Below are 72,089 nucleotides of genomic sequence, written 5' to 3' on the forward strand. Positions count from 1 at the left end.
TCTGCAATATTTTCTTTCCATTGGAGGGAATGTGCAAAGATTTAACACTTTGTGACATCTCTTTTATTTTTCTAACTGCATAATTTTGTTCATCGCCCCATGGCTGGGCATTTTTTTCAACATTTTCTGGAGAGGAGAAATATATGTGGAAACATTAGGAATAAAATCTCTCACATAATTTATTATTCCCAAAACTGTTGGATTTACTTCATCGTGAACCCAACATCGGGGAACTTGAGAAGTTCCTGAGAAATATGAGGACTTGGGGTGTATTATCCATGGGAAAAATGCATGCCCAAAATCTCTATTTTATTTTTTGCAAAAACTATTTTTTGGCTGAAAGCATGATGCTATTTTTTCGCACAAAATAATTGAGTAAATTTATGTGTTCCTTCCAAGTATGACTAAATAGTAAAACGTCATCAATATAAATAAGTGATGTATGGAGGATGGGCTGAAATATTTTTATCATGGTGTGTTAAAACAAAGATGGAATAGTTTTTAAACCGAAAGACATGACTTTCCTCTAAAAATGGTGATCGAAAATGCAAAAACTTATTTTTTCTATCATCCGAGCGGATTCCTAATTGCCAAAAGTTTGATTTGAGATCAAAATTAGAAAAATATTTACTTTGGCATGTTGGGAGAAAAGTGTGAGCTTATTTGGGATGGACTTGTCATCCAAATGAAATAATTGAGTGGTTGATAATTAATTACCAATCTCAATTTACCTCTTGTTTGCTCGACTCTTTTGTTGATATAACACATGGCCATTGTTAATTTGATGGCTCAATGAGATCAAAATCTACTAGCTCTTGACACTCCTTTTTTGCAAGCTAAACGTGGTCGGGATTCATGCCAGAGTGACTTGCCTTTGTAGGATTGCTATTCTCATTTTTCTTGAAAGGCAGCTTCATGAGGAATTCTTCATTTTTCCATAAAGGATTGTCACATTTGGTTATGAATTCAGTGTGAGATTCTGCACAGGAGTGCTGTGTGATTTGTGCTTTAATTTTCCTGACTTGATCTTCTTGCATGAGCTGGAACAATCTCAGGACTACATAATATGGTTTGAATTATTTTTTGAATGCTATCCCATTGGCTTTGATATGAAGTTTGTCCTATAAAACCCTGTAAATGTCAAAATCAAATAATCAAATCTTTACCTGGGACATCTGACCCAATCAATTTGTCATGTATTTTAGTCCTAGGAAGAATTCAATGGTGATTGGGTTCTTGGTAATGACAGTCGTGTCAGAATTTCATTTGAGGTGTCGCGTCCCGTTTTCTCGCAAATGTGGGTTTCGACGTGTGACAACTCTTTTAAATGGGTGTTAAAAGAGGAGAGTCACCATCTAACGATTTTAGGTGCGTTTGGGCACCTATTTGCAAATAAGCTAGTTTTAACTAGTCCGTGTCACCAAAGATCGGGTAAGGGCTCAAATTACATCGAAGAGAAGGTATTAGACACCTTTTGGGGTCCACAATTGTGGGTCCCGATAGATATTTACGCTATGTGGGATTATTGGATTATACTTGTCCTATATGATCATGTAAATAAAGGAAGATAGGGAATTTAAATATTCGACTATGATATAAAACAAATGTAAAGAAGATTGCACATATGAAGGAATTAGATCATACATTAATAGATGATTAGTAAAAGCCTTTGGAGATTACAAGGTACAACCTAATTTGTTTTGAGTCCGAATATACAAAGGTGCGAGTAATAGACATATGGGGGGGGGGAGGCGTCCTAAGTTTTTTAGCCTAAACGATCAGCCCGTGCAATATAAATAATACTTCACAACTCCCTTAAGGTAGGGGCTACTCATATTATTCAGCGGACACAGACTATCATCTTTTGCTATCCAATTACTATGTTAAAGTTGTTTACCTAAAGCACTCTTGTTCAATTCTAAACCGCGTCCTATGCATGTATTACCCGTCCCATGCCTATTGTCACGACCCAAACTGATGGGCCGCGATGGGCACTCGGTACTTTGCTCAACCGAGCACCAACGTAATGTATCTTTTGTGTCATACTATCATAGTAAATGAGCCGGAGAGGCTGTCGTGAGATAAGTAGAATAAACATGAGAGAATACTCGACATGGAACGACCTAACCCGGTATAGAAACTTACATATGTAACATATGGGCCTATAAGGCCAACATGATCATTCGTAAACTCAAAACATAGGCCAACAAGGCCATACAAGTATCCATATGCATGACATCTGTCTACAAGCCTCTAAGAGTACACAATATCATAAAGGTCGGGACAGAGCCCCGCTATACCAATCAATGCACGTCTAAATCATACTGATCAAACGTACCAACATCTCCCGCTGAGCTGATAGCCTACTTGAAGGATTCTCGACCTATCTATCGGGCCCTACAGGCATAAAATACAGTGTCCCCAGGCAAAAGGGACGTCAATACAAATAAGCACTGAGTATGTAAGAAATGAAAATCAGTAAATAATAGACATGATAAAAACATGGAGTAAAAGACTCGACATGTAAGTTTGAATAGCTCTGTGAATCCTTTAATATTTAAAATGTCATGTATATGCATATAAATGCCATACCATACATGGGTATATGTGTTCATAACATCATCAAGCCTCTGAGGGCATCCTATCAGATCATCTCGGCCACTGTGGGTAAGTCATCAACGTATATTAGCTGATCAAGTGGTGATGCGTATATAACATCATAACCTTTTTTCATATCCCATATACATATAAATACATATATATACACTTATATTACACCATCTGTTCATGGGTCAATGTACATGTATAAATGAATGTAATGCATAAGAAGTACGTCAATAAAATCTCTCAGAACGTCATAAGACCATTATGCCTTTGATTAATATCATGAAATGACCTTTATCAAATTACGTATTTTTTGAGACCCATGAACAGATGATAAAATAATAGGACACATGGAGAACCAAGAACATATGCACTTCTAGTACTTCTATGAATAGAGTCATTTATGAAAGTTGTGCATTTGCTCGTTTCGTTTGTATCGTATGGATCATGCCAAAAAGAAAGAAGGGATAGACTTAATATACCTGGGTCGATTCTCTTAACAATCCTTCTAACACACGTTACTTGCGATAAAACACATGACGGCAAGATCGGAGCAGAAAAAAATCCGTATGATATTCTTGAGAAAGATTGCACCGTACTTCCTTATAATTGCAAAATCTCTCATTGCTTAAGATGCTATGAAATCTTATTGAATTGCCATGAAATCATGTTCAATTTGTTGAAGATGCTAAAGTTCCCACGTTACCGGAATAGAGAAGTCTTATAAGTGAGTTGAATTTTGAAGATTAACGTTACTTTGAATCACTTCTTAAGTTTTAAGAAGTCTTATGATGTGGGCCCCACTTTAGGAATGATTTGGGCACCAAATTCCTTATTGTGACACCTAATTTAAGTGACTAATGAGTCATTGCTTGGGCTGCCACATTAGGCACCTCAAGCTTATCCAAAATTTTCTTTAATTAACCACTAATTTCTTGATTAATTTAATAGTCTCTCACTAATCAATAATTAATCAATTACCCACATAATTAAGAATTATCTCAAATTATTTATAATACCACTAATTTTTAAGATACTTTATACACCCTACTATCATGGTCATATGGTACCTTGTATAGCACTAGTCCATAAAATCGCGTATTATTGCTTGGATCGTATTTTATCCCAAATTGCCAAACTTTGACAAAACTCATTTTCTTCGATTTGCTTACCTTCTCTCCTTCAGGAATTTACTAATTGTAAGCACGTGATTTTTGCCCTATATGAGAATTACTCCCAAAAAATTCAAAAAAAATAAAATGATTTTCTTGGTGTGCAATTTTGTGGTATTTTTGTGTAATTATTTGTATTTGTCTGTGCATGTTTATTTGCTAAATTAATAAAAAATACAAAAATATGTCGCATTTTGCATGTAGGATTTAATTCTACAATTTGTTAGTAATAAAATTTGTTTTACAAAAAATAAAAAATTACAAAAATAGGCATCGTTTGCATTTTTAGCATTTAATGACAAAATATACAATTTTATGCTTAATTATTACTTAATTGTGCGTTAATTGTTATTGGGAATTAATTTACGCTTTTATAACTTAATTTAGTTCTTAATAATAAGTTAAGTATTTTTATAATTTAGTTTTTAGAAAAATAAAAGAAGAAAAGAGAGCGAAAATATAAAGAAAGTCGGAATTGGGCCTCTTCTTCGATTTCAAGCCACAGGGCCAAAAAATGGCCCAATCTTCCCTACGACCCAGTCCATTTCGAACTGGGTCAACCCAGTCCATAACCCAACACCCCTATTATTGTACAAACAAAATAAAACAAAAAAAAGAAGAGAAAACCCTAAAAACACAAAACACTCATCCGCCCCCCTCTCATTTTTTCATCTTCTTCTCCAAACCTTCCAAACCCCACCTCCCATGGCTGCCCTTCATCCTCACCATGGATGACCCAGCTGCGCCTTCAGCTTCACCAACGTTCATGGCTACTCCTCCTCCTTCGTTCTTCGTCAAGCTCGAGCTTGAGCTCGACGTTCATGGCTACTCCTCCTCCACCTCGTTTCTTATGCTTCTGCTACGACCCAAACGATCCTTCTGCTTCCATATTCTCCATCCAAGAAACCAAACGACCTGCTGCGTCATCCATGGCTGATCTTACTGTTGCATCGTCTGCGTTTGCTCGCCATGATGCTGCTGCTCGCGACCGCTGCCATGGATGCTCGTCGCGGCAGCTGTTTCTGTTCCCTCCATCGTGCTGCTGCTACCGTTGCTGGTTCGCCGGAGCTGGGTCGCCGTTGCTGCTGCCGGCACTGCTGCTTCACGTTCCTGCTTCGGCTCTTGCTTCGTCTTCTTCGTTATGTCAAAGTTTCGTTGGTTTCATTTAGAGTTCGTTCGATGTTCGTTGTTGGTCATTTACGGTTAGTTGTTCTAAGTTTTATTTTGTCCATATTTTTGTTTGATATTTTTCGGATCCAAAATCGTTAAATGATTCGATTCTTGTTTTGTTTGTTCGTCGTTGAAATAATTTTCTAGTTTGTTCATATGTTTTGTTGATTAAATTTTCAGATTCAAATGGAACTTTGATTAATTAATTTTTCAGTTTGTTTCATGTTTGTTTTATCGTTCTTGTTTATTGTTTAGTTAAAAAGTTGTTAGTTTAATGTTGGTTAGATACAAATTGAAGTTTAATTAATTTGTTTCATGTTGTTATGTATTTTTCAGAAATTGTTAATGTTGGTTAAATTATTCAATCTGTCATGTTTTGTTGTTTAAAAATAGATTTACTTCATGTTCATCTTTGTTTGAAGTTTCGTTTTTAATTTAGTAATTTAATGTGAAGTTAATGTTTTGCTTCTTAATTTTGGATCATATATCTTTGTTATAATTTTGGTTGGATTTAATCGACTATTTGAAGATTAGTAATTTGAATATGTTTATTTGTTTTGTTTAAGTTTAATTCGAAGTTTGAACAAATTTTGTTTGTTATTGTTATTGAATATTTTCATTCATGTTCATACTTTGTTTGGTTGATCTTGAATCCAAAATTTTGTATAGTTTGATTTCTTGTTTATCATTTATGATTATTTCTTGAATTGGTCTCATAATCTTGTTTAAAGTTTAATATAAGAATTATTTGTTGTAATGTTGTTAGAGTAGTTGATTTTAAGTTCAATATTATTGAATTTAGAAATCTAAATATACTTGTTTGTTGTTGTTGTTGAATCCGAAAATAGGATTGTTTGTTGCTAAAATATTGTTCAATCAAATTTTAGTTGTTCTTTGTTGTTCAATTTGTGTTCATGTGATTTGTTGTTGAAATGTTGTTGAAATCATGTTCATGTGCTTTGTTGTTGAAATGTTGTTAAAATCGTGTTCATGTGATATTGTTGTTATGATGTTCATCCGTGTTCATATTGTTGTTTGAACATTGTTAGAAATTGATCATATTGTCTATATTTTGGTTAAGTTTGATTAATTGATGTGTTATAGCTGATGGGTAGTTTGGTAAATTTGTAGTACGTTCAGGGGTAGTTTGGTAATTTCAGTAAGGTCGTGAGGGGTAGTTTAGGAATTGTACATTTTGAAATTGTTTATTTGAAGCATGGGGGACAAAATGAAATGGGGTGGGTTGTGATATAGTTGTTTAATATAAAGGGGGGACAAGATTTAATTTAAAGGGGGAATCTTGCATTATTTTAAATGAAGCATGGGGGACAAAATATAATGGGGTGGTGTGATTTTAATGTAATGGGGTTGAGTGGGAAGATAATGAGTTTGGTAGAGAAAATGGGTTGATTTTAATTGATTAAAAGATTTATGGGTTATGGGATATAAGTAGAAGTCTTGAAATCAGATTTTGAAGACAGACAGACAGAGATAGAGAGAAAAAAAAAAGAATAGAGGAGAAAAATTTAAGAGAGAAAATTCCGAAAAAAATAAAAAAATACTAAGACTTTAGAAAAACAAAAAGAAAAGCATTCTGGAAATTCAAAAGAAGAAGAATATACACCTGATATACAGTCCAAATATTCTGAGATATGGATTGAGAAATTAAGGGTTAAACACTAACTAGTCTTTCAAAAATCTGAAAAGTTTCCCTTTGCTTCTGTCCGTTGGTTGTTGTTGTTTCTGGATTTTGTCTTGATTTTAAAATCTGTCACTAAGTTTCTCGTCGCTGGTTGTTACTAGTTGCTGGGATTGCTGTTGTTGTATGCTACTGAATTTCTGCTGATCTCTCACTTTTCTTTTGCTTCCAATATCAGGTACACAACTGACACGCTGATTATTGTAAACTGAAACAGGAAGCATGAATACGAAAAATGAAGAATTGAAGTTCTAAATTTATTTTGAATTATATTCTTAATTTTATTTGTATATATAAATTATTTAGCTTACAAAAATCGGAATCATGTAGCTATTTAATGTATATATAGTGGAACATCCAACGATAGCTTAACGGATGAACTATCTATATATTGCTTAAATAAATAAATGGTGTAGTAACTCCGTCTAAGTTAAAAATCAAACGAATAAACCATTTCGGAACTTGTAAGAAAATTGTTTAGTTAAATAATATTGGTTAATTCCAGCATGTAATTGTTTTAGGATTAAAATTAGATTTCCAAGTTTTTTTTTAATTTGACAAACTGAGAACATGCCTAGTATAATGTAATTAGGTAGTAATACGTGAAGCCCAGGTTTAGTTTAATGCCATATACGTTGGGCCTGTGCCCGTATTGGCAACGGATTGCCTTGCTTGTATCATTTTTTCAGAATTTACGAATCATATTCGAAACTCAACTATAACAACTCAAGCATGTAAATAAATTAAGACCTTTTCTCTTTCATTTTTGTAGAGACAATTTTAATAGAAAATGTAGGCACTTTAGGATTATCCTGATAAAATAAATGAGACGAGCCTCGCCAAATAAAACACACAAATTGCGGGCCCCTCGATAAATGTTTAATTAAAATTACTTAGACTTCGGGATGAGCCGTTTAGCAAAATTCCACGGCCTTACCCAGAAATAATAATACGATAATTGCTTCAGGCGTGCATTTTAATAATCTTACCTTCTTAAATTCGGGTGCGCATTTATGTGACCCAAATCCAAATCTCAACGGAGTCGGAATGTATTAACAACCATGGGCGCATTGATTGTGACATGGTTCGAAATGCATTTTTACAACGTTGCAATTCCATAAAAAATAAATAATAATAAAAGCGGTTTAAACTTAATGAAAGTACATAAGTAATAACATGTATTAAATCAGATATTTAGCCATTATAACAATTTAAGCGACCGTGCTAGAACCACGGGATTCGAGGGTGCCTAACACCTTCCCTCGGGTCAACAGAATTCCTTACTTAGAATTTCTGGTTCGCAGACTTCATTTGGAAAGTCAAATATTTTCCTCGATTTGGGATTTAAGATAAACCGGTGACTTGGGACACCAAAAGCCAAACCTTTCCCAAGTGGCGACTCTGAATTAAATAATCCCATTTCGAATATTGTCACTTAAATTGGAAAAACTCCCTCGCGCATTCAACCCTTCGGGGCGGGCGCACAAAAAGGAGGTGTGACAGCTCTGGCGACTCTGCTGGGGATTTAACCCAGAACCACTGGTTCAGGGTTCAAGAATTCGAGCTTAGAATAATTGTTATATTTGGCTTTATTATCTGATCTTTATTACATGTTTTTGCATAACGTGCTAAATGTTGTCTTTTACCGCTTTGATATTATCTGAACTGTATATAAACTGTGCCGAAACCCTTCTCTTCTTACCTCCGGGGAGAAGCTCGTTGGTCGAGACTCCCTATTCTGTTAGTGTCAATACCTTAAATAAGAAAGAGGCCGGACAAGTTACAAAGCCGGACGATCTCGCGGGTCCCTGGTACGTAGCCCCCTCCTCGACTCGAGTTGTCCGCTCGGGTACACAGTCTAAAACATATACCCAGGTTATAAACCTAGCATAACGAAACCTCATGCTGGATCCCTAGTAGGAACGATTATTTGCATCATGTTGCATTTGACGTAGGGGACTCAACACAGGGGTTGGGTCCGTCTAGGACAGGCAACCTGAAATGAAAAGACCATCCTGTTGCATCCCGTTGGTTGGCGCATTTATTTGCTTCAGATCTGCATGCTGACCGGTTTCTAAAAAGAAAAAAATTTCAAAAAAAAAATGAGAAAAGAGAAAAATAGCAGCGTAGGGAGATAATTACTTATTTTGGAAAAGATAAAACTAATGTCCAAGTAGTGTCAAAACCTCACCGGAATTTTCTTAAAAAAAAAATGAAAACAAAATTTGTCTTTTAATTTGATTTATATATATATAAAAAAAAAACAAAAACAACAAAATAAAATAAAAAAAATTCCTTTTAATCACTTTCAAAATCCAAAAACGGGTATTTATTTAAAAGTAAAAAAAGGGAGAAAATTCAAAACTAAAAAAAAAGAAGGTATTTGTTCTGTTTTAAAAAAGATTTTTCGAAATTTTTAAAAAAAAAGGGTGAAAAGAAGTTTAAAATTCATAAATATTTCCTTTAAAAAAAAAAGCGAAGTATAAATAAAAAAAATTTCCAGAAAAATACTTTTTTCCTTTAAAAGATTGTAGTCAGAAGGGGTTTAGTTTATTTGTACTCTACGCCTGATTGCCCGAACTACGCCGGTTTGATTCTCACCGGATGTGAGATACGTAGGCAACCCTCATCGGGTCCAACCTCCCCTTTTTCAGAAATAGCCAAAATGTCAGAATTTTTTTTTAACTTCATCATAAATGAGTAGGGTGATGCTGTTTTGTCAAGAATAGCCGAATATTCCCGAAAAGGACGCCGGAAGGCTGACTTTGCACAAACAACCATTTTTTTGTCATTTTGAACTTTGACCAATTTGCCTGACAGCCTTGGAATCCTCGTCCCCGAGGCTCTGTGAGGCCATGTTCCCAATGTCGTGTCACCATTCTAAAAAAAAATCAAGTGATTTTTTTGTTGTCAAAAACAGCCGAATGTTCCCGAAAAGGACGACAGAAGGCTGACATTGCATAAACGGTCATCTTTGGTCATCGTTTTATTTTTGACCGGTTGATCCTCGCAGCCTTAAAATCTTCGTTCCCGAAGTACTAAAAGGCCGCATTTGAAAACCGAGTCCATTATTTTGAAAACAAAATCTTTTCTTTTTAAAAAAAAAACAAAAAAAAAACATAGACAGTTTTATTTTTTTTTGAGTCTAATAAAGGTTTTTCGTTGGCATAATCACCTTAATAAATGTGCAGGATGAGCACAATGCAAAATGAGCACTTTTCGATAATGACTAAAATCCCTGTCAAGTTACGGCTATGGTGGAATGATCTAGGTCTTGAAGGACAAGGTGAAGTCAAGAAATATCTGAAAGGTCTCACGTGTTTACTGGAAATCCAGCCTCGGGGAGATATCATAAGAGCTTTGGTCACTTACTGGGACCCAGCACACAATGTTTTCCACTTCTCCGATTTTGAACTCACCCCAACTCTGGAGGAAATGGCTGGGTACATCGGAAATGCTGAACTTCCATTAAGGCAAAGATACATGGTCGCCCCAAGAGCTGTCACGGTGCATCGATTTCTAGACTCACTAAAAATACCCAGGACGGTCCATAACCCAGATTTGGCCGCCGGTTTCTGTAATCCATGTTTCATATACGACAGGTATGGTCATGTAGGAGGATTCAACAATCCGATTAACAAGCTATGCAGCAAAGGAAGTCGTCAGAAGTGGGATAAGCACAGACGGGTGGCTTTCATGATAACATTTTTGGGCCTTCTGGTATTTCCGAGGAAAGATGGGAATATTGATCTGAAAATATCCGGGGTCGTCAGTACTTTGCTCACTCAAAATGACAGTACTCTCGCGCCTATGGTGGTATCCGATATCTTTCGAGCTCTCACAGCCTGCAAAGCCGGAGGGAATTTCTTCGAAGGTTGTAACTTGCTTCTACAAATATGGATGACTGAACATCTCTGCCATCGTTCCGAATTTTTGAGCCATGTTTCTTCGGAGAAGACTTGAATAGAAGAGTTTTACACGAGAACCAAAGAGATCAGTCCACCCAAAGGAGTTATGGCATGGACTTCATTCTTTCAAGCTCTTACTGCCAGCCAAATACAGTGGACACTGGGATGGTTGCCTGTTGATGAGATCATGTATATGCCAACAACTAGAACTCATTTCCTACTGATGGGACTTAAGAGCATTCAACCTTACGCGCCCTGCCGAGTCTTGAGACAACTCGGAAGATATCAGATAGTGCCACACGAGGAAGATCTTAGTGCTCAAACAATTGAGATAAGCCCTGACAGACAATTTCCTGAAGCAAAAATCCGCCAGTTCTGGAATGAATGTCAATATTTGAAAGCAGATACTTGTGTGCAGGATCGGGCCAAAAGTGAAATGGCGCCAGGTTACCTTGCATGGTACAGAAGAGAACTCGAACACTAAAGGCCGGCTAAAAGACCCCACATCTTAAATTTCGCCGAGTCATCGCAAAAGCAGTGGGATTGGTTGGCAAAAGAAAAAGGTTATCGTACCGAAATCAGCAAGTTGAAGCAACAAGTGGAAGGTCTAAAATATGAGCACAACGTGCAAGTTGCTACCGATCTGGGAGAAAAGAACAGGTTGGCTCAGGAAAACGAGATGCTCAAGGCCCGAATCAAACAAATGAGGTTAGATGCTGATAACCAACAAAGGAGCCGGTCAGATGAACGATTGATAAAAGCTCTAAGGACGGAAATTGGGGAGCGCCGGACTGAGTCAGAAAATACCATAGCGGGGCTCGAGGCACACTGGGTAAGAAGGACAGAAAAATGTAACCGGCACCTACAGCAGTTGGAAAGGGATCACGAGCGAACCATTGCCAATCTGAAGGAAAAGGTGGACAGAGCGTTTGAGCAAACCCGAACCCTAGGAGTTGAAAATAGACATTGCCGCGAGCTTTTAGCCCAGATGGAAGTAGAAATTCGGCAATGGCAAAAGCAATACCTCCAGGATTCTCGGGTTATGACAGCCCGTAATGATCAAATAGAGCACTTACTTAAAGAGAAGAGGCGAACAAGGGATAAGATCAGGACCATTGCCCATGCCATCATCAGAAGATGTCTACTGTGTGAAAACATGACCACCATTACCGTTCTCTCGGCAGTGATGGTGTATGTCAAGCAAACCATGCATGAGCTGGAACAACTTGAAAGGGATATCACACCTAAGACCGCGGCGAGGCCGAACGATGCCCCGCGGGCGCCAATTCTCGAAACCTTGATGTATTCATAGGTCGAGTCTGCATCTTAGCATCTTCTGTCCGTCTTTTCGCATCAGGGTGCATTAGTTTGTTTGAGTCTGCATTTGTTTTCAAGGTTTGTTTATTTTCCCCTTTTTCAAATGTTGGTTGTAATAGATTGCTTCAGTAATAAAATGTGTGCTTCTTTTACACTCCTCTATCCCGAACTACGCAAGATCTGATTCACGCGGCATCGTGATACGTAGGCAATCCTCATCGGATCCGGTCATATTTTTAATTGCAAATAATAAAATAAAATAAAAAAGCAAAGAAAGAAAAATGGTGATAAATAAAAGAAAAGCCTAAGGAGAAGCCGGAATGACACATGTCTTTATTGCAAGCATGTAGAAACTCCCCTGACTGTATAGGTGCATCACACCCCAATGTGAGATTACCTGTCTGTTATTTGTTTTACACTAACCGTCATGTTTGCTGATAAGTTCAGGTTCCTAGAAAAGTGGTTTGGTTTTGTGGTAATCTGGCCTCTCATACATACTTCACGAGATGAAAAGGAAACGTTCAGCCACCCGTCGCTAAATCAAGAGGAATTGCTCATACATATTTCACAAGGTCGGGGAAGTGTCGAAATGTCTTCAGAAATTTCTCTGCCAACGATTCCTATTTCGGAGGAAAGTTCAATCTCAGTCATCCCAACTTCTGAGTCAGCAACTGTCGAGGAAAATAGGATTCTGCGTCTCCACATGATGGAAATGTGGGACGCCTGGGCCAATGGAAAAGAGCCACCAAGTGCGATCCCTGGATTCCCTGAGCTTTTTCCTAGGGCAAGTGGGACCTCCAACATCCCCACAAATTATCCAAATACCCCATTAGGATTTCCTACCATCTCAACCTACTTTACTGGAACACCTTCTGAGTCTCACCCCCAGGTGTTAGCTGCCGGAGCGGTTTCAAACATATTCACTGCTCCACCTTGTTCGTCCATGGCACAACCTGTCTTACCCAGGCCTAACTTCGATTCATCATCCTTCACATTTCAAGCACAACCTCTTCCATTGGAACATAGTCAGTTCACTACCAACGCTTACCCTCAGCCGTCTCGGTACGAGTTTATCGCAGGACAGGAGAAAGCCGAGAAAACGCCTGAACAAGAGGAAATGACCAGAAAAATGAGAAGCATGGAGCAAACTCTCAAAAATATACAGGGTCTGAGCGGGCAAAAAAGCGTATCTTACGCTGACCTGTGCATGTTCCCACACGTACATCTGCCCTTGGGTTTCAAAACCCCAAAGTTTGAGAAATATGACGGGCATGGGGACCCCATAGCCCACCTCAAAAGGTACTGCAACCAGTTGCGGGGAGCGGGCGGAAAAGAAGAACTTCTTATGGCTTACTTTGGAGAAACTTTGACTGGCATTGCTTCTGAATGGTATACGGATCAGGAAGTATCTCGTTGGCACATTTGGGACGACTTGGCTAGGGATTTTGTCAGGCAGTTTCAATATAACATCGACATTGCCCCCGACAGGAATTCATTGTCAAATCTAAAGAAGAAGCCTTCGGAGAGCTTCCGAGAATATGCTGTCAAATGGCGCGAACAAGCATCCAGAGTCAAACCTCCCATGGATGAAACAGAAATGGTCAGCGTTTTCCTTCAAGCTCAAGAGGCTGATTATTATCAAAACATGATGTCTGCAATGGGAAAGCCGTTTGCTGAAGCCATCAAAATCGGTGAAATGGTGGAAAATGGTTTAAAAACAGGGCGAATCTTGAGTCAGTCTGCTATAAGGGCCACCTCCCAAGCAATCCAAGGCGGGTCTGGAGGAGGAGCAAACCGAAAGAAGAAGGAAGAAGCAACAATGGCAACTTCGAGTGTAAGAAAACCCCATCCGTCCAGATTTCATTTCTCTGAAAGACCCCCGCAACACTACTACCCCCATCAAGATGCGGCCTATGCTATGAACCTTCAGCCCTACACAGTAATGAATGCACAACCATATATTAGGCCACAACAACAATTTCACCAAAAACGAGCTCAATTTCCAAGAAATCAACCTCCTCACCAAGCTCAGTATAATCCCCGACCTCCACAAAATAATCTCCCCTACAACGCCCGCACTCGAGAGCCGCCCAGGAAAATGGACTTCACACCTATTGGTGAATCATATTCCAACCTTTTCCCCAAATTGGTCCAAATGGGTTTGTTACAACCCGTACCCCCAAATAGGCAAAACCCAGAGTCACCCTCTTACCAACCTGGTGCCCGATGTGCCTATCATTCTGGAGTGGAAGGACATGACACTGAGAGCTGTTGGACTTTGAAAAGGGTTGTTGAAAACCTCATAGAACAAAAGCGAATAGTGTTAAAGGACGAAGACATTCCTAATGTGACCAACAATCCGTTACTGGCTCACAACAATGGACCGATTATTGGGATGATCTGTGAAGATAAAGAGTTTGATCCTGTCTTGAAAGCCATCATTGCAATCGCCGACATTGAGAAAGAGCCCAAGACGTATGCAAAGAAAGAAAAGGTGGACAAGAAGAGTAAAAACCCCCCTCAAAACACAGAAAAAGCAGTGAAAACAAAAATTGAGGTAGTACCCTCGAAATATACTGTCCTTTATGTCCCCCGAGGTTCGAAGAAAGGACAAGTGACATTGAGCCCTCCAAGAAGGTTTGAGCTGAACAAAAGATCTAAGACGTATGTGCCCAAAGGGACCTATGCGGAACGGGGGCCAATAATTTCACCAAGGCTGAATGAGCCCGAGATTATTGGATGCGCGCCGCAGAGGCCCATGACGGATCCTACTACCGTCCCATGGAATTATAACAAGGCGGTAGTAACCTACAAAGGAAAAGAAATCCTGGGAGAAGTGAATGAAACTAACCCAACTGAGAAATACCTCAACCTGGAGGAGTTGAATGATTCTACAAAGAAGCGTTTCCCACTCAAGAAACCGGTTAGCGCCGAGGAAGCGGAAGAGTTTTTCAGGAAAATGAAAACTGCGGACTACGAGATAATTGATCAACTCCGAAACTCTCCCGCTCAGGTCTCGTTGTGGTCTCTATTGATGAATTCTACTGAGCATCAAAAAGTGTTGATCAAGACCCTTAACGAAGCTTACGTCCCAATTGAAACTACCGTGGAATAGCTAGAGAGGATGGAAGAAAGATTTTTCATGATCAATCAAATTTCCTTCAGCAAAAATGATCTGCCCCCGAAAGGGGCCGCTCACAACAAGGCCCTCCACCTAACAGTTAAATGTGAAGGGTACTATGTGAAGAGGGTCATGCTGGATGGCGGGTCCGGAGTGGATATCTGTCCCCTTTCGACTCTGCAAAGAATGGAGATCGAGACAGGGAGAATCAGGCCCAACAGCGTATGTGTTCGTGCCTTTGACGGCATCAAAAGGGACACCCTAGGTGAGATCGATTTGATTTTGACTATTGGACCTGTGGATTTTGAGGTGAATAGCTACCGTGGAATAGCTAGAGAGGATGGAAGAAAGATTTTTCATGATCAATCAAATTTCCTTCAGCAAAAATGATCTGCCCCCGGAAGGGGCCGCTCACAACAAGGCCCTCCACCTAACAGTTAAATGTGAAGGGTACTATGTGAAGAGGGTCATGCTGGATGGCGGGTCCGGAGTGGATATCTGTCCCCTTTCGACTCTGCAAAGAATGGAGATCGAGACAGGGAGAATCAGGCCCAACAGCGTATGTGTTCGTGCCTTTGACGGCATCAAAAGGGACACCCTAGGTGAGATCGATTTGATTTTGACTATTGGACCTGTGGATTTTGAGGTGACCTTTCAGGTCCTAGATATGGATATTTCTTACAATTTCCTTCTAGGAAGGCCATGGATTCATGCGACGGAAGCCATACCTTCTACTCTCCACCAGATGGTAAAATTTGTACATGAAAATCAAGAGATTATAGTCCACGGAGAGGATGAGCATTCAATTTATCGAGACCCGTCGGTTCCATGCCTCGAAGCTAAGGAGGGTAGTGAACACATAGTCTATCAAGTTTTCGAGGTTGTGGTCGCAGACCAATGCGAAGAAGGAAGCCCCTACCCTCAACCTTTTCTCTCAAAAGCGTCAGTTATGGTTGCCAAGGAAATGATCAGGCATGGTTATAAACTGGGAAAGGGACTCGGGGCATCATTACAAGGTATCACCGAACCTATCACATTACCTGCCGCCGAAAAGTTCTTCGGTGTTGGTTTTTACGCCGAAAAAGCTGACGTAATGTGGGCAAACCAACGGAAGAGCAATGGTTGGGTATTATCTCAGCCAATTCCCCATCTTTACAGAACATTCGTCAAACCCAAGTACAATGAAGAAAGAGAGGATGAGACCTTCACGACCGAGGAAATTGAAGAAATCTGTGAGGTTATGAGGCAAATGCTGTACGAAACCCATATGGTTCAGCCAGGAGAAGGCTCGAGCACCGCTGAGGTGCTTTACATGGGGCCTGGTGCCAAATTGCAAAACTGGAAGGCTACTCCGTTTCCGATCAAGCGGGAATCCTGGTAGACCAGTCTTGCCACCTTTTCTGCATCACGAGTTATTTTGGGGTGTAACTCGAATGATTTCCTTTTAGTTTCCTGTCCTTAAATTCTGATGTAAACCCTATTATCTTCAAAATTCAATGAAATGAAATAAATATTTCATCTTTTATCTTATTTATTCTCTCTGATTTTTTTTTATATTTTTTTCTGTTTTATTTCTTTCAGTTCTAATAATGCGGCTTTAAATAACATGACATGCTTGCGGACTTCATGCCCGAATCCAAACATGCGGTCTATCTGCGAAATAATGAACCAAGAAATGGAATACGACGAAGAAGAGGCTTTTAAGGAAATAAATCGAGAATTGGAACACTTTGAGAACAAACCTAAGCCGAATCTGAATGACACCGAACCAGTTAATTTGGGAACTCCTGAGGAAATCCGAGAGACCAAAATAAGCATTCACACGGACGAGAGAACGCGAGACGCGATAGTTCAACTCCTTGTTGAATTTAAAGATGTGTTTGCTTGGTCATACGATGACATGCCAGGATTAAGCGTTGATCTAGTGGTGCATAAATTGCCAATTCACCCTGATTGTCCTCCAGTTCAACAAAAGCAGAGAAAGTTCAAAACTGATGTCAGTGACAAGATTAAAGAAGAAATCACCAAGCAGCTGAAAACGGGAGTAATTCGGGTAATCCAGTACACCACGTGGTTAGCGAATGTAGTTCCAGTGCCGAAAAAAGATGGGAAGACTCGGGTCTGTGTGGATTATCGAGATTTGAACAGAGCGAGTCCCAAAGACAATTTCCCATTGCCCAACATCCACATCCTTGTTGATAATTGCGCCAAACATGAGATCCAGTCTTTCGTAGATTGTTACGCTGGATATCATCAGGTGTTGATGGATGAAGAAGACGCTGAGAAGACTGCATTCACTACACCATGGGGCACTTACTGTTACCGGGTTATGCCATTCGGTCTGAAGAATGCTGGGACAACTTACATGAGAGCCATGACTGCCATTTTTCATGACATGATGCATCAAGAAATAGAGGTGTATGTGGATGACGTGATAATCAATTCCAGGACTCGAGACAATCATATCCAAGACTTGAAGAAATTCTTTGAGAGACTGAGAAAGTACGACTTGAAGATGAACCCGGCCAAATGCGCCTTCGGAGTCCCATCAGGCAAGCTTTTGGGTTTCATAGTAAGCAGGAGAGGTATAGAGTTAGATCCAACAAAGATAAAATCTATCAGAGATCTACCTCCCCCAAGAACGAAGAAAGACGTGATGAGTCTGTTGGGCAGGTTAAACTATATCAGTCGATTCATTGCCCAGCTAACTAGCACGTGTGAGCCCATATTTAAGCTATTAAGGAAGGATGCAGTGATCAAATGGACGGCTGAATGTCAAGAAGCTTTTGACAAGATCAAAGAATATCTTTTAAATCCCCCAGTTTTGGTCCAGCCAGAGCCAGAGAGACCCCTGTTCTTGTATCTGACAGTCTTGGAAAATTCTTTCGGTTGCATCCTCGGGCAACATGACATAACCGGAAAGAAGGAACAGGGGATTCTGATTTGATTATCCGGCAAGCCCAGGGTGAATGGGAAACTAGAGATGTCAAGCTTATTCCTTACCGGCAGCACGTAGAGGATCTCAACAAGCGGTTCAGATCAGTAGAGTTCAGGTATATCCCACGATGTCACAATGAATTAGCCGATGCACTTGCCACTTTAGCTTCAATGTTGCCTTATCCAGGCAACGCCCACATCGATCCATTGGAAATCCAAATCAGGGAAAGGCATGGTTACTGCAACGCAATCGAGGCAGGACCAAGTATCCAGCCATGGTACCAGGATATTAAGAGGTTCTTGAAAACACAAGAATACTCCGAACATGCTACTGGAGATCAGAAGAGAACTATTAGGCAGTAGGCAAGTGGATTCTTTTTGAGCGGTGAGATATTGTATAAAAGAACCCCTGATCTCAACTTATTAAGATGTGTTGACGCCGAAGAAGCAGGCAAGATCATGCATGAAGTACATGCAGGGGTGTGTGGACCTCATATGAACGGGTACGTTTTGGCAAAGAAAATCTTGCGGGCCGGATATTATTGGATGACCATGGAAAAAGGACTGCTTCAACTTCGTTCGAAAGTGTCATCAGTGTCAGGTGCTTGGAGATCTGATTCACGCACCTCCCACAGAACTGCATCCCATGTCTGCACCTTGGCCATTTGTTGCCTGGGGTATGGATGTCATTGGTCCGATTGAGCCCAAAGCTTCAAATGGACACAGATTCATATTGGTCGCTATTGACTACTTCACAAAATGGGTCGAGGCTGTCACTCTCAAATCAGTCACTAAGAAAGCCGTGGTGGATTTCATACATTCAAATCTTATCTGTCGTTTCGGTATTCCTGCAACTATAATCACAGATAATGCAGCAAACCTGAATAGTCATTTGATGGAGGATGTGTGTGAACAATTCAAAATAACGCATAGGAATTCCACTCCTTATCGGCCCAAAGCCAACGGCGCTGTTGAAGGAGCGAACAAAAACATCAAAAAGATTTTGAGGAAGACAACCCATAGTTCCAGACAATGGCATGAGCAGTTACCTTTCGCCCTGCTTGGATATCGCACTATAGTACGCACCTCAGTAGGGGCAACCCCATACTTGTTGGTTTACGGGACCGAGGCTGTAATACCGGCAGAGGTAGAAATCCCTTCTCTCCGGATCATTGTTGAAGCTGAAATTGAAGACAGTTAGTGGGTCAAAACCCATTTGGAACAGTTAACGCTGATCGATGAAAAGCGAATGGTTGCGGTTTGTCACGGGCAATTGTACCAACAAAGAATGGCTCGTGCTTACAACAAGAAAGTGCGACCCAGGAATTTTGAAGTAGGTCAACTGGTGTTAAGGCGCATTCTTCCACATCACCAGGAAGCGAAAGGAAAATTTGCTCCTAATTGGAAAGGTCCATACATCATCAGGAAGATATTGCCCAGGGGAGCATTATATCTAGGTGATATTGAAGGAAAAGATCCCGACACAGCCGTGAATGCAGATGCAGTAAAAAGATACTATGTTTGAACTTGCTCTGACGATGTTTTTGCACATTTGAGAGGACGAAGGCTTTCATTCCCGCTACCCAAACACTCAAATCCTTTGCTAACCCTTTGAGCCATTTACCTTTCTTTCATTACCCTCTTTGGAACCCGGAAGTGAAGTTCTAAAAAAAAAAAAACCAAAATTTCTTGAACTACGTTTGACTTGATTCCGAAAGGATACGTAGGCAACCTCTCTATGGGGTTCAGTCACACCAAAACCAAAATATAATTCTCCCCAAAAAAGTTAAACTGGGGCAGACATTATAATAGTTCGGCGATAATCCCGCCTGGACGGTTCCAAGGTTGTAATTCGATCCAAGTTCTTTTGACCCCAAACATGTTACAAGTCCTTCTGATCAATCGGCAAAAGTTTCTTCAAAATCAAAGGACGCAGTTGCTCAGATCCGACACAGTCAGGATGAGAGAATCAAAATGAGAGAGTCTTATTGGTGAAAACCCATGGGCACCATAAGGCGATAGCGAGCAGAGAAATCAAAATGAGAGAGTCTTGTTAGTGAAAACTCATGACGAGCACTATAAGGCGATGGTAAGAAAAGAAATGAGAGAGGTCGGCTAGCGAAAACTCGCAAAGAGCGCTGTCGGCCGAAAGAGGATTTCACCACAGAAGGTTCTGGCAAGGTTCCCTGGTTTGGAAACATAGATCCGTTTGGTTCATGAGAAAATGCAGGTTCGTGAGAGTCGGGCATCCAGTCCAAAAAGCAGGTTATGTCAATTTAAAGCCAGCATGTGCCAAGATAAGTCTTTCTTTTCCCAAAAAAGACGCTTCTCTTTTTTTAAAATTCATTTTTTCTCGTTCTTTGTTTACTTTTCTTTGGATTCCTTTTCGGTTTAACCCTAAGCCCCAAAACATGCTAGAAAGAAAAGGTGGCAGGACCAGTTTCACAGGGCTCTGTTTGGCAAGAGGTGGAGAACATACCCGGCCTCAGTGATGCGTCAGTCCAATCCCGACTGATCATGGCGTTTGATTACCTCAAAATCCCCAAGCAGAGTGAGAAGGAAGAAACAGAGCCGTACACGCACAAATCATCGTGAAATCCTGAAATATTGAGTCTTATCAGTTTGAAAGGAGGTTGCCTTGGAAGCCAATCAATGGCGAATTTTCTCAAACAGAAATGAAGCTTGGGACCAAGAAAAACAATGAAGGCCACAAAACCGACCACAATTTCAAACTGACAATTTTTCTTTGTTTAGGAAAATTGAGACAGGTGCGATCCAAAGCAACCGTGCAAGAAGCAGGTGTAGCCCAAAAAAGAAATGAAGTGCACGAGCGTTGAAACAGCTTTGCAGCAAGAAAACGACCAAAAGGAAGTTTACCCAGAATTCTTTCATACATTTTGATAAATAAAAGGGCATAACCCGTGGACCTCCCTGGCATAACCCAGGGACCTCTTTCCTTTTTTTGGTATAACCCGATAATTTCCCCGGCATAACCCGAGGACTCTTTTTCTTTCCCGGCATAACCCGATGACTTCCCCGACATAACCCGTGGACCTCCCTGGCATAACCCAGGAACCTCTTTGAATTTCCCGGCATAACCCGTGGACCTCCCTGGCATAACCTAGGGACCTCTTTCCCTTTTTCGGTATAACCCGATAATTTCCCCGGCATAACCCGAGGACTTTCTCCCTTTTCCGGCATAACCCGATGACTTCCCCGGCATAACCCGAGGACTCTGTCCCTTTCCCGGCATAACCCGTGGACCTCCCTGGCATAACCCAGGGACCTCTTTCCCTTTTTCGGCATAACTCGATGATTTCCCCGGCCTAACCCGAGAACTCTTTTCCTTTCCCGGCATAACCCGATGACTTCCCCGGCATAACCCGATGACTTCCCCGGCATAACCCGAGGACTCTCTCCCTTTTCCGGCATAACCCGATGACTTCCCCGACATAACCCGATGATTTCCCTGGCATAACCCAGGAACCTCTTTGAATTTCCCGGCATAACCCGTGGACCTCCCTGGCATAACCCAGGGACCTCTTTCCCTTTTTCGGTATAACCCGATAATTTCCCCGACATAACCCGAGGACTTTCTCCCTTTTCCGGCATAACCCGATGACTTCCCCGGCATAACCCGAGGACTCTGTCCCTTTCCCGGCATAACCCGTGGACCTCCCTGGCATAACCTAGGGACCTCTTTCCCCTTTTCGGCATAACCCGATGATTTCCCCGGCATAACCCGAGAACTCTTTTCCTTTCCCGGCATAACCCGATGACTTCCCCGGCATAACCCGAGGACTCTCTCCCTTTTCCGGCATAACCCGAGGACTCTTTTCCTTTCCCAGCATAACCCGATGACTTCCCCGGCAAAACCCGTGGACCTCCCTGGCATAACCCAGGAACCTCTTTTCCTTTTACGGTATAACCCGATGACTTCCCCGGCATAACCCGAGGACTCTTTTCCTTTCCCGGCATAACCCGATGACTTCCCCGGCATAACCCGTGGACCTCCCTGGCATAACCTAGGGACCTCTTTGAATTTTCCGGCATAACCCGTGGACCTCCCTGGCATAACCCAGGGACCTCTTTTCCGGCATAACCCGATGAATCTTCCCGGCATAACCCGTGGACCCTTTCCAGCATAACCTGGCAATTCTCCCAATTTAGGGCTCCGATCCTTAAGTTGAACAGGTTTCTATTTAGTCAGCATTAGGGCTCTAATCCCTGAACTGAGCATTTTTTTTCTGTTAGCCGACATTAGGGCTCCAATCCCTGAGTTGAGCAACCTTCCTTTAGCCAACATTAGGGATCCAATCCCTGAGTTGTGCACTTTTACCTTTTGCGACATTAGGGCTCCAATCCTTGAGTTGCGCTTTGTAGACTAGGGTTTTTTCCAATCCCCTCATCAGTGCTGTAAATTTTCATGACAACTAACTCACGAAATTTTCCTAGTGAAACTGGGGCAAAAATTTCGTTCGTTTGTTTTGTTGTCTCAGCAGGTATGACCCTGAGGTGCATGGATCGAGACGACCTACGGGGTGAGTCTCAATCCAGAATAAAGAAAAGAACAAAAGAACAAAAGAAAAAAAGAAGATGTTCCCACATATTGGAACAAACAAAGGGCAGGTCGCTCAAAAATTGGATCAAATTCCCGAGCTCCGCCAATCCCGTTTCATTCAATACTGCAGAAATAAACAAACGCCTACAACTTGCGAGCATCAAGATTCGGATCGAAGTCTACAAGCAGAATTAGCTGAGACCCAAGATCAAGTTGCAAAAGAATTATAGATAGGAATCTTGTAACTAGCGGTTGACAGGCATAAGTAGTTAGTTCAGTTTCAATTTCCTTTGGTTGTAATAAGGAGGTCAGTAAAGCAGTAGTGGCAACAGCAACAGTAGTAACAGCAAGCATTGCAATCCCATGATAGTCCCAGCTACCAAAATTTCCCGAACTACATTGACCTGATTCATGTTTAGCCCAGGATATGTAGGAAACCTTTGAAGAAAAGGTTCGGTCAAATATTTTTCAAAAAATGCTTCACACGGAGTACTCGGATGGGCAAAAATCGCTCGCTTTATCTTTGCACGAAAACCCTTTGTGTCTTCGGGCAAAGAGGGGCAGCTGTAAGCACGTGATTTTTGCCCTATATGAGAATTACTCCCAAAAAATTCAAAAAAAATAAAATGATTTTCTTGGTGTGCAATTTTGTGGTATTTTTGTGTAATTATTTGTATTTGTCTGTGCATGTTTATTTGCTAAATTAATAAAAAATACAAAAATATGTCGCATTTTTCATGTAGGATTTAATTCTACAATTTGTTAGTAATAAAATTTGTTTTACAAAAAATAAAAAATTACAAAAATAGGCATCGTTTGCATTTTTAGCATTTAATGACCAAATATACAATTTTATGATTAATTATTACTTAATTGTGCGTTAATTGTTATTGGGAATTAATTTACGCTTTTATAACTTAATTTAGTTCTTAATAATAAGTTAAGTATTTTTATAATTTAGTTTTTAGAAAAATAAAAGAAGAAAAGAGAGCGAAAATATAAAAAAAGTCGGAATTGGGCCTCTTCTTCGATTTCAAGCCACAGGGCCAAAAAATGGCCCAATCTTCCCTACGACCCAGTCCATTTCGAACTGGGTCGACCCAGTCCATAACCCAACACCCCTATTATTGTACAAACAAAATAAAACAAAAAAAAGAAGAGAAAACCCTAAAAACACAAAACACTCATCCGCCCCCCCACTCTCATTTTTTCATCTTCTTCTCCAAACCTTCCAAACCCCACCTCCCATGGCTGCCCTTCATCCTCACCATGGACGACCCAGCTGCGCCTTCAGCTTCACCAACGTTCATGGCTACTCCTCCTCCTTCGTTCTTCGTCAAGCTCGAGCTTGAGCTCGACGTTCATGGCTACTCCTCCTCCACCTCGTTTCTTATGCTTCTGCTACGACCCAAACAACCCTTCTGCTTCCATATTCTCCATCCAAGAAACCAAACGACCTGCTGCGTCATCCATGGCTGACCTTACTGTTGCATCGTCTGCGTTTGCTCGCCATGATGCTGCTGCTCGCGACCGCTGCCATGGATGCTCGTCGTGGCAGCTGTTTCTGTTCCCTCCATCGTGCTGCTGCTACCGTTGCTGGTTCGCCGGAGCTGGGTCGCCGTTGCTGCTGCCGGCGCTGCTGCTTCACGTTCCTGCTTCGGCTCTTGCTTCGTCTTCTTCGTTATGTCAAAGTTTCGTTTGTTTCATTTAGAGTTCATTCGATGTTCGTCGTTGGTCATTTACGGTTAGTTGTTCTAAGTTTTATTTTGTCCATATTTTTGTTTGATATTTTTCGGATCCAAAATCGTTAAATGATTCAATTCTTGTTTTGTTTGTTCGTCGTTGAAATAATTTTCTAGTTTGTTCATATGTTTTGTTGATTAAATTTTCAGATTCAAATGAAACTTTGATTAATTAATTTTTCAGTTTGTTTCATGTTTGTTTTATCGTTCTTGTTTATTGTTTAGTTAAAAAGTTGTTAGTTTAATGTTGGTTAGATACAAATTGAAGTTTAATTAATTTGTTTCATGTTGTTATGTATTTTTCAGAAATTGTTAATGTTGGTTAAATCATTCAACCTGTCATGTTTTATTGTTTAAAAATAGATTTAATTCATGTTCATCTTTGTTTGAAGTTTCGTTTTTAATTTAGTAATTTAATGTGAAGTTAATGTTTTGCTTCTTAATTTTGGATCATATATCTTTGTAATAATTTTGGTTGGATTTAATCGACTATTTGAAGATTAGTAATTTGAATATGTTTATTTGTTTTGTTTAAGTTTAATTCGAAGTTTGAACAAAGTTTGTTTGTTATTGTTATTGAATATTTTCATTCATGTTCATACTTTGTTTGGTTGATCTTGAATCCGAAATTTGTATAGTTTGATTTCTTGTTTATCATTTATGATTATTTCTTGAATTGGGTCTCATAATCTTGTTTAAAGTTTAATATAAGAATTATTTGTTGTAATGTTGTTAGAGTAGTTGATTTTAAGTTCAATATTATTGAATTTAGAAATCTAAATATACTTGTTTGTTGTTGTTGTTGAATCCGAAAATAGGATTGTTTGTTGCTAAAATATTGTTCAATCAAATTTTAGTTGTTCTTTGTTGTTCAATTTATGTTCATGTGATTTGTTGTTGAAATGTTGTTGAAATCATGTTCATGTTGATTTGTTGTTAAAATGTTGAAGAAATCATGTTCATGAAATTTGTTGTTTGAACATTGTTAGAAATTAATCATATTGTTCTATATTTTGGTTAAGTTTGATTAATTGATGTGTTATAGCTGATGGGTAGTTTGGTAATTTGCAGTACGTTCAGGGTTAGTTTGGTAATTTCAGTAAGGTCGGAGGGGTAGTTTAGGAATTGTACATTTTGTAATTTTTTATGTGAAGCATGGGGGACAAAATGAATTGGGGTGGGTTGTGATATAGTTGTTTAATATAAAGGGGGGACAAGACAAAATTTAGTGGGGGAATCTTGTATTTATTTATGTTAGGCATGGGGGACAAAATATAATGGGGTGGTGTGATATGTTTATTTAATGTAATGGGGATGAGTGGGAAGATAATGGGTTTGGTAGAGAAAATGGGTTGATTTTAATTGATTAAAAGATTTATGGGTTATGGGATATAAGTAGAAGTCTTGAAATCAGATTTTGAAGACAGACAGACAGAGATAAAGAGAAAAAAAAAAGAATAGAGGAGAAAAATTTAAGAGAGAAAATTCCGAAAAAAATAAAAAAATACTAAGACTTTAGAAAAACAAAAAGAAAAACATTCTGGAAATTCAAAAGAAGAAGAATATACACCTGATATACAGTCCAAATATTCTGAGATACAGATTGAGAAATTAAGGGTTAAACACTAACTAGTCTTTCAAAAATCTGAAAAGTTTTCCTTTGCTTCTGTCCGTTGGTTGTTGTTGTTTCTGGATTTTGTCTTGATTTTAAAATCTGTCACTAAGTTTCTCGTCGCTGGTTGTTACTAGTTGCTGGGATTGCTGTTGTTGTATGCTACTGAATTTCTGCTGATCTCTCACTTTTCTTTTGCTTCCAATATCAGGTACACAACTGACACGCTGATTATTGTAAACTGAAACAGGAAGCATGAATACGAAAAATGAAGAATTGAAGTTCTAAATTTATTTTGAATTATATTCTTAATTTTATTTGTATATATAAATTATTTAGCTTACAAAAATCGGAATCATGTAGCTATTTAATGTATATATAGTGGAACATCCAACGATAGCTTAACGGATGAACTATCTATATATTGCTTAAATAAATAAATGGTGTAGTAACTCCGTCTAAGTTAAAAATCAAACGAATAAACCATTTCGGAACTTGTAAGAAAATTGTTTAGTTAAATAATATTGGTTAATTCCAGCATGTAATTGTTTTAGGATTAAAATTAGATTTCCAAGTTTTTTTTTAATTTGACAAACTGAGAACATGCCTAGTATAATGTAATTAGGTAGTAATACGTGAAGCCCAGGTTTAGTTTAATGCCATATACGTTGGGCCTGTGCCCGTATTGGCAACGGATTGCCTTGCTTGTATCATTTTTTCAGAATTTACGAATCATATTCGAAACTCAACTATAACAACTCAAGCATGTAAATAAATTAAGACCTTTTCTCTTTCATTTTTGTAGAGACAATTTTAATAGAAAATGTAGGCACTTTAGGATTATCCTGATAAAATAAATGAGACGAGCCTCGCCAAATAAAACACACAAATTGCGGGCCCTCGATAAATGTTTAATTAAAATTACTTAGACTTCGGGATGAGCCGTTTAGCAAAATTCCACGGCCTTACCCAGAAATAATAATACGATAATTGCTTCAGGCGTGCATTTTAATAATCTTACCTTCTTAAATTCGGGTGCGCATTTATGTGACCCAAATCCAAATCTCAACGGAGTCGGAATGTATTAACAACCATGGGCGCATTGATTGTGACATGGTTCGAAATGCATTTTTACAATGTTGCAATTCCATAAAAAATAAATAATAATAAAAGCGGTTTAAACTTAATGAAAGTACATAAGTAATAACATGTATTAAATCAGATATTTAGCCATTATAACAATTTAAGCGACCGTGCTAGAACCACGGGATTCGAGGGTGCCTAACACCTTCCCTCGGGTCAACAGAATTCCTTACTTAGAATTTCTGGTTCGCAGACTTCATTTGGAAAGTCAAATATTTTCCTCGATTTGGGATTTAAGATAAACCGGTGACTTGGGACACCAAAAGCCAAACCTTTCCCAAGTGGCGACTCTGAATTAAATAATCCCATTTCGAATATTGTCACTTAAATTGGAAAAACTCCCTCGCGCATTCAACCCTTCGGGGCGGGCGCACAAAAAGGAGGTGTGACACTAATCACTTATTTTGAAATAGCATAATACTTATAACTTTCAATAATCTCATTCCCGAGTTTACGTCGATTAATTTACGATGAAACTTTAATGTACAAAAATGCAGGATGTAATATCTCATTTATGAGCTTATACCAATTTACTTATAGCGTAATTCCACGTACAAAAAAATGGGGTGTAACATCATTCCACCATTTGGAACATTCGTCCTCGAATGTTGACTGATGCACTTATAATTTTCATGACTTATGTCTTCCGAATATTTTAGTACTCTCCTTACCATCTTGGCACCTGTTCTATGAATAATTCCAAGGCCGGGGCATTCCCCCCTTTAAGCCTCTTTCTCACACCACGACTCGTGATCGGAATTCTTCCAATCTTTTAACTATTGCTACCTTTTATCATGATGCATGTAGATCTACCTTTTATCCTTCAACTTTCTTGCACCATAGATTTCCTTGTATTATTCTGGAACATCAAGCGAGACATCACCTCGTCTTTAAGTCTTCTTTACTCTCTTGACTAGATCTCTCAGTAATTAGAAACCATAGGCTGGAAGGTACGCCACTGACGATGCCGCTATCATTCATGGATACTGAATCCCAACACTTATAGCCTTCTATCCGAAGTATGGACTATTCACGATCTTCTACCTTTGAGTATCTCGTACGTTGTTCACCTTTACCTTACTTACCTTAAAATCTCGCATCGTATCTTCTATTTCTTTCATGACCTCCTTTCCACATAGGTATAATTCACGTCCATAACTTGCAACTCTATTATAATACTTGCACCTCTGGTGCATACACAATCCGGTAGGAGCTTCGTACTAACTTCTTATGAGGCTAGTACTTTTCTAACTTGATTTATCGTAGGGACATTATAGAATATGGTTGTTGTACTATCTATCTTGTACCTCTAATATTAAGAGTGATCCTGTAATGTTCTCAATCATGATTTCTATAATTTTCTAGGTCCAATAATCAGATTCCTGATTTACTTTGTTAATGTAACTCTTTAGTTTCCTCCTTCTTCTGATCAGCCTTTATTTAGGCTTAAGCTACCTCCCGATCTATGGTTCATGGCATTAGTTATTACGTTTAGCCTTTCATGGGCGCTGAGGAATATCCATGATACAATCCTTTAATAATTCAATCCTTCGTCTATGACCTGGGCTCAATTCTTTCTTTTAATTTATACCGGAATCTTCTACGGCTGTATATGCTGCATGTATAAAACTCCAAACTCTTAAGTGCGTTCATAATGTAACTAACTCTGGATCATGAATCGAATAATTCTTTTTGTTCCATCTCAGCTTTCTTCAAATGTCAGCAATTACTTTTCCTGGTCTTTCTGCCGCTTTTTGCGTGCATACTTAGCTTATCTTAATGCCCATGTATATTGGAATTCCATACAACTCATATGATCTTGAATATCACTTCTGATTTTACTTCCCGTTCATTAGCCCATGTATATTGGAATTCCATACAACTCATATGATCTTGAATATCACTTCTGATTTTACTCCCCGTTCATTAGCCACAGTAGGTGCCATTTTCTTATGGAGTGCATACAATGTTGTTGTGAGACTGTTGTCATAAGATCATTTCCTCCTTAGGTCACTAATCTTAGGTTAAAGCTTTCTTCCTTACTTTCTCAGCTAGTCTTTCATTGTAGTATTTAGGGAGGATTCTCTGACTCTTGTAAAGCTGCGAGCTAATTACACCGAATACTCGACAAAATTTTTTTGATGTCCTTTCTCGCCTATAATTATCTGTAGTTTACGCTCGTATGCTTATAGGGTTGCTTCTGAACTTGATATTTTGACTGTCTTCCCAGTGACATTCTATTTTATTTCAGTAACACTCAAATGGTACCTTTAACTACCCCAACTCCTATTTGAATATTTCTTAAGGATCACGATGTCATATCTGCAAGACTGAATCCACCATATTGGGTTTTACTATGTTTATCTTGCATGATCTGCTAACTCCTCTATAACCTCCTGTTTTGCCATAACTAGGCTCTTCTTGAATCAATTACTGACTACTCGTTGGCCCATTCTCATATCAATATTCCACGTAATCTTTCTTGGGTTATTTTCTTTGTCTTAACTTACGTCTCGCACTGACTCCTTATCTATCAATAACATCTTGGGCATTTACCCTTACTTCCTTTTCCTTGATGTCGTGTTTGCATAATGTTCTGGAATCGTAGCATATCTGTAGGCTTTGAATAAGTGCAATTGATGTGCCGGAGAATTTTGGCACATTTAATACAAATTGCTTAGATTTTAGCTTGTTTTAAATGCAATTATCTTATATACTTATGTAATTTTAATGTTTTGCAGTGTATGAGGTGTAAGGGCCGAAGAACATGGAAATGAAATCAAAAAGCCACAAAAGGACAAGAAAATGGCAAAATGCGATCGCAGATGCAACAATGCGGGCCGCAAATCTAACATGAGGGCCGCATATTGCCCAAAGGAACCGCATAGCCCAACAGTCTGTTGGCCAAATTCAGGTGCAAGAAATATGGTCCATTATGTGACCGCATAATAGGTTTTCGGGCCGCATAATGGATCGCAAACTCGTTGTGGAAATTGCTGAGGCTGGAAATGCGGTGACACTATGTTGCAAATCAACAATGCGGACCGCATAACCAAGATGCGACGGCTACCTGAAAACTAAGGTCCGAAATTGGTCCCGAGTTTTAGGCCACTATAAATAGATTTATTGGGGTTTTGTGGGGGCATCTTGTCTTGTTTTTGAGCTACATTCCAACCCTTTAATATTCCTCTCTTTTGGAAGCTTTAGAGGTAAGAATCTTGCACTTTGTAAGCTTTATGACATTTAATATTCTCATCTTTTTGTATTTTAGCATGTGTAGCTAACTTTAAATACTAAGGTTGTGGACCTTAAATGGGCGTTATATTAATGGGTGTTTAACATTGAATATATGTATAATGGTTGGTTGATATATATTTATTTCTCATTCTTCATTTATTGTTGGTGGTTGCAAACATTAACAAGTGCCATTAAATTCTTTATTTACTTGGAAAAGTGAGTTAGAGTTTGGTAGAAGTAAATATCAAGACTCAAGGCTTTAAACCTTGTTTAATAGAATCGCTTAGGAATAAGTGGGTTTTATTTGGCATATATTGATTGTTCTTAATTGCAACTCTTTTATATTTGAAAAAATCATAAAGAGAAAATACTACCCAACTATTAGAAAATATTGGGTAGTCATTTAGAAATCATTTGCATATCTAAAAAACCTTGCATTGCAAATATATCATATTAACACCGATAGCATTATATTTCATTGAAGGGGACACAACCTTGGTTTCCTTAATCAAATTATTTACATTCTCAACGTCAAAATTAGTTATTTCTTCAAATCACAATCATATCATCCTCTTGTTACAATTAACGGAATAGAATTACGACTCAAGTCAAGTAGCACACTACTCGAGTAACTTTTTCATGCCTATTCCCTGTGGGATTCGACCCCAAACTTGTTGGATTATTATATTTGACACCGACTGGCTTACACTATTTAATTAAAGTGTAATTTGAGCGTATCAAATTTTGGCGCCGTTGCCGGGGAATATGGTTTTGAAATTACTAATTAGTGTATGCTTTACTTTACGTCTTATTCCATTCCATCACACTTTACTTGTTTTTCTTGGTGTTGATAGGAAGACATGGTCGAATATGAGGAAGAAATGGAAGAAAATCCTTTTGCGGACATAGATGAGTACATCGAGGATACAAATGCTATTGTGCCTCCGGTTGTTGGTGCTGCAACTTTTAAAGTGGAACATGGTTTAATCCTAATGCTCAAAGAGTAGGTTTTTATTTTAGGAATTCCACTGATGATGATCCGACACAACATCTTAGAGACTTCTTGGGTGTGTGTGCGATGCATAAGCAGAACAATGTCTCTAATGATGCCCTAAGGTTGAGGGTGTTCAATTACTCACTAGTTGGGGACGCAAGGAAATGACTTCAAAATATGCCACCAAACTCCATTCATTCTTGGCCTGAACTTGTTCGAGCATTTTTAGCTAAATGGCTCCCGCAAAGTAAGAAATCTAAGCTCCGGGATAAAATTTTCTTTTTTCAAGCAAGTACCGGGAGAACATTTACATGAGGCATGAGATCGATTCAAGTTATATTTAGTGAGGTCTCCAAATCATGGTTTTTCGGATTCTATCTTGTTGAAGAAATTTTACATGGGTTTAAATCCTATGAACCAATCTATAGCCAAGAATGCAGCTGATGGATCTTTTATAGACAAGACATTCGCAAGGGTCACACAAATCCTTGACAAAATGGCACAACATAATCAAGCTTGGCATTCAGAGGACACTACAGGTGGAATTGCATATGGTTCTCCTTCCTTGACTACCATTATCAAGGAAAATCAAGAGAGAGATCAAGTAATCACAGTGATTGCCACCAATGTCAATGTGTTGACAAAGATGTTCACTGAAAGTCAAATAAAGAAGGTAAATGTTGTGGAGGATGTTCAACCCATATCAAATGAAGACTTTGAGGAGGAAAACTATGTCAACAACTCTCAAGGAGGATATCAAAGGCAACAATACCAAGTTCGAGGACAACAAAATCAATGGAGGCCTAACCCGCAAGGGCAAGGCAACCAACAACGGTGAAATGACCAAGGTGGCTCAAATCAAGGAAATTGGAATAACCACAACAACAACTTCTCAAATCGGAGTTCAAACCCGTATGTTCCTCTAAAGGGTCAATATTCAAATCAAGGTTCCTCAAGTGATTCCAAGTTGGAAAGCATGCTTGAACGGGTATTAAAAAATCAAGAGAAGTCCGACACTTCTATGAGGAATATGACCGAGCTTGTTGGCTCTCATACCGCATACATTCAAAAATTGGAGATGCAAATGAGAGATCTCTCTAGGGAACAAAATCCGAAGCAAAAAGGGACACTTCCAAGTGACACAATTGCGAACCCAAAGGGTAGTGGGAGTGGCCCAACTTCTCATATCATTGCAATTACTACTCAGAGTGGGAAGGTACTACAAGGAGGAAGTGAACAAGTGGTTGAAGTAGAAGATTCCGAATGTGAAGTTGAGGTTGAAGAGCCAAGTGTTGTTGAAGTTGAAAAGGTTCCGGAAGAGTTGAAAGTGCAAGAAAAAAAAATCGGGAACAGGTAAAGGAAAAGGTAAAAGAGACACTAAAAACTCTACCACCTATTCCTAGACCTCCTCCTCCATTCCCTCAAAGACTTTCTAGGAAGGTTGATGATAGCAAACTCAAAAACTTCTATGACATTCTCAAGCAATTATCGGTGAATATTCCATTTGTGAAAGCATTTCAAGAGATGCCGGGTTTTGGTAAATATTTGAAAGGCTTGATTACCAAAAAAAGAACCACCAATAATAAAGTGGTGAATGTGACTTACCGGGTTAGTTCCATCATTGCAACATCTACCGTTCAAAAGAGAGAAGACCTCGGAGCTTTCACCATTCCATGTATTATAGGGACACATGATTTTGCAAGAGCCCTTTGTGATAATGGGGCTAGCATCAACTTAATGCCTATTGCCATTTATAAGCAAGCAGGGTTAGGTATGCCAAGGCCCACATGTATGAGATTGCAAATGGCCGATCGCTCCATAAAGAAACCGGTGGGAATTGTCGATTATGTGCTTGTAAAAGTGGGAAAACTTCATTTACCCACCGATTTCATAATCCTTGATTGTGCAGTTGACAAAGAGACCCCTATCATTTTGGGGAGACCATTCCTTGCCACAGGAAGAGCACTAATGGATTTAGAACGGAATGAGATCAAATTCCGTGTAAATGATGAAGAGGTTACATTCCAAGCAAGCAAGGGTATGAAACTACCACATGAATATGAAAGCATCTCGGTGATTGATGTTGTTGATGAAGTGGAAGATGCGGTTGAAATGAAGATGGAAGAACAATGCCTCGGTGAGGCATTGGCGGCTATTTTGATGAACTTCGATGGTGAAGATATGGATGAGTATATGGAATCAGTCAATGCATTGGAGGGGCTTGGGTTCTACACCTATGCTCCGGTGAAGCTATCTCTCGACTTGGAGAATAGAGACACTCATCTCGCAAAGCCTTCTATTATTGAGCCACCGCAACTAGAGCTCAAACCACTTCAACAACACTTGAGGTATAAATTTCTTGGCTCAAATTATACTTTACCGGTAATCATATCTTCTTTGTTGAATGATGTGCAAGTAGAACAATTGTTGGATATCTTGAAGGAGCATATGCAAGCTATTGGATGGACAATTACGGACATCCAAGGGATTCCGGTCGGAATTTACGAATAAAAAATCCAATTGGAGAATGAAACTAAACCAAGTGTAGAGCATCAACGATGGTTGAAACCGTCCATGAAAGAGGTGGTAAAGAAAGAAATCATCAAGTGGTTGGATGCCGGGGGTGGTCTACCCCATTGCCGATAGTTCTTGGGTGAGCCCGACGCAATGTGTGCCGAAAAAGGGAGGCATGACTGTGATTGAAAATGACAAAAATGATCTCATCCCAACAAGAACGATGACCGGATGGAGGGTGTGTATGGATTATTGGAAGCTCAACAGTGCCACGTGCAAAGACCATTTCCCTATGCCTTTTATTGATCAAATGCTTGATCGACTAGCGGGAAGGTCATTCTATTGCTTTCTTGATGGATATTCTGGTTACAACCAAATCAACATAGCATTGGAGGAACAAGAGAAGACAATATTCACTTGCCCTTATGGAACTTTTTCCTTTAGCCGAATGTCGTTTGGTTTGTGCAATGATTCGGCTACTTTTCAAAGATGCATGATGTCCATATTCTCCGACACGGTGGAGGATTTTCTAGAGGTTTTCATGGACGACTTTTCGGTGGTAGGTGACTCTTTTGAGCATTGTCTAAACAATCTTAGACAAGTGCTCAAGAGATGTGAGGAGACCAACCTTGTGCTTAACTGGGAGAAATTCCATTTCATGGTGGATGAAGGCATTGTATTGGGGAATAAAATTTCAAAACATGGCATAGAGGTTGACCGGGCAAAGATTGAGATCATTTCCAAGATTCCTCTACCTACTTCAGTTAAAGGTGTCCGAAGCTTCTTGGGGTATGCCAGATTTTATAGGCGTTTCATCAAGGATTTTTCCAAGATTGCAAATCCCATGTGTAAACTACTTGATAAAGATGCAAAATTTGTGTTTGACGAGAAATGCCTCAAAGCCTTTGAGGAATTGAAACAAAAGCTCACCACGACACCTATTATTGTCACACCCGATTGGTCTCTTCCATTCGAACTCATGTGTGACGCCAGTGGTGTAGCTATTGGGGCAGTGCTTGGCCAACGCCACAACAAGGTTCTTCACCTGGTCTCTTATGCAAGCAAGACACTCAATGGAGCGTAAATGAATTATACGGTGACTGAGCAAGAATTTCTTGCCATTGTCTATGCATTTGAGAAATTCCGGGCTTACTTGTTGGGATCCAAGGTGATAGTGTACACAGACCACGCTGCTCTTCGCTATCTTATGGCAAAGAAGGATGCAAAGCCTAGGTTGATTCGATAGGTGCTGTTGTTGTGAGAGTTTGACTTCGAAATCAAAGATAGAAAAAGGACGGAAAATCAAGTGGCAGATCATTTATCAAGGCTTGAAAAGGCAGGGAGACCAAAGGAAGATCTTGAAATTGACGATGTTTTCCCGGATGAACACATATTGGCATTATCTAACACTTTTTCTCCTCGGTATGCCGATATTGCTAACTACTTGGTTAGTGACCTTATTCCGGATGGATTGGAATCTTATTAGAAGAAGAAGTTTTTGAGAGATTGCCGGCAATACTATTGGGAAGAACCATTCTTGTTCCATGTTTGTGCTGATAACATCATCAGAAGGTGTGTTCTAGAAGACGAGATTATGCCAATTCTAAAGGCATGCCACGACTCACCGGTCGGGGGTCACCATGGGGGCAATCGAATGGCGGCAAAGGTGCTTGAATGTAGTTATTATTAGCCGTCGATTTATCATGATGCCAATCAAATGGTCAAGGCTTGCGACCAATGCCAAAGGCAAGGATCAATCTCCAAGAGGCATGAAATACCAATGCACTTTGTGATGGAGATAGAAATCTTTGATGTGTGGGGAATTGGTTTTATGGGCCCCTTTGTAAGCTCTTGTGGTATGAAATATATCTTGGTGGCTGTGGACTATGTGTCCAAATGGGTTGAAGTAATTGCCTTACTAAACAACAAGGCAAGGAGTGTGACCACATTCTTAAAGAAAAACATATTCACGCGGTTTGGCACTCCTAGAGCCATTCTTAGTGATGTTGGGTCTCACTTCTGTAACAAGGCTTTCACGAGGCTACTGGAGAAATATGGCATCAAGCATAAGATGGCCACACCTTATCACCCCCAATCAAGTGGCCAAGTTGAAGTTTCCAACCGGGAGATAAAGAATATTCTAGCAAACACTGTTAATGCAAACAGGACCGACTGGTCAAGGAAGCTAGACGACGCGTTGTGGGCATACCGCACGGCATACAAAACCCCTATTGGCACTTCTCCTTATCGGTTAGTCTTCGGCAAGGTTTGTCATCTACCCGTAGAATTGGAGCACAAAGCCATGTGGGCTTTAAAAAGGTTGAACTTGGACTGGGCTGAAGCTGTAAATTTGAGGTTAACACAACTCGTGAAATGGAGGAATTCCATTTCCATGCATATGAAAGTGCAACTGTGTACAAAGAAAGGATGAAGTTCATCCATGACAAAAAGATCTTGAAAAGGGAGTTCAAGTCAGGTGACTTGGTTGTGCTCTTCAACTCAAGGCTCAAATTGTTTTCGGGCAAGCTCAAATCGAAATGGTCCGGTCCGTTCAAGGTGGTAAATGTATCCCCTTTTCCAATTGTGGAATTAGAATCGGAGGATGGGCTCCGAACCTTCAAAGTAAATGGCCAGCGAGTCAAGCACTACTTGGTCACAGATGGAGAAAAATTCTTGGTGGAACAGTTGGCTCTCAAAGATGGTTCGTGCCCGACCAATGAGTGAACCCAAAGAAAGGCCAACTTCGTCGTGCCGCGACGTTAAATCAAGCACTTCATGGGAGGAAACCCATGTGTGGTAACATCATTTTTGTCTTTTAAATTTTAACTTTTGTTAGATAGATTTAATTGAGAAATTTAAGTGTGTGTTAGAGTGCAGGTGATTCAAAAGGGCATAACACTAGGTAAAATTGTGTGTTAAAGGGAAGAAAAGTCACCATGGGAAGTCTGCTATAGATATGCAGTCGCATTTTAACTATGCGGACCGCATAGTGGTCGCAAACCCGGACAGTTTATTTGGCAAAATTTGGTGGAAAAATGCGGCGAAGATGTGCACTTTGCAGACCGCATTTCAGTTATGCGATCGCACAAGTGCACCGCATTGTGTCCTTGAGCAACTCAAATAGAACCCACCGCATAACATTTATGCGATCGCATAAGGTGCAATGCGGTGACTTGTCCACCGCAAATGTTGCAAAGGTAAGTATCCCTACCCCTCACATATCACCAACATTCAAACACTTGTAAAACAAAAGAAAAGAATTTTTTTTTATCAGAAAGAACACAAAACAAAACAAAAAAAAAAGAGAAAGGAAAACGGCTAGTAGAATCGAAAAGAGTAAACAACACCTATTGAATTCATCTCCCAAGTGTGCTCATTTCTCCATCACTGGTATGTTCTCCTCTCCCGATTTCATCCATGTAAAGTTTAGTTTAAATTTGTTGTGTTTTTCCTATTTTTGTGTCCTTTAGTTTTTGTTCCTTTTATTTTCCTCTTCGTATTTGGGTATCTGTTCATAATGTGAGGGGGTTCTTGTATAAGTAGTTATGCTTGGGGTGTTGGGTAGTGAAATTAGGTTCGCCATTGTTGAGGGTGGAGTTCAAAATGTTGAGAACGATGACTTCTGTGGACCACATAGACGATTTGCGGTCCGCATTTTTGTCGCATAGGAAACCCTAGGTCACTTGAGGAAGATGACAAAATGTGGATGCTTTGTGATCACATAAGTGATATGTGGACCGCAAAGCCACCGCATACTGAAACAGTATCATGGCTTTTGTAACATGTTGTTTGCGGCAATTCTGCGATCGCAAATCCATCTTTGCGGTGGACTTTGCGATCACATAGTATGAATATACTTTCCAAGCATTTAGTTATGTGATGGTTATGTGAACCGTATAATGGATATGCTATCCATAACCCATCACATAATTGTTTCCTCTTAGCAACCAAAAGTTTTGCGACAGATTTGCGGTCCGCATAGTGGTTATGCGACCGCATAACCTGTCGCATACTTGATGTTCTGCGCAAATTTTTTTTCTTTCTTTCTTTTCTTTCTTCTGATGTCTACTATGTTGCTCACACTTCATTTCTATGCATATATGGCCCCCAAGAAACATGCATCTTCTTCCAAGAAAAGGGCGTCCACTAGTCGTTAAGCACAACTAGCCAAACATTCACGACTGGACCCTACTGTTGCACATCCCTCCCAATCTAATGAGGAGGAGACCTTGCCATCAGTTGACTTACAAGTTGAGGCAAGAAGAAAAAGAGGAGATCATTTCTAACTCAGGTTTGGGGTTGAAGGTTCTAGGGAGCTGTATAGAGAAGGGCTAACAAAATATAAAATCCTTGCCGAAAAACAACTAAGTCTGAACAGGCTACAGGAGCAGTACCCTCACATACTGGAGAATATCAAGGCTAGAAATTGGGAGTGCTTCACTGAGCTGCCAGATGATTACAATGAAATAGTGGTCCGTGAAATTTGTACATCCTATGGAGCCTCCAGGACCCCTCATCACAAGCGCAACAAAGTTTTCTTTGATACTGTCTTGGTTCGGGGGAAACAAGTGTTTTGTAGCAGTGACACCATAAATGAGTTCTACTTCCCAAACTGGAGATCGGGCACAACGGAGTATGACACCAAATGGGCCAACAGAGATAATGAGCGTAGTTGGATAGCGTCAGTGATAGACAAGGGGACCCCTGCTTGGATTGACCCTCTGTATAAAATACTCAAGGAAGATCTCACACGAGAAGATAGATTTTGGCTCAGTTTTGTCACCTCTCGATTGATACGGTCCCGAAATGAAACTGATATAAGCATTGAGAAAGCTCTTCTCATTGAATGCATTATGACTAGGATAAAGATTGATGTGGGTGACTTCATCTTCCGAAAGTTAGTATCCAGGCCAACCAGACAGTTACGTCACTTCCATTCTCGTGCTTGATCACAACCCTCTGTAAGGCTGTGGAAGTCCCTTCAATACCACACACTGACAAGACGGGGAAAGCTCTGAAGGATATTAATATCACACGCATTAATGATGCAGTAGATGTTGCTCCCCCAGAGGTGCAGACCTAGATTCCTACTGATACAGAGCCCTCATATTCCCAGACTTCTATTTCTCCTCAGGCTATTGTTGCATCCACTTCCACTCCGCAGCCCACCTCTCAGGCCACCATTGCATAGCCTTCTGCTACACTGCTAGCCATTTTAAGGCTCGATCTCTTAGCTTAGCATGCAAATTCTAAGGTAGACCAGCTTCTGAAGAACCTACCCACACTCATCAGGCAGGCTTTGTGTAAGGCCCCAGAAAATTTTGCTATGTAATTTAGGATTTTATGGTGCCACGTATGTTAATTATAATATTTTATGTACTATTAACATGGTGGGCATCAATTGGATTTGGTAAATAAGTGTACAAGTCTTATGGTAAGTAAGTTTTGGCCCAGGGAAAGGCCTAAGCCTAAGTCAAATTGGAAATTTCATAATAGGCTAAGATTCCAAATGAGTTTGCACAAGTCGACACTTTGAACGAGCTAAATATATATAAGGTTTTATGTGATGAACAACCTATCATATGAAAGGTCTTCGAGTCTAGTTTCCAATGCTTTAAATCGTTCGTCATTTGGACATTCCTACACAAAGTTATGACCAAATTACCAAAGGCTGAAAAAATGCGATCCTGTGTCGAATCTGCGATCGCAAATATGTTGCATTTTTGACTCTACGATCGCAGATCTATCGTAGATTGGGCCAGTGTTGCCCAATTTTGGGCACCTATTTTGCGATGCATTCTGAGGCCCACATTCTTGTTTTGCGGTCCATTCTGCGATCGCAGACCCGTTTTTGGAGGCTTCTTTTTTCTATTTTTATAACCCGACCCCATTTTAATATATAGTTTTTGGGGCTTCATTTGGGGTCATTTTCTACTGATTATAGAGAGAGTTGAGAGCATATAGAGAGAGAAAGAGAGAGAAGGATCCTAGCTTCATAATCACCCATCTCTTGCTCAAGTCTTCAAGAATCAAAGAACCCAATCACATGTTCTTCATCTAAGAGGTAAGGTTCTATACATTAAACTTTAATTTCGAGTTTGGGGTATAAGATGGGTTATTGAGGTATGATTCTTGGGTGTAATAGTATTATGTATACATGCATGTACAAATTAGGTTTGTGGGAAGATTGTTGAATATAAATAAGTAAAGATTGGGTTGAGGAATGAAGGAAATCTTGTAAAAGAGATTTGAAATCAAGATGCTCAACTAGTATTTGATAAAATGCTCAAATGAGCTGAAACCATGAATACCTTTCTAATTTGTGTTCAATTTTGTTATGTCTCAAAGTAGATTGGGATTGCTAGAATTTCCAAAACGTCGTAGTAACTTAAGGAAAACATAAACAAGGTATGTATGGCTTAAACCCCGTCTTTTAGAAATTGAGCTCCATCGGTGTTTGTGTGAATACGGTAAGATTAAAGTTGAATCGTTGTATTGATTGTTGTTTCACATGAATTTGGGGTTGCGACCTTATGTGCGTGAAACATGTGTCTCGATATGATCAATGTGCTATTCTTGATAACTTGAAAGGGTGCAAGGAATATGAATCATGTATTGAGATGCTTAAGCCTTAAATTGAGATTGAAGCTACATATATTGTGCCATCTATGTGAAGTCTCATCTATTTTTACAATTCTATTTGCTCTTGTGTGCACATATTATCCTAAAATTGAGAATCTAACATTGAAAGTGGAAATGATGTGATAATTGTGGCCCTAAGTGCCAATAAGTTGATATGATATATGTGAAATAAAGATTCAAATGAGATGATTAATGAGAAGGGACAACGCCTAGGTAAGGCGGCCTAGCCGATCGGGCCGTGATCAGACACCATGTCGTACACATGGTGGTAATGTGCTGATATTGAATTCCGAAAAAAGGAAAAGAAGTGGTGTTTGAAGTATATGTCTCAATTGAGGCAACCTAGCCGAACTCCGCTCAAGATAGAGGTGGTATTGTGAACAATGTTGAACAGTATGAAATGCCCCAAACTAAAGGCTATGGAAACATGATGTGAAAATTGTATGATTCTTTTACATTGATAATGTTGTGATCATTTAAAGCTTTTGAGTTATACTTGTGATTTCCTTATTTTTGTATGAAAGTTCTTTCTAGCTAGATGGTGTTTATTTATACATACTAGTGTTATTCAATGGCACTAACGTCCCTTTTGCCGGGGGCACTACGTCTTTAAATGGATGTAGGTGTTTCTATAGCAGGCAATATTGGTCGTAGCTAGTTCCGCATCATCCTTTCAGCTGACTTGGTGAGCCCCACTTCGTTTCGGGGTCCTATTTCATCTGTTTATCATGTACTTTGTATTTTGAGGTATAGCCGGAGCCTTCTACCAGTATTTCCATATTACATTACTCTTCAGTTGTATTTAGAGGCTCCGTAGACAGGTTGTAGGTGGTGTTTAATAATGGGGAATTGAGTTAGAAATCTTGATGTTTGGCAAAGATTTATAAAACTTGTAATATTTTGATAATTATGAATTAAGCTGTTAATGGAAATAAAATGGAAGTTGTTAATGAAATACTTACAAAGTATGATTAATGGAGTCCATCTCCTATTTATTAATGAATTAGTTTGGGTAGAAGGAAACCTAACAGGCTTGCTCAGTTGGGTTTACTCCGTTGAGCGCCGGTTGCGCTCCTCAATTTTTGGGGAGTGACACTTTGACCCCTATCCAGTCCTCAGTGACGGCCCTCCAATAGCAACAGACATCTTATGGGGATCGCCTGAAGCAACTTGAGGTACGGGTTGAAAAGATAGAGCGGGGTGAGGTTGGCGACTTGCCAAAGCTCCGTGATGATGTTGCCACACTGAAAACTGAGCTCCACAAAATGCAAACTCTAGAGTTCGATCTATCCTCCTTCATGCCCAAGGAAGGAGAGCAGGGAGCGGGCACGACCATAGCCGGATTAGACCTTGATTTCTCCACTTTGATGACCACCCCTGCACCTCAGACTGTCGGGGCTTCCCAGCCTCCAGCTTCCCCTGCACATATTGACATCTCTTCTGAGGAAGATTCCGGACACTCTATAGAGTCCAAAGGTGGGGAGGCAGACGAGGGAGAGACTGATGAGGATTCGTAGTCCGAGGAGGATGAGGGTCCTCAAAAGAAGGGTAAGCAGATTGCTACCCCTACAGTTGTAGAGAAGGAACAAGCAGCTGTTTAGAAGGGGATAGAACATTCGCTAGCAGACATGGTCGCCCAAGACAATCCATCGACCACTCAGCTATCAACATGCGAGGATAGCAGCTCACAGGCCCCAGCTCCAGTGGTGGGCCAGTTAGAGATCCCTCCTCCATCAGTGGAGTTCACTCCTCCAGCTGAGATCTCATCGGTCCCAGCTTCAGCATCAGAGGGTGACCCCACTATCATTCAGCCAGCTTCCGACTCCTATAGCGCTTAGTACGCCTCAGGGAGCCCCTAAACTCTGTTTTACATTCTTATGCATTAGGGACAATGCATGCTTTTCAGTTGGGGGTGGGATAGCCTTGTACAAACTCTTTTTTTATGAATTAAACTGTTGTACATGTTTTTGTGTTATATAAGCCAACTTCTGTAACTTCTGCATATACTTGTGTTGTGTGGTTTTTGTACATGGGTTATCTTTGTATATAAAAAAACAAGTAGATAGTTGTATGTTCATCTTTAGTAATTTTCAATGAATCCCCCTTGGTTTTTCTTTGCCGGGTTCTTTTCCAAGGGTGTAATAGTAGAACTAGGGTAGTAGAATGAAACATTTTCACGATTTGGTGTAATCGTCTAGTTTCAAGCATGTGTGCCTGTAAATAGCCTATACCCTTCCATTAATATATATATATATATAAAAGAAAGAAAATAAATCCACTATGTGAACTTGAGGCTCGCTCTTTGACTCTATGTCTACCTAGAGTTATACATGTAAATATGATGAAAGCTTCGAGTTGCCAAGTGTTGACTTGAGGGCTAAAACTATGTTGAGTCAAACAGTTCGCCATGTGTGTGAGTATTTGTATAAATAATTCTTGTATTTACTTCTGCCATCTAGAACTTGCCCGATTGGTCTTTCGATGCTTACATTTGGTTGGAGAAATGACCTTAGACAGTCTTTGTGATTTTGGAAAAACAGTTAGCCTTTCAAGCTACCCATTGTACAGATATTATCACTAGTTACCCCACTTGAGCCTTTAACCTTTTCTTTGGCTACCTCATTACAAATCTTTCCCCTTTTGTAAAATAATTCCCTCTTTTGAACCCGTCCCTCCTTGAACATTGAGAATGAGGCTAAAAGCCTAAGTTGAGGGTGTGGTGTCAAGCCGAAATTGCCAAGGTTGTACAGTGAGTGTAGGAAAGTATACCTCAAGATATGAAACTATTCAAGCTCAAAAAAAAGTTTGCAAGAGAAAAGAAGAAAAAGAAAAGAAAAGAAAAAGAGATGTATGTATATATATAAATACCGAGCCTTGAAGAAAATTAGAGAGGTATTTAAGGTGGCTCAATGTTGGAAAGTAGGAGCTAATGAGGGCTATGTGGTTTGAAAAGAAGCAAAAAGCAACAAAAAAGAAAAATATGAGTAGTGTTCAAGGAGGGTATAGTCACTTGTACCCAAATGTTTACCCGACCCTTCCCTAAACCTACATTACAAGCTTAAAAAATCCTTATAAGATCTCCAACCGAACGCTCTTAGAATAAAGTGATGAATTAAAATAAGGGCAAGCCAATGATATGGCATTTTGTAACACTTGAAACTCTTTTTGAGAGTGAGTGTCTCTGTGAATCCGTCCCTTTTGTCGTCATTGAAAATATTATGAGTTTGGGACTTTCTTTCTAGTGAGGGCACATGAATTGTGAGGTTGGACAGAAGTTGAGTTCTTGAAGTCGAATGTTAGTGCACTCAGCTGAGAGTAATATTTTGTCAAATTGGCCGAGGGTCAAAGTTTCACAAGTTGATTAGTTTTCTTTGTAAATAACAACGATGGTTCAGGAAGGGTAAATAAACGAAAGTGCATGCTTGTAGTACTGACAACTAACACCGTCCACGATCACTATTGTTTCATATCGTTTAGATGGAGTCTAGAATAGGATAGTTTCATTTTAGTTTCTTGAGGACAAGCAAGAGTTTAAGTTGGGGGTGTTGATGTGCCAGAGAATTTCGGCACATTTAATACTAATTGCTTAGATTTTAGCTTGTTTTAAATGCAACTATCTTTTATACTTATGTAATTTTAATGTTTTGCAGTGTATGAGGTATAAGGGCCCAAGAACATGGAAATGAAATCAAAAAGCTGCAAAAGGACAAGAAATGGCAAAATGCGATCGCAGATGCAACAATGCAGACCACAAATCTAACATGCGGGCCGCATATTGCCCAGAGGAACCGCATAGCCCAACAGTCTATTGGCCAAATTCAGGTGCAAGAAATGCGGTCCATTATGCGACCACATAACATGTTTGTGGTCCACATAATGGATCGCAAACTCATTGTGGAAATTTGCTGAAGCTGGAAATGCGGTGACACTATGCGATCACAAATTAACAATGCGAACTGCATAACCAAGATGCGATGACTACCTGAAAACTAGGATACGAGGATGCGATGGCTTTGACAAGAATGCAGACCACATGTCTGTTATGCGAAAGATATGCGGTCACATAATTGACCTAGAAGGGTATTTTTGTCCGAAATTTGTCCTGAACTTTAGGCCACTATAAATAGATTTATTGGGGTTTTGTGGGGGCATCTTGTCTTGTTTTTGAGCTACATTCCAACCCTTTGATATTCCTCTCTTTTGGAAGCTTTAGAGGGAAGAATCTTGCACTTTGTGAGTTTTATGGCATTTAGTATTCTCATCTTTTTGTATTTTAGCATGTGTAGCTAACTTTAAATACTAAGGTTGTGGACCCTAAATGAGCATTATGTTAATGAGTGTTTAATATTGAATATATATATAATGGTTGGTTGATATATATATTTATTTCTCATTCTTCATTTATTGTTGGTGGTTGCAAACATTAACAAGTGCCATTAAATTCTTTCTTTACTTGGAAAGTGAGTTAGAGTTTGGAAGAAGTAAATATCAAAGACTCAAGGCTTTAAACCTTGTTTAATAGAATCGCTTAGGAATAAGTGGGTTTTATTTGGCATATATTGATTGTTCTTAATTGCAACTCTTTTATATTTGGAAAAATCATAAAGAGGAAATACTACCCAACTATTAGAAAATATTGGGTAGTCATTTAGAAATCATTTGCATATCTAAAAAACCTTGCATTGCAAATATATCATATTAACACCGATAACATTACATTTCATTGAAGGGGACACAACCTTGGTTTCCTTAATCAAATTATTTACATTCTCAACGTCAAAATTAGTTATTTCTTCAAATCACAATCATATCATCCTCTTGTTACAATTAACAGAATAGAATTACGACCCAAGTCAAGTATCACACTACTGGAGTAACTTTTTCACGCCTATTCCCTGTGGGATTCGACCCCAACCTTTTTGGGTTATTATATTTGACACCGACTGCTTTACACTATTTAATTAAAAGTGTAATTTTAGCGTATCAACAATCTCGTCCCTTTATCATTTTTTATCGCATTCTTCTTTTACCATTCCATAATTACTAAAACCACTTAATTTTGACTTAATGCCACATCACTCCATATTGCCCCCTTTAGGGGAGTACTAATATTTAGTGCTATGATGATCTACGTATAAATGTTTTACCTCTTCATTTTTGGCATCTTTTCACATCATCGATGACCCTCACTCGCCTTGCGATAATCGTTTTGTACCAAAGGATAACAAATTTCCTTACGAGGGAGACACCTAGTGTAACTAGAACCTACAGTCCCTTAATCTTAACTTTGCTCACATTGCTTGCTTTAGGGAAGCGTCTTCCTAAACGACCATTCTCTGAATTCCTCATAAATCTTCTTCTGTTGTCCATTCTATTATTGCCGGAACGCAATTTGAAATTCTCATGATGCTCACTATTGTCAAATCATTTAGCCCCTAATTCATGTTTAGTTTATCTTGTTCACCAACCCATACTGATTTCTATTACCACGAGGTTTAACTCTCCTTTCTGGTAGTCACGTTGGAGTCACGAACTTATTTCTCTAAATGAGGATATGACTTTATGGCCTATACTCCATTGTTGTCTCAAGGCTCGTCATCTCTCATCTTTTCCTTCACTTGACTATAGAATCTGTAATATTATCATTTTTTTGATCTACCGTTGTACTCCATGTACCCCATTTTACTCATAATGCTTCATTAACTCTCTTCTTATTTTCATGCTAACATTTTTGTCTATCATTTTATACTGAAAATTCGAACAAAACATTCTTTTGCTTTTATCTCCCCTTGCTCCATCCATTAGCTCCTCGAATTTGTTACGACCCCAGTTCGCCATCTGTGAACTGTCGTGACGGCACCTAGTCTCTACGACTAGATATGCCTAACAAATGCGGAACATAAACAAAACTTGCTGAAGAAATAATCAAAAACCAAAGAACTGAATGGAAACAATAGCTATAATACCGCTCGGCATATACAACACAACATTCTCAAAACCAAGTACATTATCCCAAAACCCGGAAACTCACGGAAACACAAGCTTTTGGAATATCTAACGGTCTAACTCCAGAATATCTAATCAAGAAAGAAAATACAGAAGGGCAATGTTTAACAGCTAGAATAGAAAGGGACTACTCGATCTGCGGACGCGGCAGATGTACCTCGAAGTCTCTAGAGCAGTCGCCTCCCTCAAGGATGGTATGTCTGAGTAGTGGTACCTGGATCTGCACATGAAAAACATGCGCAGAAGGGGCATGAGTACACCATAGCGGTACTCAGTAAGTGCCAATCCTAACCTCGTTTGGGTAGTGATGAGGAAGGTCAGGGCCCTACTGAGTTTAAACAAATATAAAGATCAACAGTATAGAGCAGAACAATATAAATAAGTACAACAATAAAATAACATAGGATGTACAGGACAACAACAACTATACAGAAACAAGGTAAACACGGAAAGGAAATACAGCTCAACACTAATAATAACAATCGAGGATCTCCTAGGATACCGTCCTATAGTCCCATATGTACATATCCAATGGATCTCCCGGGATCCTATCCCGTAGTCCAACTCATAGTGCACAGGGATCTACCGGAATCCCGTTTCGTAGTTCCAAATGTAAATACCCAGTACTAGGGAAATCTACCAAGTGCATTCACGTAATTCCATATAACTGTGCAGGGAATCTACTAGAATTCCACATCCGTAGTCCCAAAATAAACAGACAAGGGGGGAACTACCGGAATCCCACATCCGTAGTCCCAAAATAAAGAGACAAGGGGGAGCTACCAGAATCCCACATCCGTAGTCCCAAAATAAATACACAGCAGCAACAGGAAAATATACAGAAATGGCAAAATTTCATATTAAGACAACAACTGATTCTAGCCTAGCATGCTGCACAGAATTCATGTATGGCAGATTGAGCAAATAAAGAAATTAAGTCACTTAGACATGTTTTCCTAAGCTAACAACAGACTTAATGGTGCAAGTAATAAAAACAGGAAAGGAAACATACTAGTGATTGCTTAATGAAAACCGGATTTCCAACAATTAGCACAAGTACGGACTCATCACATCACGTACAAGGAATTTCAATTACCAAATATACCAATCCTAAGGGAAAGGTCCCCCACACAAGGTTAGACAAGCCACTAACCTCGAACCGGCTCAAAATCAACCCGAGACCACGTTCTTGCCACGAGTACTCGACTCCAAATGGCCCAAATCTATTCAATTCAATTGCATAATGTAAATAACACTTCAAGTAACTAATTCTACAATTAAATTCTAAGCTAATACGCGAAATTATGAAAAATGACCAAAGTGCCCCTCGGACCCATGTCTCGGAATCGGGTAAAATTTATATTTCTAGAAGCCTCGCACTCTCACGAGTTTAGTCATATCAAAAGTACCAAAATCGGACCTCAATTTATCCCTCAAATCATCTCTCAAAGGTCTCCAATTAAACAAGCCCTAACCCTCCCCCCTAATTACCACTAATTTTCCTTAATTTTTCAAGCTTAAATTGATAAAAATCACTCCAATAACGAGTTTAGGGACCAAAGACCTTACCCTAATGAACTCCTCTGAAAATCCCTCTTGAAAAGTGCTCTCCAAGCTTTTACCTGTTTTGAAAAAAATGAAATATGGCTAAATTTTTCGAAGGCAAGAATTTATATGTTCTACCCAGCGATTTCCACATTTGCGTCCCTGGGACCGCATCTGCGGAGCCAAGGTCGCATCTGTGACTTTTCATTAAAGGGCCAACTTCCGCATCTACGACTCCTAATCCGCAGATGCGGTACCGCTTCTGCGGTATTACCACCGCTTCTGCGGTTCCTGAAGAAATGACCAAATTCCATTTCTACGGCCACTGAGCCGCTTCTGCGGCGCCGCACCTGCGAAACCCAAACTGCAAGTGCGGTTATGATAGAACCAGCAGTTGAAGCTGCAACTCTAACTCCAAAATCTTTCCATCAACCATCCGAATTCATCCCAAGGCCTTCGGGACCTCAACCGAAGGCACCAACAAGTCACAAACCACTATCCAAACTTGTTCCAATCCTTAAAATACCTAAAACAACAACGAAACCTCGAAATAACCATGGATTTAAGCCAAAGGACTCCAAAATTCTCAAAATACGCTTTCGATCAAAGAGTCTATCAAACCTCGTTCGAATGACCTGAAATGTTGCACACACGTCACATTCAACACTATGGAGCTACTCCAACTTCCGAAATTCCATTCTAACCCTCAGATCAAAATCTCCCTATTGGACCAGAAACTTAAAAAAAATTCAACTTTTGGCATTTTAAGCCTAAATAAACTACGGACCTCCAAAACACAATCCGAACACGCCCCTAAGCCCGAAGATTTCCATTCCGAGGCCGTCTTCTCATTGTTCCAACTATGGCCAACTTTCCAACACTTAAGCTCTCATTTAGGGACTAAGTGTCCCAAAACTCTCCGAAACTCAAAACCGAACATTCCAGCAAATCAAAATAGCAGAAATAAACTTGGGGATAGCAGTTAATAGGGGATCAGGGCGTTAATTCTTAAGAAGACCGGCCGGGTCGGCACATCCTCCTATACTTAAACATTCGTTCGACCTCGAACAAGCATAAAGACATACTTGAAGTAGTGAAAAGAAGAGGGTAACGTCTGCACATATCCTGCTCGGTCTCCCAGGTCGCCTCCTCGAACGGCTGGCCCCGCCACTGAACCTTTACTGATGCAATGTTATTTGACCTCAACTTTCTAACATGTCTGTCCAATATTGCTACTGGCTCCTCAACATAAGATAGATCCTTGTCCAACTGGACTGATATGAAATCCAACACGTGCGACGGATCACCGTGATACCTCCGGAGTATCGAAACATGAAATACCGGATGAACTCCTACCAAGCTGAGAGGTAAGGCAAGTTAATAAGCAACCTCCCCAACACGCCTCAATATCTCAAAAGGGCCAATAAACCTCGGACTCAACTTCCCTTTCTCCCCAAATCTCATAACGCCTTTCATAGGCAAAACCCGAAGCATAACCCGCTCTCCAACCATATAAGAAACATCACGAAACTTCCAGTCCGCGTAACTCTTCTGTCTGGACTGGGCTGTGCGGAGTCTATCCTGAATCACCTTAACCTTCTCCAAAGCATCCTGAACTAAGTCTGTGCCCAATAATCTTGCCTCACCCGGCTCAAACCAACCCATAATGCTGGATTGATAGCTGTTGTTGTAAGCAAACTCCACCAATGGCAAGAACTGATCCCATGACCCTCCAAACTCAATCACACACGCACGGAGCATATCCTCAAGAATCTGAATAGTGCGCTCAGATTGTCCGTCCGTCTGAGGGTGAAATGTTGTACTCAACTCCACCTGAGTACCCAACTTTTACTGAACGGCCCTCCAGAACCGTGATGTGAACTGAGTGCCTCTATCTGAAATGATGGACACTGGAATACCATGCATACGAACAATCTCCCTGATATAAATCTCCGCTAACCGCTCCCAGGACTAAGTAGTACACACAGGGATAAAGTGAGCGGACTTGGTCAGCTGATCCACAATCACCCAAATAGCATCGAACTTTCTCAAAGTCTGTGGGAGCCCAACTACAAAGTCCATGGTGATCCGCTCCCACTTCCACTCCGGGATCTCTATCTGCTGAAGTAACCCACCCGGTCTCTAATGCTTATACTTCACCTGCTGACAGTTGAGGCACTAAGCTACAAATCCAACTATATCCTTCTTCACCTGCCTCCACCAATAGTGCTGCCTCAAATCCTGATACATCTTTGCGGCACTTGGATGAATGGAATACCGCGAGCTATGGGCCTCCTCTAGAATCAACGCTCAAAGCCCATCAACATTGGGCACACAAATCCGACCCTGCATCCTCAATACCCCATCATCACCAATAGTTACATCTCTAGCATCACCGTACTGAACTTTGTCCTTGAGGTCAAGCAAATGAGGGTCGTCATACTGCCGCTCCCTGATATGATCAAATAAGAAAGACCAAGAAACCACGCAAGCTAAAACCCGACTAGGCTCTGAAAGATCCAATCTCACAAACTGGCTGGCTAAGGCCTAAATATCCATCGCCATAGGCCTCTTCGATGCTAGTAAATAAGCCAAACACCCCAAACTCTTTACTCGACAACTCAAAGCATCGGCCACCACATTGGCCTTGCCCGGGTGATACACAATAGTGATGTCAAAGCCCTTCAGCAACTCTAACCACCTCCTATGGCTAGATCCTTTTGCTTGAACAAGTGCTGCAAGCTCCGATGGTTAGTATAAATCTCATCGGGAACCCCATATAAATAATGGTGCCAAATCTTTAGGGCGTGAACAATGGCAGCTAACTTAGGGTCGTGAACAAGGTAGTTCTTCTCATGTATCTTCAACTATCTGGACGCGTATGCAATCACCTTACCGTCCTGTATCAACATCTCTCTGAGGCCAATCCTCGAGGCATCACAATAGACTGTATAAGATCCCGAACCTGTAGGCGATATCAGAACTGGGGCTGTGGTCAAAGCTGTCTTGAGCTTCTGAAAGCTCGCCTCACACTCCTCCGTCCACTGAAACGGAGCACCCTCTGGGTCAACCTGGTCAAAGAGGCTGCAATCGATGAGAGACCCTTCACAAAATGACGGTAGTAGCCCGCCAAACCAAGGAAACTGTGGATCTCGGTAGCTGAGGATGATCTGGGCCAACTCTGCACGACCTCTATCTTCTTCGGATCCACCTGAATACCTTCACTCGATACCACGTGGCCTAAGAATGCCACTGAATCCAACCAAAACTCACATTTCGAGAACTTAACATATAACTTATTCTCTCTCAGAGTCTGAAGCACAGTCCTCAAGCGCTGCTCATGATCTTCCCGACTCCGGGAATACACCAGAATATCTTCAATAAAGACAATGACGAACGAGTCAAGACACGGCCGGAACACACTGTGCATCAAATGCATAAAGGCTGCTAGAGCACTCAAATTGGATTAGTGATCGATTTCTAGGCCCAAAATACATAACAAGGAACTCGTAATGACCATGCCGAGTCCTAAAAGTAGTCTTTGGGATATCTGGCTCCTGAATATTCAACTGATGGTAACATGAGCACAAATCAATCTTAGAAAACACCCGTGCGCCCTGAAGTTGGTCAAACAAATCATCAATACGAGGCAAAGGATAACGGTTCTTAATTGTAACTTTGTTCAACTGGCGATAGTCAATACACATACGCATAGAGTCATACTTTTTCTTCACAAACAAGACAAGAGCACCCCAAGGAGATACACTGGGCCGAATAAAACCCTTATCAAGCAATTCCTGTAACTGATCCTTCAACTCCTTCAACTTAGGAGGCCCCATATGATATGGAGGAATAGAAATAGGCTGAGTACCCGACAACAGATCAATGCCAAAATCAATATCTTTATCAGGCGGCATGCCCAGAAGGTCAACTGGAAACACATCGGGAAAATCCCGTACTACTGAAACTGAATCAACTGAAGAGGTATCAATACTGACATCTCTTACATAAGCTAAATACACGTCACACCCCTTCTTAACTATATACTGAGCTTTAAGAAAAGAAATAATTGTATTGGGAGTGTAATCTGAAGTACCCCTCCACTCAACATGCGATATACCTAGCATAACCAGCGTCATGGTTTTGGTGTGACAATCAAGAATAGCATAATAAGGCGACAACTAGTCCATGCCCAAGATAATGTAAAAATCTACCATGCTGAGCAACAATAAATAGGCTCTGGTCTCAAAACCACTAAGAGCAACCAAACACAACTGATAAACGCGGTCCACAACAAGAGAATCTCCCATATGAGTAGAAACATAAACATGGGAACTCAAAGAATCCCGAGATACACCCAAATGTGGAGCAAAATAAAAAGACACATAAGAATAAGTGGAGACTGGATCGAATAGAACTGATGCATCTCTATAACAAACCAGTATAATACCTGTGATGATAGAATCGGAGGCAACAACCTCGGTACGGGCAGGAAGGGCATAGTATCTTGCCTGGCCTCCCCCTCTAGGGCGATCTCTACCTCCCCGACCTCCACCTCTAGCTGGCTGAGCAAGTGGGGTAGCAACTAAAGCCGTAACCATAGCCTGAGAACTCAGCGGGGCAAGCTGTGGCTGAGAAGTCTGTGGAGGTACACCCCTCCCAAGTCTGGAGCAATCCCTCACCATATGACGTGTGTCACCTGTTACACCCCAAGTTTTCATACGTGAGAGTACGTAGTAAGTCATTGATGTAAGCTCGGAATTGAGATTATATTTGGAAGCAAATAAAGTAAGTTAATCATGTTACCTTGGAGGTTACAAATATTTAAGATCATGAATAACGAGTACCAAGAGGGTTGGAAATCTTAGAAGCTAAACCAATTGAAGAAAATAAGTTTCGTCGAAAGTCGACAAGTTTCGAATGTTATAACATGTACTTTGGGGTGAGACTAGGGTTATTAACATGATAAGGAGGTTATTCTATGAGTTATTTTAGTCGTATGATATTCATTTTCTACATTTTGAAGGCAAGCAAGTTGTGGAACAAGAGTTGGCAAAGGTCATCACAAGTTACATTCATAAATTTGCTGAAATTTAGGTCAAATGTATCTGAGAATTTCTCCAAATATACTTGGAATAATGGGGTGTTCTACCTACCAAATTGAAGGTCTACGAGTCTAGTTTCTAACACATTAAACCGTTCATCAATACGACATCGGAGTAGAGAGATATTCGTGTTTTTGCGAGACTGCACAAGCAGCTCCCAATGGGACCCACTTAGGCGGTGGTTGACCTACTTCAATATATAAACGATTTGGACGCCTATTTTTGCTCATTTTTCAACTAAAATTCATCTCCAAACTTCTCCTAACCCTCCTAAACATATACCACAAGGTTTTGAAGTGATTCGAAAGTGATTACACCATATTTCAACATCAAAACTTAGTTCTAGTGAAGAACAACACCTCTTTGAGGTTGTGTTGTCATTGAGGATTGTTGTGGGCTGTATTTGGATGAAATTCCAAGTTTTTGCTGCTGTCTAAGGTGAGTATAACAGCCTACTAATTGTGCTTAATCTTGCTTGTATGTTGGTTAAGTTGTTAGGATGATAAACTACAAGATAATACTTGGATTAGCTTAAGTCACTTCTATGGTGTTGTATTGCTATTAAGGGTTGTTGTAAACTGAATATAACTTGGATTTTGACTTGAAGTTACTGTATAAGGTATGTATATTGTGATCTTGCTTGTGCCTAAGGTTATCTTGATGTTGATTAAGTTAAATGGATGGGCTAGACATGAACTAGTGAATAAAGTTGCTAATTGAGGATAGTTGAAGTTGTGGATTATTTTCGTTGTTATAAATATATGGTATAAGGCTGGAATCATTGATTAATGACTTCATTATCATGTTAATGATACTTTTATGTTGAAGTAAGAAGTCTATAAGGATTGATAAGGGGTATACGGATTCCAATCGGAGCTTGCCGCTCGTCGTAATGTAGTTGTGACTTGTTGTTGTTATATGGTGTCTTGATATTGATAATTATGTATTGATGGATTGCTCTGGTAATTGTTGTTGGTATATGGTATTGGAGGAGGCCCTTGTTACAAGGGAGATGCTGCCCAAATTTACGTAAACGAGCTACTAGCTTAAGTTATAGACTTAGCCTTTGCTCATCACTGATTTTGAATCTCATTATACTATGATAGATTGAGTTGACTTGTTTGTAGAGTTGCTTGGAAAGGATTAGGGACTCAACGGGTTTAAGGTATGTTAAGGCACTTTCTTCTTTCTTTTGACATGATCTAAAATGAAATGAACATAAACGGTACACTAATTCATAACAGATCTACTCCTAGAAACTAAGGTTGTCCATGTTGTTCTTTCCTTATAAAGTTATTCTAAACAAGTGTGTATGATCCTTAAATCCCACTAAGGTTCATATTGATGGTAGGGATGTCCATAATATTAATCGAAGGTGCAATGACCTTACATCACTCCGAAAGGGTTAGAACGTGATTCCATGAGTCGAGCATGCATTATATATATGTATCTATTTTACTCTACCGAGCCACGCTATAGTCGGCCGGGTATGGCACCTATTGTGCAACCACTGATCAGTTGGGTTTACCGAGCTCCACGTGGCCGGGTACGATTCTACCGAGCCTTATGATGGCCGAGTACATTTTTACCGAGTCCTCTTTGAGGCCGGGTACGATATGATGATGATGATGCCCACAGAGGCGAATGTTTTTAAAAAAGTTCATGTATATATATGTATTATGCATTTCATGTCAGTAGCCCCCAGAGGCACTCAGATGTTACAGGTTGTATCTCATCTATCTCTCTTTACATTACTGTTCTTGTTTATGCTTTCCTACCTTACATACTCGGTACTTTATTCGTACTGACATCCCTTTTGCCTGGGGATGCTGCGTGTCATGCCCGCAGGTCCCGATTGATAGGTTGACAGTCCTCCTAGTAGGCTATCAGCTCAACGAAGGTGTTGGTGCACTCCACTTGCTCCGGAGTTACCTAGTTGGTCAGTATGCTTTGGATATGTATTGATTGGTATGGCGGGGCCCTGTCCCAATCTTTATGATTTTATGTACTCTTAGAGGCTTGTAGATAGATGTCAGGTGTATGGATAATTGTATGGCCTTGTCGGCCTATGTTTCGAGTTTACTAATGGTCATGTCGGCCTTATAGGCCCGTATGTCACATATATTAGTTTGTATATCATGTTGGGTCTTCATATGTTGACTATTCCCTTATGTTTTATTCTTGTTATCTCAGGACGAGTTTTCTAGCTCATTTACTCATGATAACATGATAAGAAAGATATGTTACGTTGGTACTCGGTTGAGTAAGGCACCGGGTGCCCGTCGCGGCCCTTCGGTTTGGGTCGTGACAGAAGTGGTATCAGAGCAGTTCTGTCCTAGGGAGTCTACAAGCCGTGTCTAGTAGAGTCTTGTTTATGGGTGTGTTGTGCACCACACTTATAAGCAGGAGGCTACAGGGCATTTAGGTCTGTCACTCTTTCTTCTTACTCTAGATCGTGCAGTAGAGCTCAGTTGTAAGAATTCAAACTCCTAAATTCGACTTTAGTCGTAATACAACGATACCTACATCCACAAAGACAGTTGGTAAGAGATTGCATGTGGATGTGGAAGAGTTGAGTCAGAGGAACTCGATTTCACATCATGCTTATGATGAGTAAATATGAGGTCTTCAACAGATCATGTGTGTACTAAGATGTGTATGCTTCTTAATAAGGAGCCTTAAGGCACGGATATCTATTCACGAATATGGTGAAAATCTATGAGGAATTCAGAAGCTAGATACAAGTTTTAACAAGTAAAAGAAGTAAGGTGAAGAGGGGTACGAGGCACCCAGATAATGAAGATTATCAATATTTTCAAATCAGGCAGAGAAATATAAGCATTTTGGTACCTTCATCAATGATAGAGGTAAGTACAATTGGCCACACCTATCTTAGTTATGTTTTATGGGAGCTAACAGATATTATTTAAGAGAAAGATGGGATATCAGGATCCAATTGGAGTTAGAGTAACCCAAAAAATTGTGGATAAGTTGTTATCATTAACTAACGTTTCCGAAAGATGGTGCAAATATGGTAATAGATCTCCTTCTAAGACACCTAGATGGTGAACTCTAGAGTAGTACAATCAGATACGAATACTAGAATATTCAGAAATTTCAAAAGATAGGCAGTGGGATCCTAGAAGGGACAAATATTTACCTTAGTATGACTCTAGCCCCGAGTAAAAAAAAGAATGTTAGGCATTCCCAAGAGCCAGTGAGATGAAGCTAGGGGAGCTTATAGGGAAAGAACTTTTTGTTGAAGTTTTCAGAATAAAGTGATAGACAAAAAAAATATTATCCGGAGAATAAGAAGAAAATAAATGAAGCATCATGAGTAAGATGTGATATATGGGTGATAACAGTAAATCAAAATATGACACGATGACAGAGTCTATAGTCAAGTGAAGGAAAATACAAGAGGTGACAAGCCTTAAGGCAATAAAAGAGTATAAGCCATAAAGTCATATTCTTATTTCGAGAAATGAGATGGTGACTTCAACGTGATTACCAGGAGGAAAGGTTAGACCCCAGAGTAATAAAAATCAGTATGGGCTGGTGAACAAGATAAAATCGAACATGAATTAGGGACCGGGGGATTTGATAATGGTCGACATTATGAGAATTTCAAAGATGGTGCTCCAACAATAATAGAGTAGACAACAGACGAATAACCTTTAAAGGTTATTTAAAAAGTCTCTTACCTAAAGCAAACACTCTGAGAAGAGTTAATCTTAAGGGACTAAGTGTGCTAGTTACCGTAGGTGTCACCTTCGTGCGTAAGAAATTTAGTTATCCCTGATACAGAAGGTTACCATAAGGTGATTAGGGTTCATTGATAATGTGAAAAGACGCCAAAGATGAATAGGTAAAACAACTATAGGTAGATCGTCGTAGTACTAAATCTTAGTACTCCCCTAAAGGGGGGAATATGGTGTGATATGATATTAAGTCAGAGTTAAGCGGTTCAGTTAACTATGGAATGGTAAAGGAAGAATGTGGTAAAAAGGAGAAAGGGATGATGTTGCATTTATTCAGTTCCTGCAGATATGTTGCGACTCCAGAACATTATACAAGCACGACACCGGGGAGAGGCAGTAAAAGTTTCCGGCCAGGATGTTATTGATAAATAAGTGTGAATGGACACTTGATACATCAGGAGCTAGTGGTGAGAGATAAGTGAAGACAAAGGATATATCCCAAGAGGGATTATGCAGAATATATATATATATATATATATATATATATGAGAATGGACCAACGAGTAATTAGTAGTTGATTCAGGAAGAGCCCAGTTATGGCTAGACAAGAGGTCACAGATAAATCAATAGATCATGCAAGATAAATGTAGTGAACTGCATCATAGTGAATTCAGTCTCGCAGATACGAGATCGCAATCATTTGAAAAAATTTTAGATAGGAGTTGAGGCAATTAAAGGTACCATTTTTAAGGTTTATAAAAATAAGAGAGAGTGCCACTAAGGAGACAATAAAAATTTGAGCTTAGAAGTAACCCTACGAGCACAAAGGCATAAATTTATGTAACTAAGGATTATTATGGGCGAGTAAGAATAACGAAAATTACCTTCGGGTGTACGATATATCAAGCTCGCAACTTTACAAGAGCCAGAAGGTCTCCCTAAGTACTACAATGAAAGACTAGCTGAGGAAATAAGGAAGAAGGTTTCCACCTAAGCATAGTGAGCTAAAGAGTAAATTATCCTGTAACAACAGTCTCACTACAATATTGTATACACTCCATAAGAAAGTGGCACCTATCATGGCTAATGAATGGTAAAAAAAAGCCATCAAAGGTGATGTTTGAGATCATATGAGGTACAGGAAATTATAGTATTCGTGGGCAAAAAGACAAGCCAAGTATTCATGCAACAAGTGATAGAACGACCAGCAAAAGTAATTGCTTACATTTAAGGACAACTGAGAAGGCACGAAAGGAAATTTATGGTGCTAGCAAGTTAAAGGAAGGTTGCGAGTAGTATAAATAGATCGGTGTAGGTCCTAAGGTAAAGTATTGTAGAGCAACAAGGTTTTAGGTAGATAGGAGTAAGGATATGAAAAGGTGAGTGAGAAGGTGACGAGAATATGTATGTCCTCGGGATTAAACCCATCAAAACAAGGGAGCTGATGATTTCCATATGAATAAAAAACTCTATACAGCCTGAATGAACCCAGAGGAGTCTAAGACTAGGTGCATTTAGAAGAGATGGAATGTTGCCCTGGCGGTAGAATAAGGGTGTAATTGTGATAGATAAGAGGATGATTCTTAGGCCTTTGATTGAGTAATGATTTAACGAGAAAGGGATTTCATTAATTGCACGGGATTAGAATACCCCCATAAGATGAATCGCGTTGGGATGCAATGAAATACGGTTATTGAAGTATAGTATTATCCCTAGGTGGATCAGGAAAATCACTTCATATGTTCCCCGATAAGATGTGAGCCCTAGTGACAGTGTATTACGTAAGAGGTTGCAAGTTATCAGTGATAGATTATAGATCAACATTAAGGTGAATAAACAATAGATGGGTACAAGTTCCAAAGTTCGAGATGAGATTTGTTTGTTATTCTTAGATGAATAATAATGAGGAAGCACTAAAGGACTTAGATTTATACATATAGGATAAGTAGCGAGAGAGTAACCTGGAGTTGGGTAGCAAACCTCGGTAATACTAAACCGAAGTAAGTTTTATGGTATAGTATAACCTCCCTAGATGTAGTAAATCCATAAGGATAGATATACAAGGCTATGAAACAAGAGATAGAAATAGTCTTAAGGTCGATAAAGTACCAAGCGAAAGACATCAGTACACCTATAGATGCCTAGAGGGACAGCTTGTCATAATTCTGTATATGTTCATAGTGAGGCTTAGAGATTGGCTAAAAGATGGAGGAAAAAGAGAATACGAGTCGCTAGGTGCTCATACAAGGACACAGTCGTACATACTGCATGACATAAGGTATCAAATGTTACGATGTTGGAAGAATTCCAACCACATGTCATGGTGTGACAAAGAGGCCTAAAAGGGGGAATGCCCAAGCGTTTGGATTTATTCACAAAACAGTTGCTTAGATGGAAAGATGAGCATTAAAGTATTCGTAAGAGCCATAGTTTATGAAACTGATAAGCGCATCAGTCAACATTCGAGGACGAATGTTCCAAAGGGGGGAATGATGTTACACCCCAAGTTTTCATACGTGAGAGTACGTCGTAAGTCATTGATGTAAGCTCGGAAATGAGATTATATTTGGAAGAAAATAAAGTAAGTTAATCATGTTACCTTGGAGGTTACAAATATTTAAGATCATGAATAACGAGTACCAAGAGGGTTGGAAATCTTAGAAGCTAAACCAATTGAAGAAAATAAGTTTCATCAAAAGTCGACAAGTTTCGAATGTTATAACATGTACTTTGGGGTGAGACTAGGGTTATTAACATGATAAGGAGGTTATTCTATGATTTATTTTAGTCGTATGATATTCATTTTCTACATTTTGAAGGCAAGCAAGTTGTGGAACAAGAGTTGGCAAAGGTCATCACAAGTTACATTCATAAATTTACTGAAATTTAGGTCAAATGTATCTGAGAATTTCTCCGAATATACTTGGAATCATGGGGTGTTATGCCTACCAAATTGAATATCTACGAGTCTAGTTTCTAACGCATTAAACCATTCGCCAATACGACATCGGAGTAGAGAGATATTCGTGTTTTCGCGAGACCGCGCAAGCAGCTCCCAATGGGACCCACTTAGGCGGTGGTTGACCTACTTCAATTTATAAACGATTTGGACGCCTATTTTTGCTCATTTTTCAACTAAAATTCGTATCCAAACTTCTAATAACCCTCCTAAACATATACCATAAGGGTTTGAAGTGATTCCAAAGTGATTACACCATAATTCAACATCAAAACTTAGTTCTAGTAAAGAACAACACCTCTTTGAGGTTGTGTTGTCATTGAGGATTGTTGTGGGCTGTATTTGAATGAAATTCCAAGTTGTTGCTTCTGTCTAAGGTGAATATAATAGCCTACTAATTGTGCTTAATCTTGCTCGTATGTTGGTTAAGTTGTTAGGATGATAAACTACAAGATAATACTTGGATTAGCTTAAGTCACTTCTATGGTGTTGTATTGCTATTAAGGGTTGTTGTAAACTGAATATAACTTGGATTTTGACTTGAAGTTACTGTATAAGGTATGTATATTGTGATCTTGCTTGTGCCTAAGGTTATCTTGATGTTGATTAAGTTAAATGGATGGGCTAGACATGAACTAGTGAATAAAGTTGCTAATTGAGGATAGTTGAAGTTGTGGATTATTTTCGTTGTTATAAATATATGGTATAAGGCTGGAATCATTGATTAATGACTTCATTATCATGTTAATGATACTTTTATGTTGAAGTAAGAAGTCTATAAGGATTGATAAGGGGTATACGGATTCCAATCGGAGCTTGCCGCTCGTCGTAATGTAGTTGTGACTTGTTGTTGTTATATGGTGTCTTGATATTGATAATTATGTATTGATGGATTGCTCTGGTAATTGTTGTTGGTATATGGTATTGGAGGAGGCCCTTGTTACAAGGGAGATGCTGCCCAAATTTACGTAAACGAGCTACTAGCTTAAGTTATAGACTTAGCCTTTGCTCAGCACTGAGTGTCATTTCTCTTATTGTAGACTAAGGAGCCGTGAAATTGCATAGCTTGAGGTTGGGAAGAATATACAAGGTATGTTAAGGCACTTACTTCTTTCTTTTGGCATGATCTAAAGTGACATGAACATAAACGGTACGCTAATTCATAACGGATCTACTCCTAGAAACTAAGGTTGTCCATGTTGTTCTTTCCTTATAAAGTTATTCTAAACAAGTGTGTATGATCCTTAAATCCCACTAAGGTTCATATTGATGGTAGGGATGTCCATAATGTTAATCGAAGGTGCAATGACCTGACATCACTCCGAAAGGGTTAGAACGTGATTCCATGAGTCGAGCATGCATTATATATATGTATCTATTTTACTCTACTGAGCCGCGCTATAGTCGGCCGGGTATGGCACCTATTGTGCAACAACTGATCAGTTGGGTTTACCGAGCTCCACGTGGCCGGGTACGATTCTACCGAGCCTTATGATGGCCGGGTACATTTTTACCGAGTCCTCTTTGAGGCCGGGTACGATATGATGATGATGATGCCCACAGAGGCGAATGTTTTTAAAAAGGTTCATGTATATATATGTATTATGTATTTCATGTCAGTAGCCCCTAGAGGCACTCATATGTTACAGGTTGTATCTCCTCTATCTCTCCTTACATTACTATTCTTGTTTATGATTTCCTACCTTATATACTCGGTACTTTATTCGTACTTACATCCCTTTTGCCTGGGGATGCTGCGTGTCATGCCCGCAGGTCCCGATTGATAGGTTGACAGTCCTCCTAGTAGGCTATCAGCTCAGCGAAGGTGTTGGTGCACTCCACTTGCTCTTGAGTTGCCTAGTTTGTCAGTATGCTTTGGATATGTATTGATTGGTATGGCGGGGCCCTGTCCCGATCTTTATGATTTTATATACTCTTAGAGGCTTGTAGATAGATGTCAGGTGTATGGATAATTGTATGGCCTTGTCGGCCTATGTTTCGAGTTTACTAATGGTCATGTCGGCCTTATAGGCCCGTATGTCACATATATTAGTTTGTATATCATATTGGGTCTTCATATGTTGAGTATTCCCTTATGTTTTATTCTTGTTATCTCATGACGGGTTTTCTGGCTCATTTACTCATGATAACATGATAAGAAATATATGTTACGTTGGTACTCGGTTGAGTAAAGCACCGGGTGCCCGTCGTGGCCCTTCGGTTTGGGTCGTGACATCACCGCACTCAAAACAAGTTTTGGGAGGACGTGGTGGCTATGACTAGCTCGGGCTAGGTCTGCTGGACTGACCCCTAAAATCACCCTGTGCAGGAGGCGTGCTAGATACTGGTGGTGCATAATCAGGCTCCTGAGGTCTAGGAGGAGCTGGAATACCACTGGCTGCTGGAAGAGCTAAATGAACATGGCGACTCACATAACCCCTACTATGACGACCAACTGCTGGGGCACGAGCACCAGAGAAATGGCCCGACTCTCGACACCTCTTGGCCTTCCTCTCCTCTCTCTCCCTAGCATGAATTCCCTCAATCCTCCTAGCAATGCTCACCACCTACTGATAAGAAATATCCATCTCCAACTCACGAGCCATGCTAGACCTGATGCTGGGAATAAGGCCCTCAATAAACCGGTGAACCCTCTCGCGAACAGTAGAAACCAAGGCTGGTGCATGTCTAGCAAAACTGGTGTAACAGACAACATACTTTGAGACAGTCATAGTACCCTAGCACAAATACTCAAACTCTGCATGCCATGCGTCCCTGAGGCTCTGAGGAACATACTCTCTCAAGAACAGATCTGAAAACTGAGTCCAAGTCAGTGAAGCAACCTCATCCAGACTGCCTAACTCATAGGTGCGCCACCACTCATAGGCGGCTCCTCGAAGCTGGAAAGTAGTGAAGGAAACCCCGCTTGATCCTGATATACCCATGGTACGGAGAATACGACAACTCTCATCTAAAAATCCCAAAGCATCCTCCGATGCTGGACTGCTGAATATAGGAGGCTTGTACCTCTTGAACCTCTCAAGCGTCAGTTGCTCCTCCTTGGAAGCCGCTGCCCTATCTTCGGGCTGAACTGACACTATAGGCGGTACAAGAATAATCTCAGGGACCTGATCAACATGCACTCGCTGCTCAGGAGTGCGGGCGACGAGAGTCTGTGCTCATCCCCCGGTCTGAGATGTAGCTGCAGCAAGGGGAAGCAACTCTGCTTGAGCTAGAGTAGTGTACATGGTCATGAACTATGCCAAAGTCTCTTGAAAAGTTGGAGTAGTGGTAGTAGTAGGCGTGTCAGATGCCTGGACTCCAGCTGGAACTACTGGCGGTGCCTCGGCGGTAGCTCGCGCAGGTGCTCTGGCTTCACCACATGCGCGTCCTCGGCCTCTACCCCAGCCCCTGCCTCTGATAGCTGCAGTAGGGGCGCGGGTTCCTGATCATCTCAGGTAGCACGTGTCCTCACCATTTGCGAGAGAACAGAAAACAGAAGTTTAGAATTGTGATGTAAAAATATCACACGACAAGGAAATCAAATGAAGTGAAATTTTCCTAACGGTTACATTGCCTCTCGTAGATATGTACAGACGTCTCCGTATAGATCAACGAGACTCTAATAAATTGGCTTGTGATCCATGACTCTTATGAACCTAGAACTCTGATACCAACTTGTCACGACCCCAGTTTTCCCTCCATGAACTGTCGTGACGGCACCTAGTCTCTACGACTAGGTAAGCCTAACAAATGCGGAACATAAACAAAACTTGCGAAAGAAATAATCAAAAACCAAAGAACTGAATGGAAATAATAGTTATAATGCCGCTCGGCATATACAATACAACATTCTCAAAACCAAGTACACTATCCCAAAACTCGAAAACTCACGAAAATAGAAGCCTTTGGAATATCTAACAGTCTAACTCCAAAATATCTAATCAAAAATGAAAATACAGAAGGGCAATGTTTAACAGCTAGAATAGAAAGGGACTCCTCGGTCTGCGAACGCGACAAATGTACGTCGAAGTCTCTAGAGCAGTCGCCTCCCTCAAGGATGGTAGGCCTAAGTAGCGGTAACTGGATATGCACATTGAAAACATGCGCAGAAGGGGCATGAGTACACCACAATAGTACTTAGTAAGTGCCAAGCCTAACCTCGGTTGGGTAGTGACGAGTTAGGTTAGGGCCTTAATGACGTTAAACAAATATAAAGATCAACAATATAGAGAAGAACAGTATAAATAAGTATAACATTAAAATAACACAGGATGTATAGGAAAACAACAACTATACAAAAACAAGGTAAACATGGAAAGGAAATACAGCTCAGCACCAATAATAACAATCGGGGATCTCCCAGGTTACCGTCCTGTAGTCTATGTACATATCCAATGGATCCCTCGGGATCCCGTCCCGTAGTCCAACTCATAGTACGTGGAGATCTACCGGAATCCCGTTTCGTAGTCCCAAATGTAAATACCCAGTACTGGGGGAATCTACCAGGTGCATTCCCGTAGTTCCAAATAACTGTGCAGGGGAATCTACCGGAATCCCACATTTGTAGTCCCAAAATAAACAGACAAGGGGGGAGCTACCAGAAACCCACATCCGTATTCCCAAAATAAACAGACAAGGGGGAGCTACCGGAATCCCACATCCATAGTCCCAAAATAAATACACAGCAGCAACATGAAAATATTTAGAAATGGCAAAATTTCATATTAAGGCGACAACTGATTCTAGCCTAGCATGCTGCACAGAATTCAGGTAAGGCAGATTGAGCAAATAAAGCAATTAAGTCACTTAGACATGCTTTCCTAAGCTAACAACAAGCTTAAAAGTGCAAGTAATAAAAACAGGAAAGGGAACATACTAGTGATTGCTTAATGAAAATCGGATTTCCTACAATTAGTACAAGTACGGACTCGTCACCTCACGTACAAGGCATTTCAATTACCAAATATACCAATCCTAAGGGGAAGGTCCCCCACACAAGGTTAGACAAGCCACTAACCTCGAACCGGCTCAAAATCAACCCGAGACCACGTTCTTGCCACGAGTACTCGACTCCAAATGGCCCAAATCTATTCAATTCAATTGCATAATGTAAATAACACTTTAAGTAACTACTTCTACAATTAAATTCTAAGCTAATACGCGAAATTATGAAAAATGACCAAAATGCCCCTCGGGACCATGTCTCAGAATCGGGTAAAATTTATATTTCTAGAAACCTTGCACTCTCACGAGTTTAGTCATATCAAAAGTACCAAAATCGGACCTCAATTTGTCCCTCAAATCATCACTCAAAGGTCTCTAATTAAACTATCCCTACCCCCCCCCAATTACCACTGATTTTCCTTAATATTTCATGCTTAAATTGATAATAATCACTCCAATAACGAGTTTAGGGACCAAAGACCTTACCCCAATGAACTCCTCTGAAAATCCCTCTTGAAAAGTGCTCTCCAAGCTTCTTCCCGTTTTGAAAAAAATGAAAAATGGCTAAATTTTGCGAAAGCAAGAATTTATATGTTCTACCCAGCGATTTCCACATTTGCGTCTCTGGGACCGCATCTGCGGTCCCACTTCTGCGGAGCCAAGGTCGCATCTGTGACTTTTCATTAAAGGGCCAACTTCCGCATCTACGACTCCCAATCCGCAGTTGCGGTAATGCTTTTGCGGTATTACCACCGCTTCCGCGGTTCCTGAAAAAATGACCAAATTATATTTTTGCGGCCACTAATCCTCTTATGCGGTGCCGCACCTACGGAACCCAAACCGCAAGTGCGGTTATGATAGAGCCAGCAGCTGAAGCTACAACTCTAACTCCAAAATCTTTCCGTCAACCATCCGAATTAATCCCGAGGCCTTCGGGACCTCAACCGAAGGCATCAACAAGTCACAAACCACTATCCAAACTTGTTCCAATCCTTAAAATACCTAAAACAACATCGAAACCTCGAATTAACCATGGATTTAAGCCAAAGAACTCCAAAATTCTCAAAATATGCTTTCGATCAAAGAGTCTACCAAACCTCGTCCGAATGACCTGAAATTTTGCACACACGTCACATTCAACACTAGGGAGCTAATCCAACTTCCGGAATTCCATTCTGACTCTCGGATCAAAATCTTCCTATTGGACCGGTAACTTAAAAAAAATTCAACTTTCGGTATTTTAAGCCTAAATTAACTACGGACCTCCAAAACACAATCCGCCTAAGCCCGAAATCACCTAACGGAGCTAACGAAATCATCAGATTTCCATTCCGAGGCCATCTTCTCACTGTTCCAACTATGGCCAAATTTCCAACACTTAAGCTCTCATTTAGGGACTAAGTGTCCCAAAACTCTTCGAAACTCAAAACCGAACATCCTAGCAAATCAAAATAGTAGAAATAAACTTGGGGATAGCAGTTAATAGGGGATCAGGGCATTAATTCTTAAGACGACAGGCCGGGTCATCACATCCTCCTATACTTAAACATTCGTTCGTCCTCGAACAAGCATAAAGACATACCTAAAGTAGTGAAAAGATGAGGGTAACGGCTGCGCATATCCTGCTCGGTCTTCCAGGTCGCCTCCTCGAACGGCTGGCCCCACCACTGAACCTTTACTGATGCAATGTTCTTTGACCTCAACTTTCTAACCTGTCTATCCAGTATTGCTACTGGCTCCTCAACATAAGATAGATCCTTGTCCAACTGGACTAATATAAAATACGTGCGACGGATCACCGTGATACCTCCGGAGTATCAAAACATGAAATACCGGATGAACTCCTGCCAAGCTCAGAGGTAAGACAAGTTAATAAGCAACCTCCCCAACATGCCTCGATATCTCAAAAGGGCCAATAAACCTCGAACTCAACTTCCCTTTCTCCCCAAATCTCATAACGCCTTTCATAGGCGAAACCCGAAGCATAACGCGCTCTCCAACCATTTAGGAAACATCATGAAACTTCCAGTAACCGTAACTCTTCTGTCTGGACTGGGCTGTGCGGAGTCTATCCTGAATCACCTTAACCTTCTCCAAAGCATCCTGAACTAAGTCTGTACCCAATAATCTGGCCTCACCCGGCTCAAACCAACCCACCGAGGATCTACACCATCTCCCATATAAAGCCTCATATGGTGCCATCTGAATGCTGGACTGATAGCTGTTATTGTAAGCAAACTCTACCAATGGCAAGAACTGATCCCAAGACCCTCCAAACTTAATCCCACACGCACGGAGCATATCCTCAAGAATCTGAATAGTGCGCACAGACTGTCCGTCCATCTGAGGTTGAAATGTTGTACTCAACTCCACCTGAGTACCCAACTTTTGCTGAACGACCCTCCAGAGTCGTGATGTGAACTGAGTGCCTCTATCTGAAATGATGGACACTGGAATACCATGCAGACGAACAATCTCCCGGATATAAATCTCCGTCAACCGCTCGAGGACTAAGAAGTACACACAGGGATAAAGTGAGCGGACTTGGTCAGCTGATCCACAATCACCCAAATAGCATCGAACTTTCTCAAAGTCCATGGGAGCCCAACTACAAAGTCCATGGTGATTCGCTCCCACTTCCACTCCGGGATCTCTATCTGCTGAAGTAACCCACTCGGTCTCTAGTGCTCATACTTCACCTGCTGACAGTTGAGGCACCGAGCTACAAATCCAACTATATCCTTCTTCATCCGCCTCCACCAGTAGTGCTGCCTCAAATCCTGATACATCTTTGCGGCACTTGGATGAATGGAATACCGCGAGCTATGGGCCTCCTCTAGAATCAACTCTCGAAGCCCATCAACATTGGGTACACAAATCCAACCCTGCATCTTCAATACCCCATCACTACCAATAGTCATATCTCTGGCATGACCGTGCTGAATTTTGTCCTTGAGGACTAGCAAATGAGGGTCGTCATACTGTCGCTCCCTGATATGATCAAATAAGGAAGACCGAGAAACCACGCAAGCTAGAACCCGACTAGGCTCTAAAAGATCCAATCTCACAAATGGCTGGCTAAGGCCTGAATATCTATCGCCATAGGCCTCTTCGATGCTGGTAAATAAGCCAAACGCCCCAAACTCTCTGCCCGACGACTCAAAGCATCGGCCACCATATTGGCCTTGCCCGGGTGATACACAATAGTGATGTCATAGCCCTTCAACAACTCTAACCACCTCCTATGGCACAAATTTAGATCCTTTTGCTTGAATAAGTGCTGCAAGCTCCGATGTTTAGTATAAATCTCCTAGGGAACCGTATAAATAATGGAGCCAAATCTTCAGGGCGTGAACAATGGCAGCTAACTCATGGTCATGAACATGGTAGTTCTTCTCATGTATCTTCAACTGTCTGGACGCGTAGGCAATCACCTTACCGTCCTGCATCAACACCTCTCCGAGGCCAATCTTCGAGGCCAATCTTCGAGGCATCACAATAGACTGTATAAGACCCCGAACCTATAGGCGATATCAGAACTGGGGCTGTGGTCAAAGCTGTCTTGAGCTTATGAAAGCTCGCCTCACACTCCTCCGTCCACTGAAACGGAGCACCCTTCTAGGTCAACTTGGTCATAGGGGCTGCAATCGATGAGAACCCCTCCACAAAATGACGGTAGTAGCCCGCCAAACCAAGGAAACTGCGAATATCGGTAGCTAAGGATGATCTAGGCCAACTCTGCATGACCTCTATCTTCTTCGGATCCACCTGAATACTCTTACTCGATACCACGTGGCCTAAGAATGCCACTAAATCCAACAAAAACTCACATATCGAGAACTTAGCATATAACTTCTTCTCTCTCAAAGTCTAAAGCACAGTCCTCAAGCGATGCTCATGATCTTCCCGACTCCGGGAATGCACCAAAATAAAATCAATAATGACAATGATGAATGAGTCAAGACACGACTGGAACACACTGTACATCAAATGCATAAAGGCTGCTGGGGCACTGGTCAGCCCAAAAGACATAACAAGGAACTCGTAATGACCATACTGAGTCCTGAAAGCAGTCTTTGGGATATCTGGCTCCTGAATCTTCAACTGATGGTAACCTGAGTGCAAATCAATCTTAGAAAACACCCGTGCGCCCTGAAGCTGGTCAAACAGATCATCAATACGAGGCAAAGGATAACGGTTCTTAACTGTAACTTTATTCAACTGGTGATAGTCAATACACATACGCATAGAGTCATCCTTTTTCTTCACAAATAAGACAAGAGCACCCCAAGGTGATACACTGGGCCGAATAAAACCCTTATCAAGTAATTCCTGTAACTGATCTTTCAACTCCTTCAACTTAGGAGGCCCCATATGATACGGAGGAATAGAAATAGGCTGCGTACCCGGCAACAGATCAATGCCAATATCAGTATCTCTATCAGGCAGCATGCCCGGAAGGTTAGCTGGAAACACATCGGGAAAATCCCGTACTACTGGAACTGAATCAACTGAAGGGGTATCAATACTGACATCTCTCACATAAGCTAAATATGCGTCACACCCCTTCTTAACCATACACTGAGCTCTAAGAAAAGAAATAACTCTACTGGGAGTGTAATCTAAAGTACCCCTCCACTCAACACGCGGTATACCTGGCATAGCCAGCGTCATGGTTTTGGCGTGATAATCAAGAATAACATTATGTGGCGACAACTAGTCCATGTCTAAGATAATGTCAAAATATACCATGCTAAGCAACAATAAATCGGCTCTGGTTTCAAAACCACTAAGAGCAACCAAACACGACTGATAAACGCGGTCCACAACAAGAGAATCTCCCACATGAGTAGAAACATAAACATGGGAACTCAAAGAATCCCGAGATACACCCAAATGCGGAGCAAAATAAAAAGAGACATAAGAATAAGTGGAGTCTAGATCGAATAGAACTGATGCATCTCTATAACAAACTAGTATAATACCCGTGATTACAGAATTAGAGGCAACATCCTCGGTACGGGCAGGAAGTGCATAGTATCTTGCCTGGCCTCCCCCTCTAGGGCGACCTCTACCTCCCCGACCTCCACCTCTAGCTGGCTGAGCAGGTGGAGTAGCAACTGGAACCGTAACTATGGCCTGAGAACTTTGTGGGGCACGCTATGACTAAGAAGTCTGTGGAGGTACACCCCTCCCAAGTCTGGAGCAATCCCTCACCATATGACGTGTGTCACCACATTCAAAACAAGCTTTGAGAGGACGTGGTAGCTCTGACTAGCTCGGGCCAGGTCTGCTGGACTGACCCCTAAAAGCACCCCGCGCAGGAGGCGCGCTAGATACCGGTGGTGCATAATAAGGCTCTTGAGGTCTAGGAGGAGCTGGAATACCACTGGCTGCTGGAAGAGCTAAATGAACATGGCGACTCATATAACCCCTACCATGATGACCAGCTGCTGGGGAACGGACACCAGAGAAATGGTCCGACTCTCGAGACCTCTTGGCCTCCCTCTCCTCTCTCTCCCTAACATGTATACCCTAAATCCTCCTAGCAATGCTCACCACCTGATGATAAGGAATATCCATCTCCAACTCACGAGCCATGCTAGACCTAATGCTGGGAATAAGGCCCTCAATAAACTGATGAACCCTCTCGCGAACAGTAGAAACCAAGGATGGTGCATGCCTAGCCAAATTGGTGTAACAGAGAACATACTCTGAGACAGTCATAGTACCCTAGCGCAAATACTCAAACTCTGCGCGCCATGCGTCCCTGAGACTCTGATGAATATACTCTCTTAGGAACAGATCTGAAAACTGAGTCCAAGTCAGTGAAGCAGCCTCATCCAGACTGTCGAACTCATAGGTGCGCCACCACTCATAGGCGGCTCCTCGAAGCTGGAAAGTAGTGAAGGAAACCCCGCTCGATCCTGATATACCCATGGTACGGAGAATGCGGTAACTCTCATCTAGAAATCCTAGAGCATCCTCCGATGCTAGACCGTTGAATACAAGAGGCTTGTACCTCTTGAACCTCTCAAGCCTTAGTTGCTCCTCCTTGGAAGTTGCTGCCCTATCCTCGGGCTGAACTGGCACTGCAGGCGGTACAGGAATAATCTCAAGGACCTGATCAACATTCACTCGCTGCTCAGGAGTGCGGGCGGCAGGAGTCTGTGCTCCTCCCCCGGCCTGAAATGTAGCTGCAGCAATGGGAAGCAACCCTGCCTGAGAGAACTATGCCAAAGTCTCTTGAAAAGCTGGAGTAGTGGTAGTAGTAGGCGTGTCAGGTGCCTGGACTCCGGCTGGAACTGCTGGCGGTGCCTCGACGGTAGCTCGCGCAGGTGCTCTAGCTGCACCACGTGCGCGTTCTCGGCCTCTACCCCAGCCCCGGCTTCTGATGGCTGCAGTAGGGGGCGCGGGTGCCTGATCATCTCGGGTAGCACGTGTCCTCACCATTTGTGAGAGAATAGAAGATAGAATTTTAGAATTGTGATGTCAAAATATCGCACGACAAGGAAATCAAATGAAGTGAAATTTTCCTAACAGTTACATAGCCTCTCGTAGATAAGTACAGACGTCTCCGTATCGATCAGCGAGACTCTAATAAACTGGCTTGTGATCCATGAATCCTATGAACCTAGAGCTCTGATACCAACTTGTCACGACCCCAGTTCGCCCTCCATGAACTATTGTGATGGCACCTAGTCTCTACGACTAGGTAAGCCTAACAAATGCGGAACATAAACGAAACTTGCAAAAGAAATAATCAAAAACTAAAGAACTGAATGGAAATAATAGTTATAATGCCGCTCGGCATATACAACACAACCTTCTCAAAACCAAGTACACTATCCCAAAACTCGGATACTCACAAAAACACAAGCCTTTGGAATATCTAACAGTCTAACTCCAAAATATCTAATCAAGAAAGAAAATACAGAAGGGCAATGTTTAACAGCTAGAATAGAAAGGGATTCCTCAGTCTGCAGACGCGACAGATGTACCTCGAAGTCTCTAGAGTAGTCACCTCCATCAAGGATGCTAGTCCTGAGTAGCGGTACCTGGATCTGCACATGAAAAACATGCACATAAGGGGCATGAGTACACCATGACGGTACTCAGTAAGTACCAAGCCTAACCTCGGTTGGGTAGGGACGAGTTAGGTCAGGGCCCTACTGAGGTTAAACAAATATAAAGATCAACAGTATAGAGCAGAACAGTATAAATAAGTACAACAGTAAAATAACACATGATGTACAGGACAACAACAACTATACAAAACAAGGTAAACACGGAAAGGAAATACAGCTCAACACCAATAATAACAATCGGGGATCTCCCAGGATACCGTCCTGTAGTCTATGTACATATCCAATGGATCTCCAAGGATCCCGTCCCGTAGTCCAACTCATAGTACGCGGGGATCTACCAGAATCCCGTTTCGTAGTCCCAAATG

At 40.6% G+C, this 72,089-nt stretch overlaps 1 protein-coding gene and 1 non-coding gene across 2 annotated transcripts; one reads left to right on the plus strand and one right to left on the minus strand.

Moving 5' to 3' along the window:
• Nucleotides 1-31,475: 31,475 nt before the first annotated feature.
• On the minus strand, nt 31,476-31,583 carry LOC138888832 (small nucleolar RNA R71). Its single transcript, XR_011406411.1, has one exon. It is a non-coding gene; the product is annotated as a small nucleolar RNA R71 (small nucleolar RNA).
• Nucleotides 31,584-32,247: 664 nt separating this feature from the next.
• Nucleotides 32,248-33,728, plus strand: LOC138887547 (uncharacterized). Its single transcript, XM_070169307.1, has 2 exons — nt 32,248-32,570; nt 32,621-33,728. The coding sequence occupies exons 1-2, from the start codon at nt 32,248-32,250 to the stop codon at nt 33,726-33,728; spliced, it is 1,431 nt and encodes a 476-aa protein (XP_070025408.1).
• The last annotated feature ends 38,361 nt before the right edge of the window (nt 33,729-72,089 follow it).

This window comes from Nicotiana sylvestris, chromosome 3, assembly GCF_000393655.2.
Source record: "Nicotiana sylvestris chromosome 3, ASM39365v2, whole genome shotgun sequence".
Lineage (NCBI taxonomy): Eukaryota > Viridiplantae > Streptophyta > Magnoliopsida > Solanales > Solanaceae > Nicotiana > Nicotiana sylvestris.

Coding starts and splice junctions, on each gene's coding strand:
- LOC138887547 (XM_070169307.1), top strand. CDS start 32,248: ATGACCGAGCTTGTTGGCTCTCATACCGCATACATTCAAAAATTGGAG. Junction 32,571..32,620: donor GAAAAAAAAATCGGGAACAG/GTAAAGGAAAAG, acceptor ACCTATTCCTAG/ACCTCCTCCTCCATTCCCTC.